The following is a 72,089-nucleotide window of genomic DNA, read 5'->3' as shown; positions in this document are numbered from 1 at the left end:
AAAGTGGGCCATAGCCCAATTCCTGGAAATCCCCGCCCCTTCCCCAAATTATTGGAATAATCTTCCTTCTCATTAGCCTATGAAATTACCCAGTCCATAAAAACTAACCACCCATATTTCGGGGCCTCTTGCCTTCTGAGATGGCCCACACTCTGTCTATAAAATGTGTATCTCTCTAAATAAATCCACTTCTTACCTATCACTTTGTCTTTCACTGAATTCTTTCTGCAATGAGACATTAAGAACCTGAGCTTCATTAAGTCCTGAGACCAGGTGTGTGATCTCAGTTAAAAGGCTGTGGGTTCAAGTTCCAATCTAAGTTTTGGCCGGGTTCTAGTCCTGGCACATAGGTTCAAGTCCCAATCTGAAGTGCATGGTTTCATTAACAGTGGAAGTTTCAGGCAATAGAGCAAGAAGATGAGGAAGAAGTGCCGATTCCTGGGTCAGATTTTCTAAATTCCTACGGTTCTACAGCTGTTGGACCATTTGTGGGTGAAGCCAACCCTTCTAGAAGTCAGGGTGGACACCTCCTTGGGCTGAGTGTTCATTTTTCTAAAGACATTCACAGAAAAGCCTTCATCTCAATCAACAACAGGAAATTCACATTCTTCATATCATTAACGAGAAATAAAGATAATAAGAAACCTGGGTCTCAAACATATTCTGTAAATCAACAAGCCGGCAGCAAAATCGCTCCATTGGCAGTGTTGAAAGGGGGAGCTCAAGCAGAGAGCAGCAGGGTAAGGGAAAACAAAAAGGGTTAAAAATCCACATTTCCCATCATCCTGGAAAGTTCCAAAGGGAAATGATTTTGTAAAACAACAAAATATGTATAAAGGAGGAAACTAAATTATTCTTGTCCCACGCAGGTGGTGTTGTCCCACTGACAGTCGAGTGTTCTAACTTGGGAGTGTCTCCTCTCTCACAGGAAGAGGTAGCAGCCCCCCTCTTACTGGAAGTCACTGTGGACAACTTGCCCACAGAAAAGCTTGCCTTCTTTGTACTTGATCCCAGCAAATCTGCAGGCACTGTTGGCTCTCTTTTTGCTGTCTGCTCTCAGGCAAAACTGCCATTGATTTACAAATGCCGCTTCCCATACAAAGAACAACTGGAAGAGGAGAATTATGTCCCAGAATGTGTGAGAACTGAAAACATCCCTCTTCGTGTTAATGGATGAGAATATAAATGATAAAGGATGTCAATGTGTGAGGATACCTCCTCCACCCCAGGGAGGTAATGACCCTGCAGGTAGAATTCTATGTGACTGGAGGGGGACTGGGAGAATGATTCTCTCGACAGAAGTTTCAGGGGACCTTCAACCAGAGGCACGGGCTTCCAGAACTGAAAACAACAGAACTCAGGAGACTCCAAGTGGGTATCTAACCCTGAAAAGTCCAAGTCCAGTACTGAAGATGGGGCCATGAAGCCAGGATCCAAAATTCATGAGCAGAAAGAAAAAGAGTCTGGTGTTTTTCATAAATTATCAAACATAATTCTCACAACAACCCTGCAAGTTTGTTGTTACTGGTCTCGGGAGATAAGTGACTTGCTAAATTAACACTGCCATGAACAGTAGAACCAGCATTTGAGAGGGGTCTCAACCTTTTCCCTATTAAAAAATAAGACTTACTAAAAGTTTTAAGAGTTTATTTAAGCAAAAATTGATTCAAATTGGACAGTGCCAAACCAGAAGTGGTTAAAAGAGCTCCTCCAACAAGAGCCATGGGAAAGATTTATACAGAGAAAGTACAAGAACAAAGAAAGGTAATTATCTGATTGGCTAAAGCTTAAATCCTAGTTGGCTGTTTGTTATTGGTCGTCTTTAGCATTTAGCATTTTGATTTCATAACCTTGAGGCATTTGCAAGCTCAGATTTTGGTTTGCCGTTGAAGAGGAGCAAAACTTGTCACCCCAAAATGTCTCTGGCATGCATGTGTGTTATTTCAAGCTGAAAACAATCAAGGCCCAAAAGACTGAGGAAGAAACTTTGACTTCCCCTCTAACTGCCGAAAAGAATTTTGACAGAGAGCCTGTTCCCGAATACATCCATCACCAGAGAGATCTGCAAGGAATATGGGCGAGGTTATGGGGGAGGAACAGGGCCTAGAGATCAGAGTCCACTGTGTGTCCCATTGTCTCTGCCCAGTCTAGCAGAACTTTATCTACCGAACATTTGTTATTCCATCTCCTTGTGAATTGCCTTCCTCCCCTTTGAAGTCCCAACCCCCTACCCCCAGCATCCTCTTTTGTCTTTAGCTGAAGATGGTATTTAAGATGAGGGCTTCAGCCATTTTGGTGAGTTACTCATTGTAACATGTATATGTGTTACTAACCTTTGTTTGATCTTCTCCTGTTAATCTGTCTCATGTCAGTTTAAATCTTGGACCAGCCAGAAGACCTAGAGGGGCAGAGGAAAACATCTTCCTCACTGACAGCACTGCAGCAGTAGAGCCACATCTGTCTAATGGCCTCCTTTTTTAATTAATTTAAACCCCCTCCAAGGCAACCGTTGCCTAGAATAGTCACTTCCAACTGACTTCTATTTAGTTTTTAAAGTCACATGGGAAATACATGAGTATGGTCTCTTCCCTGAGTAACAAGAACTCTCAACTATAACAAATAAGCTCCAACTCTTACTTGGCCCCAATCCTGTCTTCTGAAGACAACCATTGCTACCCTTTGGCATCTCTGCTTCCAGAGCTTCTCCTTGCATTTACATCCACATATGTGGACCCATGAAACATATAGTATGGTTTCATGGGAGTAACTCTCACCTAAATGGTGTCATAGATTGCTCTGCTGCTCACTTTTTTTACACAACAGTACATCTTTGAGATCTTTCTCTGTTAGAAGACCCAGAACTACCTCATTTACTTTAGCCACAGCAGTGCATTTAATAGCATGGCTGTGCCATAACTTACGAAGACATTCCTCTCTGGTTGGGCATTATAGTTGTGACTGGCTTTTTTAACGTATCAACCTTGCCATGACATGCGGTGGTGATCCAGGCACATTTTAGAACCTGAGGTAGGCCAGACCTCTGAGAATTAGCTCAGAAAACATCCCAAGAGAGAGGGATGCAAAGCCTGTAACTGAAGCTAAGCCTCTGGAATTTCTGTCTGGAGAGCCTCATCCTACTTTCCCTAGTGGCTACAGATCAAATTTGTTGGAAACTGAGAAGTTACTGTTAAAGCAAGACACAGCCCATCTTCCAGTTTAGGAGGAGACTACAAAGAGAAACACATTTAAAAGTGGAATCAAATCCCTCCCTGGAACCAAAGCAATTAGTCAAATGTTGAGTAATCCATGCATCCAAAACCCAAACCAATTTGAAAGGTTAATATTGATCATGTAAGGAAATTTCAGCTCTACAAACCAAGCAAAGAGGTCTTGAAAAATGCTACTTATTTTAAGTATTTATAATGTTTTTCTTCATTTTAAGCAAATGAGAAAACAGATTAGTTCCCTATCCAATCCATGAAGGTGGAGGGTTACATTGGCTAAGAAAATCCACTGATGTGGACAAATGGAATCTACTACACCAGAAGGAGAGGAAATTCATTTTATTCATCATCCTTACCATTCCAGTTAATCTTGGATTACCTGAAGCTCCAAAAAATTAAGTTGTATTCTGCTTCTTTTCCCACCAGCTATGCCTGGGGAGCTCCTACAATTCCTTCTTGACTCTGCCCAGCATCCTCTACTGCAAGACTGCCCCTTCCCTCCCAAACTAATTTCAATACCAGCATAGCAGTGTGTACATATCTAAATATCATAGCACTTCTCATTTTGTGTTCAAATAAATTACGTGTAAGCTTTTTCAGAGGAGATAGTACAGTGTGTGTATTGTGTTCCCCCACTATATAACACAGTTTCTAGCACATAGAAAGTTCTCAATAAACATTTATTGACCTGAAGATCTCTAAGGAAAGAGAGTACTCTTATCATTCAATAATCGCTAAAGGTTTACAGAAATCGGACACTATGGGAAAGCAGTAAGTCACTAACTCATTTCAGCAATTCATCTCTAACTCCTCAAGGAATTAACTCTAAGAAGTAAAGGTTTTTCTTTCCCTCATTAAATTCAAGTATACTTCCTAAAATCTTCAGAATCTGGGATTTTATATTAAGGATTCTTGGTTAAATGAATAGATTTTAGAATCAAAGAACCCAACAAAACGTTCTACAGTTAATTGCAGCAGTAAGATCCAAATAAAGAATTTTTCACCTTTTCTAAAAAGCGTCTTTCCATTTGACAGATAAAAGCTCTCAGGTTCCACTCTTGGAGATTCTGTTGTGTCTCCTGCATCAGGTTGAGGAAATGCATCACGCCTGGGTGAGAATCTCTTGGCTGTCTCAGGAGCTTAGCTGAGGTTCAGGAGACTAGAAACCACTTCCAGTATTTCCTTTATGAAAGCACATGACCCTGGGCATATTTGTCAACTCTTATGCCTCAGTTTCCCCATATGCAAATTGGGAATAATAAATATGTCCCACCTACCTAATCAGACTGTCAGATTCTATCACTCCTTACACCATGACCAAGCATCACCTCAGCTGTTGGAGGCTTCCTCAGCACTGCTGCTATACACATTCCCATTAAGAAAAATATTAGATGCAGCTGCAGCGGACTGCATATTCTAAAACTGACCACAGCAATATCTCTAGTTTCACATATTCTTCCAATATGTTGCCACTCCCCCCATTTCCCTCTCCTTGCCCTTGAACAAGTCTTTGTGACATTTTCCACAAACAGAATGCATGAAAGCAGTGCTACATAAGATTCCAAGTTAGGTTATAAAGGACATATCTATCCATCCTTTCATCCTTCTATCCACTCATCAATATATTTTATTTTTTGGATGCATTTCAAAGTAAGTTGCAGACATCAATACATATCATCCCTAAATACTTCAACATGCATGTTGCTAAGTAGAGCCCAATATTTGTTTGCAGTTCTTTTTTGGCAAAATGTACAGAAAGTGAAATACACAAACCTTACGTGCCCAATTGAAGAATTTTATTTCTTCATTTCAGTCATTGATATTTGAAGTCGTTTGTTACCATAGCATAACACAGCCTATCCTGGCTGATTCATTCCATTGAATGTTGTGTTGCCCTGTGATATCACCACCCCCCCAGATGCCCTAAATCTTCCATTCAGTCTGCCACACATGCAGCCTGGAGTTGGTGGACTGGAGAGAGGAGATGGTCAAGGAAGTCCCCAGTATAGTGATGTGGTAGCAAAATGGGACAGCGTACGAGTCATCGAAATGCAAGTAGAGATTAAGAAGTCTAAACTAGAAGACTGTGGTGTCAGAGGCAACTTGAAGACATGCAAGTATCCCTTCTCCCCCTCCCCACCGCCCCCAAGACCACTAGAAAATATTGGAAGGAGACCCTGAGTGTCCCCTTATAACCTGGCTGAGGATTTGAGCCAACTTGACTTTGTTGGCCCAGGTGATTACTCCCTCCTCCTTGAACACTTTCTTGGTTTGGCCTCCAGGATCACCCTCTATCCTTCCATGACTTTAAATACAATCAATATGATAAAAATTCTCAAATTTACATTTCCAGCATGGATTTCTCCCCTGAACTCCAGACATCATGATCTGACAGCCAAGTTAACATCACTACCATTAAGTCTAATAGGCACCTCAAACTTAACATGTCTAGAATGGAACCTCTGATCATCCCCCCAACTTTCATTCCTCTTGCTGTCTACCCCAACTAGGTCACATTCATGGCAACTTTGCTCTTCCCATCACTTAAGCCCAAAATCTTGTTCTCTCTCTCTCTCTCTCTCTCTCTCTGCCCCTCTCTCTTTCTCTATGTCTATCTCTCTGCCTTTATCTCTCTCGCTATCTCTCTCTCTACTTATTACATCAAGATTCATTATTATCTTTACCTTTAGTATGTATCCAGATTCTGATGACTTCTAGACAACTTTACCACTACTGTCTTAGCCTAAGCTGCCTCCATCTTTCCCCTGGATTATGTCAATAGAGTCCCAGTAGGTTTCCCTGATTCTATCTTTAACCTCAACAGTCTATTCTCAACATAGCTTGAGTGATTCAGTTACACATAAGTCAGAACACAGCATGCTTCTGCTTACACCTCTCCAATGGTTTCCCATTCACTGAGCTAAAATCCCTAACAAGCTACAAAACCCTACCTGATTTGGTCTCCCCTTACCTCCTAACCTCACCTGCTTCTATACTCCCTCTCATTCACTGCTCTCCAAGCACATGGGCCTCTTGTCTATTCAAGCACCCTCCTGCCTGCCCTAAATCAAAGAAATGTTCTGCTAACCTAATTAGAAGATGTAGTCAGTTGTAGCCTTGCTCAGAGATCAGTTATGTCCACAAGGATGAGCCTAATTTTCTTTCTAGTCTGCAGAGTTCAATACAGAGGCAACAATCTCCTTTTATGGTCGCAAGGGGAGTTGTCACAGCTCTAAGCCTTGCATAGTCCCATGAGAGTGTCCAAAACAGAAAGCAAGGGAAGTATTAGCAAAAGGGCTCTAATCTCAAGTGCCTCATCTTGTCAGGAAGGTAAAACTCTTCCAAAGAGCACCAGCAAAGTTCCTCTCACATATCATAGTCCACAGCATACCCACTAGCAAAGAGGAAAGTGATTACTGAGAACTGAAATATTGCCTGCCATATCAGTAAACAAAGGATGTTGCAACCATCACGCCATTACATTTCAGCTGCTGGGACGGTGACCTCTGAGGGAACTCAGGATGGAGACAAACAGGCTGCCCACTGCCAAACCCATCCAACAGTCAGCCCATGCAGCCACCCCCATAGTGCACCCTGAGGAGACTCAGGATGAGAAAACACAGGATACTGGCCCCAGATAGCTGAGGTGCATATCAAAAGAATGATTTCAGTGAGCCCAGACTCTCGCATCTTCCCATACATAGAGAAGAACTAAATTCCTTAACTTGAGATATCTGGTTTTCTTTAATTAACAGTAATCTTTTGATATTCAGAATACCTGGTCTTTGTTGCAAAAACTCCTATATATCCTGATTCCCCCTCCCTCCTTGACTCTTTGGAACAGTTTTCTCAGCGTTATCTGAGATGCTGTGTCCTGAGCTTGAAGTCCTCAGAAAGTTCGCCGAATAAAACGTAACTCTCCACTTTTAGGTTATGCTTTTTTTCAGTCAACATTACCATGATAGTCACCATCTGTCTCACTGGGGCTGGGCATATTATGGCAACATCAAAGTAGACATTATAGGAGCAAGGAGGAATGGGGCAGCCAGCATCTCCTAGACACCACTGACAGGCCACTATTTTCAGAAAGAGGAACCCTGGACCCAATACTTGCTCTGCCATTAAACTTAACAACATTTATAAGTTATGCCCCCCTTGTAGATCACTGCTTCCTCATCTGCAAAATGAGGAGGCTGGGCTAGACATTGCCTTCCACTTTGAATTTTCTCTTATTCTGTGAACTTCCACATGTTGTAAAGATCTGAGTCTTCCTATGTGCCATTCCTCATATATATATACATCTCCTAAAATGATAGAAATGCCAGGATGTCTTTGATCATCTACTTTAAAAAGAGAAGGGAAATTTTAATAAGAACATTTTGTACTGCTCGTTCCTGACTGGTCTTTAAGAATAAAGGATCTTTTTCTACCATTACTGACATTTTAAAAACAGCCTTTCTGATTCAGTAATTAGGTCCCAAAATCATTCAGCATAAAACTATGGCTTCCCAACAATTATTCTAGTGAGGAAGTTAGAATGACCTCTCATATCTGTGTTGCTAATGGTAATTCCTAGCCATTATCTTATTACTCAGTTTAAATACAAGAAAATGGAAATAATTCTCGCCTTGACACCAGGACCTCTGTCATTAACAGAATATAGGATTGAAGTCTTTATATGACCATATGAGTAGGCTTGGCACCCTGCTCTCTGAGAGTGACTGGTGCTGAGAAGCCATATAACAAATAGTGAGCTCCAAATCCTCCACTGGAAGGCACAGGGAGATCGATCTATCTATGGAAGATGAGAATGAAAACTATAGACAGAGAGAACTAAACCATATGTTTTTACGTGTTGCAAGAATAAAGGGACAAGTAAATCAATTGCTGTGGCAGAAAGCTCCATTTAGATGTATCTTAGAATCTGCACAAATCAGCCATCTTGCTTCCTCACTCCCTCTGCCTTTGGCAATGATTCACCTTGACTATTATCATTTGTCAGCCCTACTTCTTTGATTCTCATGTTCCTGCAACAGTAATTGCAAAAATGCTTAGAGATAGTAAAACACAATTCAGCCCTGGGCCCTTGCACACAGAGATTCTTTCAGCTGACCTCTACCCGAGTGGAATGGACATTGATTCAGGTAAGCCCTCTCTCAGCACCTGTTTTCACAGGGTGTGTCACCTTTTTACCCCCAGCCACTGTCTGTTAGGGCCTTTGGGTCCGTACTTAATTGGTGACACAAAATGCACGCACCTTAAGCAAGTGTAACATTAAACGTGCAGCTGCCTTCTGGTATTTATCAAAAGCTCAGTTTAGAGAAAAAATTATGGTGGAGAATGTGTAAAATCTATGCTTTTTATCCTTCCATCCAGATATTCTAAGGTCCACTCTTGAATTAAGCTAGACCAGCAGGAATTTGTGAACAAAGACTGTCTTTCGCCTTTTTCCCTTTCATATTCTCAAAGGCTTTCACTGACTTGGGCTTTGGTGTCACGCCATCAGTCTACATTGAGAAACACAAGAGACACACCAGTGGAACCTCAGGTCTCTACACGGAGGAGGTTGAGGACACTGTTGCATTATACAGTGTGCTCATTAGAGAGAATCCCAGAAGGAATGTTATTCTTGCCATAATATCAAAATGAATTGTGCCTCTCCTTAGGAATGGGTTTGTTTTTATTCTCATGTACTCTGAATAGTACAACCAAACAAATGTTCCTTTTCATTTAGTTTCTAGAATACTTACAGAACTATTTGAGGCCCATCTGTTTCAAGAGTAACAGATTGTATAGTCTGCATTTTTGTTTTGCCTTCATTCCTGGCCCCTTTTCATATCTCCACCAGTATATTTCTTTCTTGTTTCTCACCTAATCCTATTTATGGCGTTCAAAAAAAATTAAATGTATCCTTATAAATGCTTTAAATCATTTATGGACAATAGAGGGGAAGATTTTTATTCATTTGTTCAGGTGAATTAACATGAAAGTAAATCTTACCAAATTTTAAGAGGCATTTTAAACGTGGTCCTCCTTCCCAAAACCTCTGGGAGACATGATAACACACACAAGACATTCTGACAATTTCCTGGTAAGTGGCAACTAACAAGTGCTTCAATCCACAATGGCTCAAAGGTCTATGAGGAGGCCGTGTCTAACAACTGTGCAGAGGGATAACTAATGGCGGGAAGGAATGTGGTTACTGATTACTGGCCCAGAACTGGAAGGATGAGCACCAAAAGCAAATATTGTGTGTTTAATACTTTTTGCCAAAGCCCAGCCTTAGCATGGTAAAGAGCAATGTATGAAAGACTCCAAAAGTTTGACTGAAGTAATATTGGTTGCACAGAATGCCACATCAGGCCAAAACAGACAGCATGTGATACCCATAACAATTCCACACAACCTTGAACCACCACCTTGGTTGACTAGATCATGCAATTGTCACATGTCTAGATTAGGAAGCTTCGCTTTTACTCAGAATGAAGAAAGTTTAAGGTTGAAAATGAAAAATAAGAAGAGTTGATCATGTCAGCTGCTGTAAAGAAAAATATAGCTTGCAAACTTTTTAAAGGCTAAATCTTTAAATTCTCTGGGCTGAATATTGGGAGATGGGGGGGGTGGAATCTACAACAGATGTAATTCAATTCTTGCATTATATGTTGCTAAAATGACATTGCCTGATATTAAAAGTTCCTATAAATAAAAAATCCTCATGAACAGCATCAGAAATAAAACCCAAGTCCTGAAAAATTTCATCTTCCAGCCCAGCCTCATTCCAAATCAAAATATGTACCTCTTTTATTCATAAAATGATACATATACTTATGACTAAAAGCCCAAAGCTGGGCATTTTGAAATGAGTTATTAACCTCAGAAAGCAAATAAGATCATTTCCTTTCACATCTCTTTACTCCTAGCAATTACCTGACTGAATTTTAACCTGACTCTAAACAGGGAGGGAGCATCTATTTGCCCTGGCTGAATATTACAGCATCCATACACATGTTTTCTTCCTTTCTAAAAGTCTATCTCTTAATAAGATTTTTTATTGATTCCCTCAAGCAGTTTTCCACTATCAGATATGCTGGTCATGCCTCACAAACGGCCTATGTTTTAGTGGTTACTGGTCATTATGTAGGGAAAGAGGAGAACATCGCCTTCTGTGTGACTCAATGATTTAATAATTATTAATGAGACATTATGCTTTTGTACATTTCTGACAGATGATTAAGTACACTATAAATGTTTAACATCGTTCGTTCTCTGTGGTCTGGAAATGTGCTGCCAGATGCCTACCCGTGCTTCACACAATCAGAAAAGACAAATTAGATCATGGCAATATGGCAGCATTGTTGATTTTTTCAGTAATATTTACAATCTTCAGGTAAAATGTGAAATAAGAAAAAACATGTATGATGATGGCACGTCCTTTGAATTGAAAGATGTTCCCCATACTCATTTGGAAGCAATTTATCTTGTAGGCAGGGGTGTTGGGATAACTTTTAGGCAAACTTCTTGAGCTGTGTCTTCTTGCATCAGGCTCCGGATGGCCAGAGGAGCCTCATTCTCACCCTTTGACTCAAGGCTCATTTTTGCCAATCCTTGCACACAGGACCTTAGGCCCACAGACCAAAGTTGCATGTCAGAATCACCTTGAATTTTGCTTAATATAGATTCCCAGGCCTCCCCTAGCCCAATTAAACCAAAATCTCTTGAGGTGGTCACAAGCACTGGTATTTTATTTTTAACTTCAAAATGTTTCTCAAATACAGCCAGGATTTGAGAAGCCCTGATATATACAATCTGCTCTGCCATATTTAACACATGGACCCAAAATTCTTTGACAGGTCTCCCATTAGGAGGAGAGGTCTAGGGTCCTTTCTCTAGAATCTGGGCTCCATGACAACTGGACCAATACATTAAGGCAAAAGTGACACCATGCCAGTTTCCAAGACCAGTCCTTACCAACCGGCAGCTTCTACTTCCTTCCTGTCTCTTAAGACCTCATTCTTGGAATCCAGCTACCATTCTGTGAGGAAGCCCAAGCAGCTGATCCAGAGTCTAGCTGAGCAACCAGACTTCCAGTCATGTGAATGAGCCACCTTGGAAGTGGCTCCTCCAGCCCGCAGTAGACCTGCCCCAGATCTCATCACAGAGATGTGATGAGACCTGCCAAGCCCTGGCCAGACTTCAGATTCATGGGCAAAATAAATAATCAGTATTCTAAGCCATTAAATGTGTGGTGGTTCGTTAGGCAATAAATAACTGGAAGAACTGCTCCCCCAGATGGTGTCATGGAAAGGGATTTGCTCTTTTAAAAGTTGAATCACAAGCGTTAATGGGCTCAATGCCTCAAAAGATGCAGGCTTCCACCTTCTCTTTGGCCAAAATAATGAAACTCCCCTCCCTTCTTAACGCATGATATAGCTCCTCCATGAAGCCTTCCCAATCTGCATTAATTCTCTGTAATTTTTTCCAATCATCTCAAGTCTTGTTTACAAAATTAATTAGCACTTTGGTCACATAAAATTATGAACTCAAAATTTTGGATAACAATTTTCATTTGAAAGATAGTTTGATGAGAAGATAATAATAGTCTTTGAAGAGCCAAATTCTGGAAAGGGGTACAAAGGCTTAGATGGAATTGATAAAAATCAGATTGAGTAAGTAAAGAATGCAATGATGGATGGAGAAATTACAATGTGAGGGGGTAAAGGGGGTTGTTTACATAGTGAGGAGCTAAGTGTCAGCAGTGGGCCTTAGAATATGCACTAGCTGGTTCTGGCTGCCATAAGAAAATACCAGACTTGGCTGGCTTAAACAACAGAAATTTGTTTTCTCACAGTGCTGGAAGCTGGTAGTCCAAGATCAAGGTGCCAAGGTTTCTGGTGAGACTTCTCTTCTTGGCTGGTAGATAGCTACCTTCTCGCTATATCCACACACGGCCTTTCCTCTGTGCACGCTGGGGAAGAGAGGGCTCTGATGTCTCTTTCTCTTCTTATAAGGACATCATTCCTATCAGATTAGCCCCCAATCCTTATGACCTCATTTAACCTTAATTACTTCCTTAAAGACCCTATCTCCAAATATAGTCACATTGTAAGTGAAGACTTCAACAGATGGATTGGGAGGGGGGGCAGGGAGGGGGACACCATTTCATCTATAACAGAATTGGAAATCCTTGGAAAACCTGGAGAATTACACCTCCCCTACATGCCCCAGGCTGGGTGGTCATTTTGCCATCACTGTTACTGATAACAATGACAATCATTATTGATCAAAAACCAAGTACCCAACATTTCACATTATCACATTTGCTCCTCAAAACAGCTCTATAAAATAGGTTCTATTTTCTTCATTCTTATATCTGAGGAAGCTGAACAAAAGAAAGTTCAATAGTTTATCCATGACCTCATAGCTGGTAAATATCAGAACACGAATTTGAACACAGGTCTGTGGTCTTCAAAGCCCCTGCTTGCAATGCTAAACCAAGCTACCTATTTCTTTCATTCATTCCTTTGTCCCTTCAAAAATTATTGAGCACCAATTATGATCCAGGTCCTGTGTTTGATCCTAGAGATGCAAAGTCGAGCTGCAGAAAAAAAAAGTATTCTGACACCTGTTAAGACAGTAAGGAAGACTTTATTCAAGGGACTACCACAATTTGGGGGGGAGGGGGGGTGGGAGGGTGCAAAAGGGGAGAGAGGTCAGGCTCAACCCTGAATACAACAAGGACAAGGGGGGGTTTACAGCCAAAGAGCAGGGTGAAGGTCAGTGGATGAAAAATTACTAAGAGGAAACAGTAGGGATAGGAGAATTCTTGCTAGACCAACTCAACGTATTCTTGCTGAAGGCAGACAAGGGGGATAAGATATTGAGGGTGAGGGATTTGATTAGATATCAAGGGTAGGGGATTTTTCGATAAACTGACCCAGCAGGATTTTTGCTTAAATTGGACTAAGTGGGCTAAGGACAGGGTCCAAATCAGGATCTAGTCAAGAAGAGGGCTCAGAGGACCCTGACTAAAGTCGGGTCAAGGAGAGAGTCTTTGCTACCCTGCTTGCAAGGAGTTTATAGTTCAATGAAGAGAAAGACACCAGTGAGCAGTTGCAGTGTGGCAAGATAAATCTGTGGATCTCTTACCACGCAAATCACTAGGCTTCCTCCAGTTCTCAGAAATCAGTATTTGCACCTATATACTCTGGTTTTGAAATTGGCAGAGACAAGTGCAGGAGGTGCTGTGTGTGCCCCAGTTGAAGCCAAGCCAGAGATGCCACGATTGTGAGACGCTGCTTCACTACAGGTTAGAAGAGGTTAGAAGCACTTGGTAGTGATCTCAACCATGGATCAGGCTCCACTTATTTTTGACACTCAATAGCTTCAAAAAGCAGGTTATCCCTAGAGGCCTCCTACACAGGTTTCCTCAGAGCAAATCAGTTATCTCTTCGTGACACAGTCTTTGGTTTTCCTTCTTGTCTATTTCCTTGGTGCCACTAACCAAATTCCTGACTTGTGCTCAGCCAGCCAGAAAACACAGAATGTTACTGGACCATCCTTGCCTCTTGATTCAACTTTTATTTTAAAAGCTGGATTCCTTTGCAGGGCAAAAATAATCTGCCCCTAAATTGATTGGGAGGCTTTAAGAACTGCAACACTAAAAAGAACTCTAGCAGAATTAATGACCCCGGTTTATCCCAGTTCCTGTCGTAGACCTGAATATACTGCCAGATTGACTGGAAATGGCCTGGAATGATTCTGAAGTTGTTCCTAGAGCTTGGAGGCACACAGTCGCTTTCTGGGATGGTTTAAGCGCTGACCAGTATTGCCAAGAGTATCCTGAGGGAAGAAGCCTCGAGAGGTTCCTAGGGTCCACGCCTCGCCCTCTCTGCTTCCTCCACCACCAGTTCTTACACTTACAAGTCTTTCAGCCTTCTCTGTGCCAGAGCCTTACCTCTGCCTCTAGCCCCTGGCAAGAGCACAGAAGTTATCATTTATTGTTTTCAATTTTTAATATTTGAAACTGCTTTTTTCCCTACACTTTCCTAAACACAGCACTGTTGGAAATATTTTAATGTTCCACATAAAACAAGAAAATTATAATAATTTGTCCTAAAGATTTTCAGAAAAGAATATAAAACACTGGCATAATGACATAGTCTTTAGCTCAGGGTATTATATTTCTATTATATAGTTATGGACCTGCCTTTTCTTTTATTCCCATTGGATAGAACAGTTTGCTTTAAAACCTTTTAAGTTCTGTTTTAAACGTCATAAAATTTATATACTGACAAAACTGTATTGACATTTTCAAACTCCGAGGTATTTCCACAAGACAGTTTACATCTGGAGCAGCCCAGGGGTATATGTTCTGGTTGATAAAGCATTTAGATGTTTGGGGATGTCAGGCAAAATTCCAGTGAGGAAGGAGCATGAGATAACCTTAAAAAAGAAGTCAGGATGGGAGACAGTGAGTTTGGGGAAAACCTTCATTCCTGATGGACAACAACTAAAACGCCCTGAGGTTCACCCTGGCAAACAGGGTGCGAATGACTGAAACTCTTTTTTTTTTTTTCCCAGAGATGTCAATCAAGAAGTGAGTTCAGGCAGTTGCATAGTCAAACTGCTGGATTCTTTCAGCTGTGTAATATCGCCAGTGCAAGTAGGAAATGTGTTGAGATTTTCTCAGTGATGTAAATAAATAATGTTTAACCTAGTTCTGTTATACTCTATTAGAATAGATAGAAGAGGGGTCTCAAGTTCAGTGACCTCATACCTCGTCATGACCTAGAAAAAGTGGTCACGTAGGTAACATACAGAGTGAAGCTTCCTGGGTGTATTATCATTGGATGTAACATAGGCATGAGAGTGGGAGACCACCAAGACATGCCTGATTTGACCCTTAGCCATCTGGTTTAAGACTTTTCTGACCCAGAAATTCTAGGATGGTGGACATGCGGACTTCTATGGTATGATAGTTAATTTTATGTGTCAACTTGACCAGGCCACGGGGTGTCCAGATATTTGGTCAAACATTTTTCTAGGTGTATCTGTTTCTGGGTGAGGTTAACATTTGAATCAGTAGACTGACTAAAGCAGATTGCCCTCCCCAGTGTGAGTGGGTCCCATCTAATCTGTTGAAAGCTTGAATAGAACAAAAAGGTTGAGTAAGGGAGAATATCTCTCTCCCTGACTATCTTCAAACTGGGACTTTAGTCTTCTCCTGACTTTGGACTTGGACTGAAAGTGAAACTCACACCATCGGCACTCCTGGGTCTCAGACTTGTCTCTGCAGATCTTGGGACATGTCAGCTTCCATCATCGTGTGTGCCAATCCCTCATAATAAATCTCTTTATATATGTATGTCATTATATGACATACATATATAACTATATGTATATAATCATACATCATCTTCTAATGGTTCTGTTTCTCTGCAGAACCCTGACTAATATACTCGGTAACCGTGGGATGCATAAATCAAGCCCTGCACCGACAGAGGAATCAAGAGAGAGACAAACAGATGCAGACAGGTACAGAGCAGAGACACACAGAGAGAGGCAGATAGAAAGAAACAGAACAGACACACATGACAGAAAGAAAGCAGGAAGGTATGCACACAGACATACTTATGCACAGAAGCACAAAGATAAGAAAAAGGTAAGAAAAAATACAATACCTCATTATGTTCTCTCTGATTCACTCACGGAGCTTTATTTCTCTATTTCAGGGAGTACATCTGAGGGGGAAACATGCCCCTTATATCTTAACTGCACCTCTGCCCAGTCAGAACCAGCTGTCAAAGATGCCTGTGAACCAGCTACCTGAGCGGACTGCACAGAACCCAGGAGGAGAGGAATGGCTCCGACACCTCCCGGATACGAACCTGCGGCCACACCCCAAGCCTGAGACTCTCTGTAGGTGACACCATGTAAAGATGGCTCACTGTAAACCGGGCATCTCAACGCAACCACCCACTGGAGTCTCCTCAGACCTGACCCACCCTGGACCAGTTAAATCAGAATCTCTAGGGCCGAGGCATTGCTGCTTTTTGGAAGCGCCTCTGGAGAACCAGAAAGCAAACAGGTTTGGGTTCTACTGCTTAAGGCCATTCGCCTGGGTTGCAGAGCTCAAACCTGAGAGCGATGCAAGTAGCCAGGTTCGATGATGTTTGTCACCTGGGCACACGACAGTTATCACTGACATGCCACGAGGTCTACTTTCTGTGCCACTTTCAAAGCTCCAAAGAGCATGGACTAATCCCAATAGCACACTGTCACTCTCTGGTGCCAGGCTAAGTGCTCTACAGACGTTGTCTCATTTTACTCCTCACGACACCCTGTGTCATGTAGGTATCACCTCCGTTTTTCAGGTAACGAAACTGAGGTCAGTTTGCTAAGGTCAAATAGCTAGTACGTGGCAGAGGCAGGGCTTGCAACCAGATCTTCCACTCTGCTGCACAGAAAACACAGTGATGGGAGGCTTGCGTTTTATTCCTTTCATGTTTCATGCTATCTTCCACACAGATAGTTCTGAAAACGAAAACCAGCACTGCCTTCTGTGCAGAGCACAGGGCCACACACAGCAAGGCACGCAGCGCTTCCATCTGGCTGATCTTATTCTGGCCACGCCAACTGCACAATACGCTGTCACTTTTCCTTGCCTGGGAAAAGACACAATTAGAGCAACAGCCCACCACAAATGGGGGGTGAAAGAGCTTTCAGTGTCTTCATTGACTTTAATTAAGCTCACCAGAGAAGTAGATCACAAGGGATTCTGCAGAACTTTCTTTAGTTTTATTTATCTTATTCTTAATTCTGATTTAACAAAAAAATATTTTCCTCAAACCTATTCCACCAGTTTAGGGCTTTCTTTATCTATTAAGAAACAGTGCCACCTACTGATACATTTACACACTGTTCATATAAACCATGAAAAAAATAATCATTGTTGTTTACACCTTAATTATGAACGCTTTCCAAGATGTGGCCCTCCTTTCCAAATGACTGTTCTGCACTTATAACCATATATATTATTTTCTTTTATAGTGAAAATGACAAATGAGTTTGGAATTACACTAGGACTTTCAACCATAGGTCTTGAAAAATGGTGCCTCAAATCAAGATTTAATGAGGTAGGGAGCCAGGAGGCCCAGCACAGCAGTGACCACACCTGTTCACCTGAGCATGCCTGGGAGCTGCATAGCCAACCCAGGAGGGCATGAACCCTACATTCCAAAATACCTAGGAATCAATCAAAAATAAGTGTGTTTGACTGCTACACATAAAATTAGAAACATTATTAAGAGAAGTCAAAGTATATCTAAATAAATGGAAAGCTATACTATGGATTGGGATACATATTCACAACAGGACTGAAATCACCCCCAGAAGGAATAAAAATTGGTTCTGGAGGGATGAAAAATCTTACTGTCCTTATCTGTGTGTAAGGCACAGATATACAGTATATCTGTGGCATTAACACTTCATGGAGGTAGGGGAGTAATTAGGGGGAAGAAGTCTAAAAAAGACTCTTTGGAGGAATATTAGGGAAAAAAAGGTTGAGAAGCCTGAATTAGGAGATTCAATATTGTAAATATATCAATTCTTCCAAACCAATTCATAGATTTAATTTACTTCTAATGAAAACTCCGAGAGAGACAGAGTAAATTGACAAGCTGGTCATAAATGTATATTGAAGGGAACGGAAGGATGCACAGTTTACGGTATATCAAGACTCAAGCTAGTGCTACAGTAACAAGACAGTGGTACTGGCCCAGGCCAGGCAAAGAGACCACTGTAGACTGGAGAGCCCAGAAACAAATACGTGTACTTTTTGACACTTGGCTTACAGAATAGTGGAGAGCGGACTATCTTGTCAACATATGGTACTTGGATTTCCATAGGAAAGAAATGAAAACTGACCCTTCATAACTTCTGGTGGATCATAGGTATAAAGACCCCAGACCAGCAGTGTCAGCACCACCCGGGAACTTGATAGAAATGCAAACTCTCCAGCCTCACCCCAGATGTGCTCAGCCAGAAAGTGTGGCAGTGGGTCTCAGCCAGCTGGGTTCAGTCAAGCCTTTTAGGTGACTCATGCACAGGAAAGTGTGAGAGTCACTGTTGTAGATGCTAAATTAAAGGACTATTTGCATGATCAAGGTAAGAAAAGGCTTCCTAAACAAAACATAACTATAAAGAAAAAGATGGGTAAATAAAAATGCAGACCTTCTGTTCATCAAACCAGACCGCAAAGAAAGTTAAAAGGCAAACTATGCAGTGGAAGAAGAAACTTGCAACACAAAACTGACAGTGTCTTACATCCAGAACATATAAGAACTATCTATCAGTAAGAAAAAGGCAGACAACCCAAAAGGAAAATGGGCAAGAGACCTGAATAGACACTCCTTAGAAGATAACATCCAAATGGCCAGGTACCCAGTAAATTTAGAAATTAGAGAAATAAAGGTTAAAATTACAGTGTAATACGATTACAGACCCATCAGAATAGCTGAAATTAAAGACCGGCAACATCCAAGTGTTGGTTGGTGAGACTATAGAACAGGAGTTGGCAACCTCTCCTTATGAAGTGCCAGATGCTAAAATTTTTAGGCTGTGCAGTCAAGAGATAAAACCAAGGATATATACACAAACATGTATGTATATGTGGTGCTTACATACATACATGTTGTATTTTACAATTTTAGTTTTATATATATGTGTGTGTATATATATAGTTAAAATTGTAAAATACATATATTCATATATATATATATGAATATTTAGCTCTGCCTCATTCTTGGCACTAGATACTCAATGCACAAAATACCAAATGAATCAATTACCTTTAAGAAAATAAGTACCTTTCTCTTTAATTAACTATATTCATTACATAAATAAAATAAATTGTACTTCCTCTAGAGCTGATATCAGTCTCAGTTTCCACATCTGCAAGAGAATGGCTCATCAGCTTTCACTCCAAATACTTCGATGATTTTTTTTTTTTTTTTTTTTTTGGCTGCGTTGGGTCTTCGTTGCTGCATGTGGGCTTTCTCTAGTTGCGGCGAACAGGAGCTACTCTTCATTGTGGTGCATGGGCTTCTCATTGCGGTGGCTTCTCTTGTTGTGGAACATGGGCTGTAGGCGTGCAGACTCAGTAGTTGTGGCACACGAGCTTAGTTGCTCAGTGGCATGTGGGATCTTCCCAGACCAAACTCCTAGGTATAAAATAAATAAGCTACAAGGATATGTTGTACAAAACAGGGAATATAGCCAATATTTTATAAGAACTATAAATGAAATATAATCTTTAAAAATTGTTGTAAACCTGAAACTTATATAATATTGTACTTCAACCATGCCTCAATAAAAAAAGATGTGACCTTTAGTTAAGTAAGGAAATTCTCTACCATCAATTCAATGAGACTGAATTAGCATTGTAGATAGTGATTCCATTTTCTCAATTGAGGAATGTTTCTAGAATCTCTAAGAACCATATCTACTAGTAACTTTCAAATGCAAATATTTGGATTGACTTCTGTACTTTAAATTTACTTATATAAAATACTTATCTATAAGAACTGGGGAAGAAATTATTCTCTGCACCACACACGTACATAAACACAAAATCTGTGCCCTTCATTTAACCCAACAGTCTTGGAGTTCACTGAATGAAAGAAGTTTTTGCCAGAAATAAACTGTTAAATTCATTCTAAGATGATATGCTCACCCCTGGCATTTTGGAGCCCTACTAACAGCAGCCGTCTTAGCAAATCGACATAATTTCTTGGTATTATGAGACCACTGGGTAAAAGAATGCATCAACTGGATTTATAAGGTGAAAATCTAAAACATACAAGTAGACAAAGAGCAAGCACACCATAAAGGCACACAGACTCAGTTATATCCAATGACCAGTTACAGAAACAAATTCAGTTCAATAACTTAACCCTGAATATATGTTTCTCTACAGGCCCTAAGCATCCTGCAAAGTCACCTACAACTTTATTTCATATCACCAAAACATTTTGTCTATATGGAAACTGTGGAGTTTGTGGAAACAACAGTTTTAATAGAACTGAATGTAGTATCTGATTTCACATATGTATAAAATCTAAAATGTGAATAATGTCTTAAAGGACATCTCTACTCACCAGATTTGTGATGCTTGAATCTCTCCTTCTGATTCTTGGCAAGTGGTTATCTGTTTATCGTTGGATACAGGGCCAGAGAACTTTCTGGATTAGTTCTGTATTTATTCAAGCCTTACTAGAATATATTCGTGTATTATTAAATATTTGTATTTGGTACAACTTTAATTTTGAGTTCGATGTGGGTTTCATTAAAACTATAAAATTCTTTCTAATACTTGAGAATACTCATACTTCAGATACGTAACGCTAAACTTGCAAACGTCAATTCAAAACATAAGCAGAATAAACAGATAATCTTTCATTTCTTCACGATAATAAAGTCTTACTTCTTGTATCTCATTTTAAGTGGTATGAATCCCTGCTCCCCAAAAGAGATCATTTAAATAAAAATAGCAATATTTTGAAATGATGCAAAATCTACTGATAACTATCGGAATGTGAGAAATATTTCTCTAAAAATTTAAATGGATTGCCCAGATTAATAAAATTACTTTAAGGCTACAAATCATATCCCTTTTGAGCAATCAACAGTTATCTTTCAGGTAACATAATTAAGTACTCATTTGAAAATAATTCAAGGTTCTTGAAATAGATCTAAAGGAAAATTTGAAAATAATTCAAGGTTCTTGAATAGATCTAAAGGAAAATTCAGGGTAGATCTGATGCAAAGGATGGGATGTTAAGAAAACTCACCATACACTCAGAACAGACTTTGCAAATCCCCAGTTATTTTAGCTCAGTAAAAAGATAGAGAAAAAAGTTAACTGTTTTCTTTTTTGCTTTTAATTTAAAAAGAAATAAACCTTTTTTCTTACCACAGCGAATATCAAATTTACACAAAACCTTGGCTCATCAAATAGAAGCCAAGGCATAAAAGATTATTCAGCATTACAGTAAAAAATTGATAAAACCCAGAGTATGTCAAAGCTATTTCAGCAGCTGCTGGTACATTCTGGGCGAAAATATCCATGGGAGAAAGCCAAACTTTAAATAGGGTCCAAGGCACCCCTCCAATTTGCACCAGGGATATTTTATCAGCTCTGCTCATTGAAAGAGACTACAGTCCCAGAAATCAGATAGAAACGCTTTCAGGACCCCCTGGTGGTGATTTGTAGACCTCTGGCATCAGATACAAACGACCATGAATCAAATAAACCAAAGCAGCCAGGGCCCAAGACCAGGTTCTACAAACTAGTATCTCCTCTACATCATGCTCAGCATTTTTGTGTGTATAGTTTGTCTATCTCAGACAGAGTTGACTCAATCTCTCTACATGTAGCCTACCACAAGAAAAATGTTTTTTCATTCTTCTCAATTTGCTACAACTTAAAAAAAAAGAACACTTTTAGTACCTTGACACAAATAACCCTCCCTGTCTCCCTCTTTAGATAATTTTAACAAAAAGCATATTGTACAACACTGTGCTTAAGTGTACAAACTCATAAATCTGCATGGAATCTACCTATTCTCAGCACTGGCAAATGAATTACTGTCAGCTTAAATCTTTTAAGTGTCAATATGTTAAGAGTGGTGGATTTAACAGGTTATAAAGGAATATAGAACTGGTTTTCACCAGGAACTACAACCTAAAGAAAGAAGCTAATCAATGGCCTATTAAGTCTGGAATGCTCTACCTGGCCAGGTGAGGTTGAACCAATAAACCAGTCCTCTAAATCTACCAGAGAGATAGATGACCCTATTGGTAGCACCAGAATTCACCAAAGAACCTGCACAAGGTGTTCAGCACTTGGCCAAATATTATAATCAACTGAGGAGTCTTTTATAATGAGGAAGCCAGCCTACTCCCAGAGATTCTGATTTAATTGGTTTGGAGTGAGGTCTGGATGTGAGTACTTTATAAAAGCTCCCCAGGTCACTCTTAAGGACAGTCAGAACTGAGAACCCCTGCACTATTCCTAGGGGCTCTAAGCTAGGCAGTCAGTCAGGCTGCATCCATGTCTGTCTGTGGCTGAGTCCAGACTACAAAGGGTCACTTCTCTCATTCAAGTTGCTGACAAAATAAAGCATAATCTTACCGCAATTTACATTGAAGTTACATTGTTGGAAAATTCTACATATGTTAAAATCATGCAAAAATACTTTGTATTTCTATGTGAAATGGAGTTCAGTACCAAGCTCAGATAATTAAACAGATAAGTATATATGAAAGTCATGTGTGAAATGAGACGATACCTTGTATAGAAGACTGTCCTGTGAGCTGTAGGCAAACACTCTGTTCCTCTCCCACTAAACGCCTCCAACTATTTTGGGGTACAAACAAAAATGCTCCCACAGATTTCCAAAGAGCCTCCTAGGTGGCAGCATTGCCCCCACAAGAGGCAGGTAATACAGCCTTTGGCTTTAGTACTTACACACGCCGTGTGCACTCATAGAACCCTGCTTTTCCTTTGTAATGATACAGCCACATGTAAATATTTGCTTAATGTCTAACACCTTCATACTAAGGGCACCAAGAGAACAGCGACTGTGTCTGCATTTTGCTCACCATTGTATTCCTAGCGCTTTGCATGGTGCCAGTACACAGTGGGCACTCAATTTTGCTGAATGAATGATTGAACATGATTCCTCTGGTGCTGAGTGCTGACAGAGCAGACAGCTCCATGCATGGCTGTGTACTAGAGTCAGAAAAAGCACTAATAGGAGTCCAGAACAGCCAATAGGACTATTGCCTTGATTATTAGAGTTCATGTGTATGTTTCCTGTTGTCTTAGATCAGGTTGCCATAACAAAATTCCATAGACTAGGTGGCTTATAAACAATAAAAATTTATATTTTACAGTTCTAGGGGCTGAAAGTCTAAGTCAGGTTGCCAGCATTGTGAGGACCCTCTTCTTTTTGCAGACAGAGGATGTCTCATTGTAACCTCACATGGCAGAGAGCAAAAAGGAAAGAAAGCTCTCCAGTGACTCTTATGAGGGCACTAATCCCATTCACAAGTGCTCCATCCTCATGACCTCATCTATTCCCAACGGCCTCCCAAAGGCCCCACCTCCTAAAACCAACACATTGAGGTGGTAGAGCTTCAACATAAGAATTGGGGGGTGACACAAACATTCAGTCCATAACATCTGTTAAATTTCATACACTTTTCCTTAAGAATTATGAAATTAAGCTTGTACTCTCATTTACAGCAATGCCAAAGTAAGAGCCAAACCACACAGTTTGTCATAAGTCCTCAAATATGGTTGAAAGTACTAGAATACAGGTTTGTCATAAAAGCTGATCCAGAAGAGGCAGCAAGAGAGAGCTACCAGTTCAATTTACTGCCTTCAGGTTATTCACAAGTAATATGAGCGGCCATAGTAATTAGGCCCCTGGAAATTATTCAGATATTCAAATTATCACTATTGCTATAGTTCACATGTGATTAGAAGGACCAGAGCGAGTGACTAGATTGATTACTCCAAGTACAAAACCCATTGATAACTAGCCAAAACTATTCATGGTGGGCTAAGAGAGAGGGCTTGTTCTGGCAGAAGTCACAGATAGGAAAAAAGATAAATATTTTTGATATTAGATCTTAAGAGCTTCCTCATTATAAGTGATGTGCAATCGAGTCTGTCCTCTCAACATATCTCTTATGATTTAGAAGGAGATATCATCAAGCCATATAAATCTGTCCCAATTTATTGAAAATTTTGGCATTAGGTAACAGGTCTGAAGAGCAAACAGACAGGTCCTTAATCAAAGAGTATGAGCCACATGAACTTTTAAAAGGATATATTTATCCCATTCTGACCCTTGTTAAAAATAGGATGAGTTACTACACTGTTTCAGTCACAAAAATCCAAATTCTCAAGACCTCAAATATAAGTGCAGAACTTGAGCAATTATGGCTGTATTTTCTCAGACATTGGTTTAGGAGCAGACTGTGGACTAAAAACTTTAAACTCACAACCATAATGACTGAAGGGCAAACTGCACATTTCTGGGTTACTTCGTGGTCATAAGTTATTTTATGAACTGAAAGCAGTGAGTTAAGTCTACAGATTTAGCCCATATTTCTCTTTGTGTGTGTATGTGCATGAATCAATCCCTCATTGTGACTTCTTAAACATATATATTTTGGGCTTCCCTGGTGGCGCAGTGGTTGAGAATCCACCTGCCAATGCAGGGGACACAGGTTCGTGCCCCAGTCAGAGAAGATCCCACATGCCGCGGAGCGGCTGGGCCCGTGAGCCATGGCCGCTGAGCCTGCGCGTCCAGAGCCTGTGCTCCGCAACAGGAGAGGCCACAACAGTGAGAGGCCTGCGTACCACACACACACACAAAAAAACACCATATATATTTTTTAGCTGAATAGGTATAAAGAACTGCAGTACACTCTACTGGAAAAAAAAAAAAAGAGATTGTATTTCTTTTATTGACAACCTTCATGTTTAAAGAAAAAAGGATAGTTTATTACAGAAAAGCCCCATACCCTAGCAAAAATTATGACTTCAGGATGATAAACTTGTCAATCTATAAGTTATGAGTTAGAAGCAGCATCTGAAGTTGTTATTAATCTGCTCATTATTCAATGACCCTATTGTAGCCTTGACAGCAAGTAAAAAGATCTGCAGTGCTAACCTTGCTTCGAGTAGAAACACATGGGAGTAGGTTCTCAACAACAAAATTCTTTGAAGCTTTCTAAGTAAATGGGAGGCCTGTAGAGAGGTGATCTAATAAAACAGGTCCTTGGTGCTTTATGGTTTAAATCCTGTACCTCTAGGAGGCTTCATTCTTTCCCTGCTCAAGGTGTCTGAGCTGTACTGTGAAGAGGGCGTGCCAAAGATTAAAGCGGGACTGAGAGCATGTTCATTCATTCAAGCATTTCCTGCTGAGTACTGACCGTGGGCCAAACGCCACACTGCGTGCTGGAAGACAGACAGAGCATGTGCCCTTGGCATCAAGAGCTCAGAAGCATATTTTCGATGAGCTCTCAGGCTACTTCCAGCCTGCATAAGGCTTCCTTTACAGACACAAAATAACAAGCCAAAGGAACACCTTATTGACATCACACAGCATTTATGGATAGGACCGTTCCAAGCACTTCACCTGTATTTACTCATTTCATTCTCTCAACAACACTACAAGGTAGCTACTAACCTCATCTTCATTTTACAGATAAGGAAACAAAACACAAAAATTTAAGTAGCTTGCCCCAAGTTTACACAGCCTGACTCTAAGAATCTGTAAGTATTGAGAACGCCAGTTGATTTTCCTTCTCACATAGACATAAGGCAAACCAAGTGAAAAGGTGGAGGAGAATAAAGAGGCATTCTTATTGCATAGTCACATTGAATTTCCCCAAACAAAGGGGCAAAACCGTGTCAATACAGCCACCTAGATTGGCACTGAGCTAAAACAATATGCTTGTAGCTCAGGCCTTCCTTTGTCTATACCTGTCCTGTTGCCTCAGGAAGTCTCATGCTTGTGAATTCATAGGCAGCTACTTACAAAAATAAGCCCATGGTAATGCAACACTAAGTATAAGACTTGTTCATATTAAGTTGAGCAGAGAAGATTTAAAGAAAGAGGGGTGGGGGCAGGGGTGTAGGGCAAGGCAAGGGAAAATAACTAGCCATGTATCCTTTTCTAGCACCTTTAGCTCCATTGCAATGCCTTATCTAAGAAAATTGATGGAAGATAAACCAACGCAGGAACTAAAGGGTCCACAAAACGTAGATGAGAATGATGCTGTAGATGTTCTGGAGAGGTTTACTGCGTGGGGCAATGAATGGGGCACGCGCATGACAGGAAGATACTCAGAGGCTGCCACCTAGGGGTCAACTGGAAGATGCGGGTGCATCACAGAAGGACCACCAATGCCTATGGGAACTCCTTAGGGAGTTCCTTGTCCATGGAAACTGCTGGGGCAGTTTGCCTCCCCCTGTGCCGGCGTTGTGGTAAGGAGCTAGATAAGGGATGGTGACTAGAAAAATAGGTAGAGTAACCTCCCCCATTGCCAATATGTGACTGTTTGGCTAAGAAGAAAACACTTCCAAGTAACAACAGCAACAAAAGGAGAACCAACTCACCATGGAAAATGAAGAAAGTACATGACTACATTTTTTTCCTCTCCCTTCTCCTCACTGTAATACCCAAGGAACAAGCACAAGAAAGAGGAGGGAAGAAGAATGTATCAGACAAAGGCCTCATTCCCACTCTTCAAATCTCTGGAGAGGAGCACCTAGACTGCTCTAGAGGGAGGTGAGAGATTTGAATTGAATAAAAGGTTGACATATTCAATAGCTAGATTTTTAAATAACTAAAGATGAAAAGTCATAGAATCAAACTGAAATATTTTTAAGGGACCTCACAACACAGCAGATACAGGGATCTGACAGGACAGGGAAAGAGTTTAAAAAGTCAAACTGCAATCTCTGCACCCCAATGAGCCTGAGATCCTCAATCAAACCAGTTACAGTCTGAAAAAATTATTCAATTAATATGAAAATAATCTCAAGATGTATCTTAGACTATACCAGTCCAAACTATGAGACATTTTGGTAAAATCATAGGCTAAATAATTCAAGTTTGAGGCTCACTCAGTGGCTAATTATAAATGTCCTAATACCATTAATGAATACTTGATATAAAACATGCAATTTATTAATACCACTAATAAATATCTGATACAAAATATATCCAGTGTGTACTGGACAGAGATGAGCAATTAATACCTACGTGACAGATGTGATTAACCATAAATATCACAATTCAAAGGAAAAAAATGATTTCCATTTGGATTTGTGCCTGAATTCTGAGCCAGACTGGCCACTGAGCCATCATCAGTATTTTGGTATTTCCCAGTTCATATTTTTCATAGATAGTGATTAAGAAATAACTTAAAGGACAAATAGATTGCTTCATTAAATTATCTAAAGAAAACGTACCTTCTTGCTTCTTTTTGCCTTAAAAAAATATTTTAACCTGAAGTACAGGCTAAGGTCAGGCTGAGGCCTCACAGGACAGGATGTGGAGATCCCACCAATATTGGGCTTAATTCTTCCTCTGTGATACCAAGAGCACTGGGCCCCTTTGTTTCAGTAGAATTGTTTTCCTTGTCTAAAACCAGGTATGTGATCCCTGTTTCACTGCCTCCTTTCAATGTGTGTGGATTACATAAGAATATATAATCAAAATTTTCTGCAATAAGCAAGCCTGATGTTTGTGTCAAAGGGGACACAGCTGCATCTTCTCCTAAGAGGAAGGCCTTCACAGTTCCCCTCTGAGCCTCTACTCCAAGAAGCTGGTACCCCAACATTCCTTCCAGCCCTGGCATTCCATGAATCCTTCTGTACACAATACCTCTGCTTTGTCCATCCCAGACTGGGCCCCCAGGATCCCCATTTGGAAAACAAGTCAGACATTCTGGCAAATAGGATGAGTGAGTCTCTGCACATCTTTACATAAACCCAAGCAAGGAAACCTTTGGAAGTTTGCAGCAGACTGTTCTCTGTCATAGGCTGGAGAATCAAGCCAGCTATTCATACATTTCATATTTTCAGTATAATATTCAATTAAGGTATATGAAGATACACTCCTTTGGGCTTTCAATAACCGTATTTTTCCCTATACTCTAAAAATGGATAAGCAGCATCAGTTTTCCGTGTGGGACTTCAAGAAAATCTCATGTCAATAATCATAACTCTCTACCCAGGGCTAACGCATTCTCTTTCCTTTGATGGAAAAAGGTGACCCTGGCTTGGATATATTCTTCCCAATTAGTCACATGAATGTAGTTAGGATTTCAACCCATATTTCCAGTATAAAATGCAGAAATTCTTCCATCAGATGCTTTGATAGGTGCAGTTTAGTTAAACTTACTCAAAAATGATTACATGAATGTGTGAGAGATCCATTTCCCTTGTCCCTTATTTTCTCACTTTAGCAGAAATTCCAGTCCTCAGCTCCAAGGCTTCCCCACAGTTACTGGTTTTAACTGGCTTTCCCTGTTCTTTCTGAACTCTCTTTTAATTCTGCTCCATGTGCATGAATAATAACGACAGTTGTCATTTAATAAACGCTAAGCATCAACCTAAATGTGCCTAACATTTATAAACTCATCGAATTCTCACACAACTCCATGGGATAATTCTTGCTATATCCCTTCTACAGATACAGAAATTGAGGCTAAAACCAAATAAATATTTGCTGAAAGTAACATAGCTAATAAATGGCTGAGCTGGAATTCAAGCTTATATCTGTTTTACTCCAAACCTGAGCCTTTAACGACTAAACTTAATTTTTCTCTTAAAATCAAAACATTTAGTTTGGAAACTATAAAATATTATATATACTAAATATATGTAATATATACATAGACAGCATTATATATATAATTTATATGTTATATATTAGTTATATAACTAATATAACTAATATAACTGTATGTATTTATTATGTTATATATTATATATATGTTATTTATTAGTTATGTGCATATATTAGTTATAATATATATATTATATATATATGTTATATATTAGTTATGTGTACTGTATTATAGTTATTTTAATATATTTATACATTATATATCGTTACATACTTATACATACAGTAAGTCCCTTACATACAAATGAGTTCCATTCCAAGAGCACATGTGTAAGTCTAATTTGTTCTTAAGTCCCACAAAGTTGGCCTAGGTACCCAACTAACACAATCGGCTCTATAGTACTGTACTGTCATAGGTTTATAACACTTTTCACACAAATAATACATAGAAAACAAACACAAAGAATAAAGAAAACATTTTTAATCTTACAGCCCAGTACCTTGAAAAGCACAGTAGTGCAGTACAACAGCTGGCATCCAGGGGCTGGCATCGAGTGAACAGGCAAGAAGAGTTACCGACAGGAGGAGGGAGAGGTGGTGGGAGATGGTAGAGCTGAAGGATCCTCAGCAATAGGAGACGGAGGGCAAGCTGCAATGTCACTCACGCCTGACGCTGATGGCACAGGATCTGGTTCCTTGCTGGATTCACTTCTATCTACGCTCTTGAAAAAACAATCCAGTGATGTCTGGGTGGTAGCTTTTTTTTCTCATCACAGATGACACGGTAGCACTGGGTTGCATTCTGAACAGCTGCTGCAACCTTCAGGTACCATTCTATGTTTGGGTCCTGTGCCTCAAAAACTAACAGGGCCTCCTCAAATAAAGAAAAACCCCTGCCATTTCCTGCGTCGTTACTCTCTTTGGTTCTTCAGTTACTTCTTCTTCCTCTTGTCCCTCTTCGTCCTTTCTCTGAGCCTCCAATTCCATCAGTAAGCTCCTCATGTTGCACAGCAAGGAGTTCAATGAAGTCGTCCCCTTGCAGATCTAGCTCCGGCTTCTGGCTAAGGGTCACTAAAGCTGCTGAAGACCTCTTTGGACTCCTCATCCACCTTCTCAAATCCACAAAAATCGTGAATAAACTGCAGGCAAAGGTTCTTCCAAACCCTATTCATGTTGATGTCCATAACCTCACACCAAGCAAAGTCAATGTTTTTTATGACCTTCTGGATGAGCAACAATACTCCTTCCAAAATTGTTGCAAGGTCGTTCCTGTTTTGTCACTTGCCTTTACTGCCTGACAAAAAGTATGACAAATAATATTTCTTGAAAGTCGCTATAACCCCCTGGTCCATAAGTTGGATGAGCAACATAGTACTCGATAGCAGATGCACTACTTTGACGTTGGGATGCAAGTCATCCATGAACGGGAGGTGGCCCTGAATATTGTCAAACAGCAAAAGACTGTTGAATGGGATGTCCTTCTCCAAGCAATATTTCTCTACCTCCAGGATAAAGTGGTGGAAAAACCAGTCCTGGAAAATGGTCTTTGTAAACCAGGCTTTGGGATTACTCTTCCACACAACAGGAAGAGAGCCCTTGGCTATGTTTTTAAGGGCTCTTGGGTTCTCTAAATGATAAACTAAGAGAGGCTTCAGCTTCATATCGCCGAAGCATTGCCACCAAACAACAGAGTTGGCCCATCATCAACTTTTCCTCCTTACGGATGTAACTTTGGTCTGACATCCTCTTCCAGTACGGTCCTCTTTCATCCACATTAAAACCTGCTCAGGTAGGTACATGCCTTCATCAATAATTTCTCCAAGTGTTTCAGGAAATTCCCGGGCAGCTACCGTACCTACACTCACTCCCTCCCACTTACTTTTACCTTGTGAAGGTTGGCTCTAGCCTTGAACTAATGAAACCAGCCATGGTTCGCATTAAAAGATACACCTTCTGATTCTTTGCCGTGTTTCTTTTTCAAGTCTTCATAAAGGCTTTTAGCTTTTTAGCTAAATCAGCATTAAGTTGAGTGGGACTCGATGCTGATGTTGATCCTGCAAACGCACACTGAGAAGTTTCTTCACCTCCTCCCTCACTTTTCCACGCTTCTTCGATATTATTGTTGACATCATCGGCACAGCAGACTTCACATGTTCCACGATCTTGTCCTTGTTCTTTAGAACCGTGCCGATGGTTGAACAATTCATGTTATAAGAACGAGCGATGTCTACCATCTTTTTGCTTCACTCCACTCTCTATTTTCACTTTTGTTTCCATCCTTATTGCTTGGCACTTCTTAGCAGTACCACCTGCATCACCACTGCTTTTACGCTTGCTTCTGGATATCCTGGGCTCGAAATAAAGATACTGTACTCTATACAGTACTGTACAGTAAAACACACAAAAGCACAACCACCTGTAGAGGATGCACGCACATGACAATGTACGCCAGACACGTGAACTAACTTGCGTGACTGGACATGCAAATTCACGTCCGCATCTTTGAAAGTTCGCAACTTGGAGGTCAGTATGCAGGGGACTTACTGTATATGGCAGTAAGTATACTCCAGACTGAATTTATTACTCCTATTATAGATCGCCAACCCTGCTCTACCCTCAATGAATACATCAACTCTATAGGTGACAGTTCTTCTTTTGATTAAATTAATCAATAAATCACTCCAGTTTTATCCTCCAAATTTACCATTGATCCATACTTTTCTTTCCATTTTCCCTGTCATTGATTTGTCCAACACAATTTAATTCAATTCACTGAGTGCCTACTATGTGCTAGGCAGAGTTCTGGAACCGAAGGATAGTATCTCTGTCTTTAAGTAGCTCACAGGGTACTAGAAAGGAAGATATTCCAGAGAACACATTACCATCCAGAAGCATCAGTAAAAACATAATACACAGGCAGTCCCGAGGAGGGAGTGAGCAGCTCAGCCCACAGGGGTTTGGAGGAGCTCCCCAGAAGCAGAGTCTTGAAGGATGATGAGAAGGTAGCTGACTGGGGGGCCAAACTAAGTGGAGGCAGGGAAGGAGGGGAAGGTGTGCCAAGCGATGGAGACCACATGGGGGCATGAAACAAGCACCATGAAATCCCATCACTTTATTTCTGGACTAGCAAAACAGCCACCAGCCAGTCTAATTTCTCTCCCGTATCCAATTCCTCCTGAACATTGCTGACAAAAAAGTCCTCCAAAAGCATAACTTTGGTCATCCCCATTGCCCTTCTCAAGAGCCTATATTGTCATACATTATGCCTAAACTTCAGGCTCTTAAGGACCTTACGACCTGTTTCCACATTTCCTTATCTTCCCTATTACTTACCCAACTGCCCTCAAAAACTTCTGATGACTCTACTCCTTTGCCGACAGGAGGTTAAACCTCAGCTTACACCTCTGTTATGCCATTCCACAACCAAATTCTATCCATGCTTAGGACCCAGGCCCTGTGCCATATGTTCTTGTTCCTCCTTTACCTGCTCCGGCTGCCAAAAATACTGGGCAATTGGCATCACAGACTCAGAATTTTATACAGAAAAAACATTCGCCCCATTTAGTCCATCTTCCCCATCTTTCTGTTGACATTCAAGAAGCAATCCATCCCTACCTTCACTCAATCAAGAGGTATTTGTGGGCCATCTATTATATGTACTTCTTCTCAAACTAAATGTTCCCACTAAGCTCATTTTCCCTTTCCCCTTCCTCTTCTCCACCACTGCCCTCCAAGCTTTCTTCTCTTCCTGTATTCTATACAGCACATCTCAAGCTGGAAACTTCAGAAGCATCCTCTAACTCCTCCCTCTCTCTTAACTTCCTCATCCAACTGGTCACCCAGTTACATTAATTCTTTCTCAGAAAATATATTGAAACTCACTCTGTTCCAGCCCCATGATCTTCATAATGTCCCTACTGAATCATTGCAACACCACCTGATTGATCATCTCACCTCTATTCTCTCCACTGCTGTCAGAGAAGTCTTCTCAAAACAGGGTGTCAAACATTTATTGAGGGCCTACATAACTCCAGGCACTGTGCTGGCATGGGAAGTCTAAATGGGAAGAGAGACATCTTTGACTTCCTCCAAACGTGTGAGCATGTTGACAGAGGGAGCTTTGGCTAATTTAACTTTATATTGCCAGCATATAGCCAATTACCTGTCACATCATCATGGATTCATAGATACTAGTTTGAAAGAATCAGTGAATGAATGGAAAGTTCTAAATGTAGGTGGTGTCTAAAGATGAATGAAACAGCACTCCTGTCTTCAAGAAAGGAAAATTAACTGTGAAGTAAAGACCCAGACAATAATATAGGAAAGTAGTTTGATAAATTGCATGAAATCAGTTGGTGAAGAGTCAGACTTCTCATAGTTTTCACTGTAGTAAAGCAGTTAGGTAGAGGGTTGGGGGGTAGCGGTTGCCTCCCTAAATTCATTCTCTGAAAGTGGCCCATTTTCAAAATTTTTTAGGGAAATAAGTTGACCTGGTGCTTGTTAAAATTACTATGGCAACACTACCCTGGGAAAGATAGGGTAAGTAAGCATGGGAGGAGGAGAGATCTTCGGTTGTAAAAATAAAGAACCAGTAAAAATGACACGCTAGGAAATAAGATGTAGAACTTACCAGGTTCTGGCTGGTAGCCACTACCTTCATTTATTCACATGGATTATTTAGAAAATGGCAAAAATCCTGGGACAGAAAACAGACATTAGTGGAAAAACTGGTGAAATCTGAATAAATCTGTAATTTAGTTAATAGTAATTTGTCAGTGTTAATGTCTTAATTTTGACAAATGTCTTACAGCTACATGAGCTGTTAACATAAGGGGAAGCTGAGTGGTAGGTACTATCATTGCAACATTTTTGTAAATCTAAAGTCATGCCAGGACTTCCCTGGTGGTGCACTGGTTAAGAATCTGCCTGCCAATGTAGGGGACATGGGTTCGAGCCCTGGTCTGGGAAGATCCCACATGCCGTGGAGCAACTAAGCCCATGCACCACAGCTACTGAGCCTGCGCTCTAGAGCCTGCGAGCCACAACTGCTGATCCTGCATGCCACAACTACTGAAGCCCACACACCTAGAGCCCATGAGCCACAACTACTGAAGCCCGTGCACCAAGAGCCCATGATCCACAACAAGAGAAGCCACTGCAATGAGAAGCCTGTGCACCGCAACGAAGAGTAGCCCCCACGCAGCAACAAAGACCCAACGCAGCCATAAATAAATAAATAAATAAAATTTAAAAATAAATAAAGTCATGCCAAATAAAAAGTGTATTAAAGTAAATCCCAATTCTGAACTCTTATTTCCACAAGGTACTGGATGAGCAAAGGTCAGTCTATGATTCTGTCATCAGTGGTCAGACTGGAGGACTCAGGGGGCAGGTAGTCAAAGGATGGTGTCTTTTTGAAGTTCTCACTTTTCCAAACCAATTCCTATACCTTTTCAAGCCTCCCTCCCCAAGCCTGGCCCAAGCCCTGGACTCTCCCCTACATAGCTGCTCTTGTGGTCCTGTACTGTTATTTAATGAAATACTAAGGCTTGTCTTGCCAGCCTTTTCTCTGGCCTCAGATCTTTGCATGGCTGACTTTGGCTCCACAAAGTACCTCCCACCTTGAGTAGCATGCTGCCCTGGCCTCCTATCCATGTCTCTATTATATGACATCATCTTGTTTTAATGTCTCTCCAGCATTTAGCTCCATGTAAATTTACCTTGTTCACTCACTTGTTTAACTGATTAATATCTGTCTCCCCTCTCTAGGCACTAAGCTCCCTGGAAACAAAGACCTTGCCTGTCTTGTTCACTGCTGATTCCCAGGGCCCGAAACAGTACCTGGAACAGAGTAGATTTTTTAAAATAACAAATGAATACACTTAGAGAAAAGTTATGTACTCTAGTCCCTAGAACCACTGCAATAATCATGACTTGGAGAATTGTGGCAATGCTCCCTAAAATTCTCTCTCATTTTCATATGTCAGTTCATTGAAGAAGACATTTCTCAAGCACCTGCCGTCTGCTTAAGACAATACCGAGAACCAGGGTCAAGCCATATGAAGGGTGCAACACCCCACTCACAGTAATGCAGCACTTTCCTACACACGAAGGGTGGTTAATCTTGTAGAAAATAGCATTTGAAAGTCCCTAGGAAAACGTTTCAGGCATCCAAATGCAGTGATTAGAGAGTGAGTCAGTTATTTCTGACAAATTCTAAGGGATTTGTGAAATAGACTGATTTCTTTTCCCAGTGAAGAGCGGCTTTTTTTTTTTTTTTGAATGAGAAGAAATTTTGTACGGACAAATCTGCTTTTTATTATACAAACACTTGTCTAAGCCTTAAGGATCTCAAATGTAATTGAAAGAATGGTATGGGTAAGGAATATGGTCCATACTAAATTTAAATATTTCTAGTAGGCAGGTAAAATACATCATCTCCGCTCCCTGTTCTGCCTGCCTCTAGCCCAGTGCACAGGCACAGTGGGTACTGAATGAAGGACTCCACTCCCAGACTAGAGTGTTGGTCCTGTCATGTGCTTGCCTTCTCACTGCACAGTTTACCATGATTGTTTTCCATGTAAGTTCTGTAAGCTCCACAAAGGCGAGCCACATCGATCTTACCCACAGTTCTATTCTCAGAACTTAGCACACACCAATCACATATTCATAGCACAGATATGCTCAGAAAATAATTGCTAAATGAGTTGATAATTGAGAAATGAATATATTCTGGGGAGAGGGACAGCTGGGCTGGGGAGCCAAGGCAAAAAGTTCTAAAGACTTTTGCAAACATATACTAAATAGATATTAAGATAGGCTCAAAATATTAAGATATTTTGTCTCAGTGAGAGACAAAAAGATTTTCAGAGGCACATGTTTTTAATTGCCACCTCTCCAAACCTCACAGATATTTTCTGATGTTCAATCCAGTGATACTCATTTGTTTACTAGACCTGGTCTTGGAAATTCACTCTGTTAAAACTCCTACCCCCAATTTTGAGAGTTGATGCAAGGTTATCATCTCTCATTCCTTTCCTAAAAGTCTAGAAAAAATGGCATCAATAGCCTTATATATGGCTACTGAAAGGTTGCCAATCCCTAAAATTAAGCACTTCCACGTACCTTAAGAAAATATGGAAGATATTAGTTGTTGCACCTAAGAGTGATGGATGTGAATTTCAAAGTCACAGACCCAATATTCAGGTGTGTAATCCTGTGAATATATGTTTATGTGTATATAGAGAGAATTAGATATGTATGTATATTCTGTGCTCTTTCATGTTGATAGTCAGGTATGACCACAAGAGGAGACAGAGGAGAAGCTCAAGAAAACAGTTTATTATACTCACAGTTACTAGAAAGAGGAGGCATGCCACACCATGCAGGACCACGTGGGAAAGCACCAGCCTCCCATACAGGCAGAAGAGGCAGGACCAAAGGAGGAGCCTAGGCCACAGCCTTTATTGGATGTTCCTCAGGAAAAGCAAGGCAAGGCAAAACAAACAGTTTGCAGTTGACTGGTTTAAATAATTTAGGTGGGATGTAAACTATAGGAATGGTCCATAGTTGCTTGGTACCTGGCCCTGGGATGACTAAGGCAGAGGAATATTGCCTCTTGGGGTACACGGGCCAGATGGAGGAGGTATGGCTCTGCATTACTTAGTTTGCATATTAAAGGCATGCTCCTGGCTGAGTCTTTTGCTATCTCTAAAAATTGGCTAGGCCCTGGAGGAGCAATCTCTCTCCAGCCAGAAGGAGTTTTTTCAGATGTCTAAACTTCACAATATACAAAAAAAATTTTAAATATAAAAAATATAGTGTATATAGGCAAGTATATAAACTGATATATATCAATTTAAACTGCCATATATATATTTAAACTGAGATATGTGTGTATGTATGTATGTATATCTGTGTTTCTGTGTGTGTGTGTCTGTGTGTGTGTCTGTGGGTGTGTGTGTCTGTGTGTGTGTGTGCCAGTTTAAATTTCTGACTCATCTGTTAACCCACCGAATTAGTAACAACTTAAGCACATCATGGTTTGTCTCAATTTCTAGTCCAATTCAATGTGATTTCTCAGTCAGTTTATTTACATTCTGTTTAAACTCCCTCCCAAGTTTTCTCCCTCTCTCTTTTTCCCTATGATTATGTCTAATCCCTATGAGCTCATGCTCTGCCACTCCAAGTGAACAAATTATTCTAGCTTTCATTAACCCTTCCAATTATCGTTCAGCTCAAATTGATTATTGCCAAGGGGAATTTGAGCCCATTACGACCAATTTTTAAAGAAAAATGTGAATTTCTCCAAGAACTATCCCAAATTTTTAATGTCGGCAGCATTTTTTTTTTAATGTACCCTTTTCCACACAAAAAAAAATGTCTACTGGCCAGCCAGATTGTAATTTCTGTCCTGACTTCTGAAGGGTCTGTGGGTATGAGATTTGGGGATTATAAACCTTCATTTTTCAAACTGCAGCCAATCCTTTAATAGAGTAGTAAAATCAATTTAAATGCATTCTAATTAGAATATTTAACAGACTCAGAATTTAGGATGGGATGAATGGTATCGAAGGAAAAACGTCAAAGTGAAAGAAGAGTTAGGGTATTGCTTTGAGAAATGTTATATTTATGTGTGGATTACTGGATAGCACGTGACATGGAAAGTGTATTTCTCACTGAGAGCAGTCAAACAAGTTTGAAAACACACATCTACGAAATTTAGGTACTACTCAACTTAAATCGTCCAGGATCCAAAGAGGGTAGGAACATAAGAATGGAGACTCCCTAAGGCCCTCTGCTCGGCCTTGATTTTTCCCAGGTCCCTGGGAGAAGCTCAAACTACCAAATGTCCCCAGTGCTCTGCTGGTTCGGGCACAATGCGAAAGAACACAGTGCAGCGCCAGTCCTACGTTCCCCTAGAGGGCGCTGCAGAGAATCCGTTCTCCAAGGGTAAGACGGCGCACGCGCCCGGAAGCATTTCCTCTCCGGACCCGCTTCCGCTCCGCCGACCGCGAGCGCTCCTGTGACGTATTTCCGGCTGGCTGAACTGAGCTCGGGTGGCCGGAAAGGAAATAACGTCACCGGGGAGAGCAGAGAAGCCGGGTTGTGGCGCCGCCGAGGCCTTTCACCGGCAACATGTCTCATTTACCGATGAAACTTTTACGCAAGAAGATCGAGAAGCGGAACCTCAAATTGCGACAGCGAAACCTAAAGCTCCAGGGTGAGATGCGCTGAGCTTCGCGGCGGCCTGGGTTGCGAGGGAAGCCCGCACGTGGGCCGTGGCGCTCTGCGGAAGCCGCGGGGCCGAGCGGCCGAGCGGCGCTGGTGGGGAGGCCCTGCGGCCCCGATGTAGCGCTGGCAGCCTCCCCGCAGAGCGCGCGTGCTTGCGGAGCGTGGAAAGGCAGGCCGGGGCGGCCTCCCGTCGGGCCCCGCGCAGATGCCGACTCTCCGCGTGGCCCCAGATCTGCACTTTCTGAGCAGCAGTTTGTCCTTACAGAGTTCGGACAGGAGGCCTCTAAGAGTTCGTTTCCAGCCTGACCCACTTCCAACCCACCCTTTCTGACTTCCTCACCACCTCTAGGGTCATCTCCAACACCCATTTCCAATCGTTCCCGTGGGACTTTCTCACCTCCCCGCATCTTTCTTTCATATCTATCTCATGTCTTTGTCGCTTCAGAACAAGCTGGGTGTCGCTCTTCACAGAACATTCCTGATACCCTTGCCTTCCCTTACCCACCTGCCCTCTGTTTCGACTCTTGAAGAACTTCATCATTTTCAGCTCCCAGAGTGCCTTTTTGCACATATCATACGCATGTGCGTAATCTCGTGCCCGGGCTTCCTGTCACCCCTAACTTTAGGTTATACGTATTTGCATCCTTAAAGACTTCCATGAAAAGCATTTTACCTGAATGTCACTTTTCTTTACCTACCTCATTTGCAGTCCTAACTTCCTGACAGTGGGTCGGACATCCTGAAGTTATGTTAACCTTTTTCGGTCCTGTATAATACAGAAGCCCCCTAGGGCAGTGTTGGAGGCATAATGCCTTAAACTAGCTGGTTTTCTGCAGAGATGAGTTGATTGAAAGAAATCTTGGAGGAGAGAAGAGGTGTGTGGGTTTTAGTAATAATGTTTTTGAAGTTCCCTTATATTTCCATTTCCTATAGGATAACAAAGCGTTGCTAACTACTTCTTAGTTAAAGGTAACAGAAGATGGTGCTTTTTCTGTATATAAACAGGAACTTTTGTAAGGACAGTCTTAGGCATTTATATATGATAAATATCAAGACAAATAAGTGGTTACATCAACAGAATTTTCAACTTAATGATGTCTAGGAAAGTATATTTGTCAGATACCTAATATTAGAATGTATATTTTGTAAGTAACATTGGCCCCATCTGTTTATTTAACCTCATGGAAATTTTCCTGGTCCAGACTTTTAACTCCTTATGGACAGAGATGTGGTTTTTGAAGTTAAAAACTCAATGTGGCTTTCCCTTTTTTTTTTTTTTTAATTTATTTGTCCTGCAATAGAACACTGTAAAATTGGAAGCTGTCTTAATATACATGACAGGAAAGTAAAAACTAAATCATTTCAGTCCTGGAAGCCATGACATTTCTCATTTGGGATACCAGTGTTTCTAAGTAAACCTCTCCTTCTTGTCAATATGTGTGTTTTGTTTTTAAACAGGGGCCTCAGCTGTGAACTTGTCAGAAACTCAAAATGGAGATGTGTCTGAAAGAACAGTGGGAGGTGGAAAAATTAAAAAGTCCCTAAAACAGTCTGTGAATGTGGGCTTGTCAGAAACCCAAAATGGAGACATCTCTGAAGAAGCAGTAGTAGGTGGAAAAGTTAAAAAATTCCTAAAACAGTCTATGAATGCAGGCTGGTCAGAAGCCCAAAATGGAGACTTACCTAAAGAAACAGTGGAAAATGTAAAAGTTAAAAAATCCTCCAAGAAAAATGGAGACTTACCTAAAGAAACAGTGGAAAATGTAAAAGTTAAAAAATCCTCCAAGAAATCTACCACACTGACCAGTGGGGAAGCAGCAATGCAGTCTCCCAATTCAGAATCAAAAAAGAAGAAGAAGAAGAAGAAAAAGAGAAAAATAGTGGATGATGCTGGGCCTGGTATGTATTGTCTTTGAACTTAAGCTATTCAGGTTTTCAAGTTATCATTCTGCTTTTCCTCTCTTCTTCTTATGTCCACATGACATGCAAGACTCCTCTGTACTTACTGACATACGAGAAACTAGCCTGGTAGCTAAAGCAAACATTGAGGGGGCCGGGGGGACTGCAGTTTAACGTTTCTCAAAATACTGCTCTTCTTTGGCAGTTAACTATCTGAGCTTTTTATGATAAACAGAACGTACTATGACATAGTATTGAGCTGGCCAAAAAGTTCATTCGGGTTTTTTCCATAAGATCTTATGGAAAATATTGTAGGTTTACCTGTTTCCAAAGAGAACTGTGGAATTACTGACACTAAAGAAATCTGGGCTGGTAGTAGAATCTGTCTTGGGTCTTTATGTGTCAAGGACTTTGCATTAGTGATTCTTTTCATTTACGTCTTTTTTGCCCCATTCCTTTTTCCTACAATAAATTCCTACCTTTGAAAGGCAACTTAGTGATAATTTGGATATGCAAAGTGTATAAAATAGCAGTTAGGAAACTTCTGAATAAATGGAACATTAATTTCCAAGTGAGTGGAATGGCCAGGATTGGGGAGGCAGGGCTATTTTCTTTTGCAAGATTCTTGGATTGAATAAGCTTAGGTGAAAGAATAGGCATTTTAATTGAAATGTGAGCAAGCAGAGATTTCAAGACAAGATAGAACAGGTGTCAGCAAACTATTCAGCCTTCTGCCTATTTTTGCAAATAAAGCTTAATTGGAACACTGAGATGCCCATTTTTTTACTTGGCCTTTGTGGTGATAGAGACCATATGGCCTGCAAAGCCTAAAATATTTACAGTCTGGCCCTTTATAGAAGTTTGCCGGCACTTGTGTTAGCATATCCTATTCATCTTTTGTCTGAAATAAAGGTTTCATTTAGAAAGACACTTTGAATTTTCCAAACATGCATGGCTGTCTTTTTACTACCTACAGGCTATAATACATTTGTAAGTTATGAGAAATCCTTTAAACAAAAAGTGAAATAAGGTAGAGAAAAGCATGCGGATTAGATATTACAGTTTTGATTTAAAGTGATTGTAGTCCTATTCTAAAATGATTAGTGCCCTTAGGATTCTTGTTCTGAGTGTACCTAAGGGAGTGATATTATTTCTACTCTCAAGCATTGAATCACAGGGCTGGGAGTTTAAATCCTATTGGTAACCGTTAAGAACTGTTTTAAGGAAAACAGAAGTAATAAGTCTTGAAGACCAGCTGATAATATCCATGGCCTTTGAACGTGTGGGTCCTGCAGTGTTGACCATTTCCCAGAAGGGTGGTAGTAAGGTCCAAGGAAGAGGCCAGTCCTGGGCTACGAAGAGTCTGAGTTCTGGTTTAGGTCAATTCTGTTCTAACTAGCATCACTAACTGCCATAAACTTGTAAAAGCCCAGCATGGTAGTTAACCCATTTGGCCCAGGGTGGAACATTTAAGAGCATGATGGGAGGTAAGACTGCAAAGGTAGTTTAAGGGACTATGTTACGAAAGTTGTGGATGTAGAAATGAAAAGCCAGGAGGCCTTCCCTCTCCTCCCCTCACCACTTACATTCAAGGAACAGGCCAGTTTCTATCGCCCAGCTAAGTAGATTGTTGCTCTTGCTTTGTAGTCTGCCTCTAGTAACATGGAGAGCCTTTTGTGTTTCTGTTCCCCTTTAAAACAAAATCAGCTTTTATAGAAAATTTGTGTTTAATGGCATAGGAGGAAAAACCGGTGCTTGTTACAAGTTATTTTAAAAAACGTTAATGACTTGCCCTTGTTTTTTTTCTCAGTGAAGTTTATAGAACTGGGTGTGATTAACATACTTAAATTGTTTAGTTCAGCTTATAAAAAATTTCTTGCTCACTTAAGATGGTATAATACATAAGTAGTAAGTCAGACAGAGAAATATTATATGATATCACATATATGTAGAATCTGAAAAATAGTACAGATGAACTTACAAAACAGAAACAGACTCACAGACAGAAAACAAGCTTATGGTTACCAAAGGGGACGGGGGGGTGGATAAATTGGGAGTATGGGGTTAACAGATGCATGCTACCATATATAAAACAAAGAACAAGGATTTACTGTCTAGCACAGGGAACTGTATTCAATATAATGAAAAACAGGGGCTTCCCTGGTGGCGCAGTGGTTAAAAGAGGAAGCCATACAAGGCTAAATACCTTTATAAAAAAAAAAAAAAAAAAAAAAAAAAAAAAAAAAATAATGAAAAACAATTTTTAAAAAAGAATGTCAATATATACATATATGTATGTAGAACTGAATTCACTGCTCTATACCTGAAACCCACACAATATTGTAAATCAACTATACTTCAGTAAAAGAATATGTATTAAGAAGCCTAAAAAATAAAGTTTGTTGGCAAATCTGTGTGTCCCACTGGGTTTTTTAATATAGCCAGATTTTTCAATCAGGAAAAAGAGATTCTTAGCAAATTAAAACTGAAAATATGTTAAGCTTTTGAAAATATGCCTTTTTGCATCACACATCTTTTATTTTGTGGTCTCATCTGGTATTCTTATTTTAAGAAAAAAATTTTGGGTGGGCGGTTTGTCCTTTAATCCAAAGATTCCAAAAAAGCAAAAACTGAAGACAAAGGAGACTCTGAAGATGGTGCCCAGGCTCCTGAAGAAACAGAGAACAGTGTGGAGAAGCCAGACAATGAGGACGATGACAGCATGGTTCCCAGCCTGCCCCTGGGACTGACAGGTAGCTATCAATGTTTTCCAGATCTTCTCTAAAAGGGCATGCCTCCTTGGATTATAGTATTTAAAGGTTCAGTTGTGGCATTTAATTTACCTGGAAAAAATAAGTATTGACAAGAAATGGTTTTATAACTATTGCTTTTTATCATCCACGTTGTGTGCCTTAGTCTGTTGTTTCTTTCTCTATTTTTCCCTTTATTTCTAACACTAAATATTTTGACATGCACACGAATAGTTCTTGGGGTCCTCTGTTCCTTTGGTTTGTCACTTTCTAAAGCTCACTCCATGTTGTAGTAGGAAAATCACTGGCCCGGAAGTCTGGAGCCCAGAGGTTCAATACTGGCTCCATTACTAAAAGAGAAGGGTGAAATTAACCTTATTGAGGGGCTTGTGCCAGAGTCACCTCCTTTAGCCTCTATTTCTTTGCCTGTAAAGTCAAGCGTTTAGGCTAGAATCAGTTGCTCTTAACCAGAAATGTCTAGCAGTTGGTTGGGTTGTTTGGTTTGGGTTATTTGTTTATTAAAATAATTGAGGCCCAGCACCCAGTCTCCATAATCAAAATTGCAAAGGTTTTGTCAGTGGTTCTCAAACAGGATTTTACACTCCCAGGTAGGATGACCGGCTCATCCCAGTTTTCCCATCAAAGTCCTGCATCCCTTAAACCTCTGTCCCAGGCAAACCATGAGTGTTGGCCACCAATATGTTTGATTGTCAGAACTGGGAGCAGGCTACAGGCATCCAGTAGGTAGAGGTCAGTGGTGCTGCAGGACATCCTATAATGCATAGGACAGCCTCTCACAACAAAAAATTATCCATCCCAAAATGTCAGTGGTGTCAAGGTTGCCAAAACTTGGGTTATAGCCAGGGCACGTGTCGGGCGGGGAGCTCTCGGGTGATCCTGATGCCTCCCCCTGCTGGAGAACCACAGCACACCTGATATATGGGTACAGTCTAACCATCTGTGGCTACATCTGACTCTTCTCAGTTGTCTTTCTGGAGTGAGAGTTACTATTTTGATTGATTTCGTATTCAGTTTTTATTACACTGAATGCTTTCACTTTTTATTTCACATTTCTTAAACATTTCATTTCTCTCTGAACTCTCCCCCTGCAAACCACCCCCATCTCTCCCCTCTCCCCTTCCCGCCACCTTGGCATTTTCATTTCATACAAGTCCCTTGACTGTACCACCTCTCCGTCTGTTACTTTGTTACAGTATAGGCTCTGGACTTTACATCACATGGCCATTAGCAGTGGAGAAACTTCAAAGGTATAAGGTTTTTTTATAGGAATGGTTGGGGTTTATTCTTTTCTTATTGGAAGAAGCTCTTCTAAGCTTGACACTAAGCCAGTAATGTTTTCAATCAGCAAAACTAATTTAGGAAGCTAGCAATATTAACTATTAAGAAAAGATAAATTTGCTAATGATAAACTGTCTTCTCTTTAGGAGCTTTTGAGGATACTTCGTTTGATTCTCTGACTAATCTTGTCAATGAGAACACTCTGAAGGCAATAAAAGAAATGGGCTTTACAAACATGACTGAAATTCAGCATAAGAGTATCAGACCACTTCTGGAAGGCAGGTATGACTAACATTGAGGTTTGGGCATTAGTGCTATTTTTAGTGCTAGTAGTTTGGAAAGAAAATACCAGTATGTTCTGTTGATCTTGCACTGTGTTGGGTAACATATCCAACCTTCGTTAAAGGCTTTAGCTTCTTTACTGATGTTTGGAGAAAATTGCTCACTTCTGTTTTTAGCACAATTCTTATTTTTGAGTTAAGTATTTATAACCCACATGGTTGATTTCAGTGATAGAGAAGGTGGGGACTTTTTTCTTGTTATGATCCAGCCTCAGTGCCTGAAACATGTGTGATAGTACATGGTACTTGTTGAATGAGTAGACTAAATGTCTCTCTCCTTTTCCTTTTTATTTTTTAGGGATCTTCTGGCAGCTGCAAAAACAGGCAGTGGCAAAACCCTGGCATTTCTCATTCCTGCAGTTGAACTCATTGTTAAGTTAAGGTTCATGCCCAGGAATGGTAAGTCTGTGGTCCCATTGTTTCTGCCAGTATCCCACTGGAAGTCTATTGTAGCTATTGGTGGACTCCTGGTGATAACTACAGTTTGACTTTCACTGTATATCCTGTTTTGCTTTTTAGGAACAGGAGTCCTTGTTCTCTCACCTACTAGGGAGCTGGCCATGCAGACTTTTGGTGTCCTTAAGGAACTGATGACACACCATGTTCACACGTATGGGTTAATAATGGGCGGCAGTAACAGATCTGCTGAAGCACAGAAGCTTGCCAATGGGATCAACGTCATTGTGGCCACACCAGGCCGTCTCCTGGACCATATGCAGGTAAGAGAACACTGTTTTGTGGTCCCCATCTTTTGTCTGTGTGAAACATAAACTTGACAGCTAACAGTTTTTCTTGGTCCTTTGTCTTGTCAGAATACACCAGGGTTTATGTATAAAAACCTACAGTGTCTGGTTATTGATGAGGCTGATCGTATCTTGGATGTTGGGTTTGAAGAAGAATTAAAGCAAATTATTAAACTTCTGCCAAGTAAGTAGGTGGTTTGCCAAGTAGCTGTTGGAAGTAGATGAGAGTTTTTCCTGTATGAAAACTACTAATGTCAGAATTTTAACGTAGCAAGTGAAGTGGTTGTGCCAGTCACCCTCAGATGTAGTTTGCAACATAAGCATCACTCTCACTAGTGACTTAATGCAGTGGTTTTGCCATTTGAGAGGCTGCCGTGCAAGTCGAACAGTCCTAACGTACGTCTTGTTCCCGTCCGTCCCCGCCACCCCATCTCACATCTCCTGGGTAGCCATTGACTTGCTGCTTTCTGTGTTAATGTTTGAGTGGTACATACCTTGGTTATAGTACTTGAAACATTGTAAACTGCTTATATCTATAAAAACACCATAGTTCAGTACATTATACAATTGTTCTTTTAATACTTCATTGAGGTATAATTAACATAATAATATGTACATATTTTAAATGTATGATTTGATACGTTTTTGGCCTGTTTACACCTCGAAACCATCACCACAGTCAATACAGTGAACATTTCCATAACCCTCAAAACTTTCTTTGTGTGCCTTTGTAACCCCTCCCTCTCACCGTCCCCTACTTTCAACAGCTGCCATGCACATCTCTCTCACAGGTGACTGTTGATCTGCTTCCTGTCACTGTAGATCAGTTTGCATTTTCCAGGGATTCATATGAATTCATATGCAGTGTAACTCTTTTTGTCTGGTTTCTTGTGCTCAGCAGATCCTTCTGTGATTCGTCTGTGCCGTTACACATATCAGTAGTTCTTTGCCTTATTCCTCAGTGGCGTTCTAGTGTATAAATATGCCACAACCTGTTTATCCATTTAACTGTTGATAGACGACTGTGTTGTTAACGGTTTCGGTCTACTACAAATAAAGTTGCTATGAACATCCATCTACAACTCTTTTTGTGGGCATATATCTCCTTTTCCGTTGGGTGATTACCTAGGAATGGAGTGGCTGGTGTATGTTTAACTTGTACCAATTTACATCCCCATCAGCGGTGTATGGAATTTCCAGTTCCTCCTGTTAAATCTTGAAATTAGGTAGTGTTAACCGTCCAACTTTGTTCATTTTCAAAATTGTTTTGGCTGGTCTTGTCCTTGGCATTTCTATATGAATGTTAGAATCAGTTGGTTAATCTCTGGGGATCTTGGGATTGTACTGAATATTGATCATTGGTGGAAGACAGTGTTGAGTCATTCAACACGTGAATGAGGTAGATCTTCGTTTATTAGCTCCCTAATTTCTCTCAGCAGTGTTTCAGAGTTCAGTGTACAGGTTTTTTCATATCTTTGTGAGATAAAGTTTTTCACTTAATTGTTTTCTTGCCTGATTGAGCTGGCCAGAACCTCCAGTATAATCCTGAATAGAACTGGCAAGAGAAGACATCTTTGTCTTACTCCTGATCTTAGGTGGGAAAGCATTCAGTCTTTCACCATTAAGTATGATGTTAGCTGTAGATGCTCTAGATCTGTATGCCCTATATCAGACTGAGGGTGATCCCTTTTGTTCCTAGTTTGCTGAGATTTTTCTTAAATCAGAAATAAATGTTAAATTCTGACAGATGTTTTTTCTGTGTCTGTTGAAATGATCAGATGTTTTTCCTTTAGTCTGTTAATATGGTAAATTATATTGGTTAATTTTCAACTGTTAACCAACCCTGCATTCCTAGAATAAACCCCACTTGGTCATGATGCATTATCCTTTATATATATTTCTGGATTCACTTTGCTAAAACTTTGTAAAAGGTATGAGTTGGGAAGTAAGCTCTCTTCAGTGTCCTGGAGAGTTTATGAAATATAATATTTCTTAAGTGTTTGATAGACTTCAACAGCAGCAGCCATTGGGGCTGGAGTCTTCTTTACATGAAGATTTTAACTATAATTTCCTTAATAGATACAAGGCTATTCAGGTTTTCTATTTCTTCTTGAGCAAGCTTTAGCAGTTTCTTTTTCAAGGAAGCTATCCATTTCATCTTAGTTGTCAAATGTCTAGACATAAAGTTGTCCATGGTGTTCCTTTCTTACTATTTATAGTGATACCATGTCTCTCATTTCTGATAGTTCCACTGAGAACGTTTTTAGTTGTGAAGCAATTCTAAAGGTTCCCTGAAGGATCAGGGTTATGTTTATGTGGGTGTGTTTCAGCCCGCAGACAGACCATGCTCTTTTCTGCCACACAAACTCGGAAAGTTGAAGACCTGGCAAGGATTTCTCTGAAAAAGGAGCCCTTGTATGTTGGTGTTGATGACGATAAAGCTCATGCAACCGTGGATGGTCTTGAGCAGGTACTTTTTGTCAGTACCTTCAATTTTAAGGATCGTTGGTGTTTCCTTGCAAGTGTTTGGAGGATCGTCTAGGAAGCAAATGGGTTAATGAACTAAATATATCACTGCCAATTTTAGATGAGTAAAAAACATTTTGCTGTTTAATCATCTCTTGCGCTAAGATGTGAGGGGAGTTAGTTAGAAGGCAGAGAGGCTGGACTCAGGCACCTCGCTGTGGAAATGAGGTGACAGAGATCCAGACTAGGTTGATTAAAAATAGAGCTGTAAGGTTGAGTCTTTTGATGAATGATATGTTTCCTGTAACACTTTAGCTTAAAAACCTTTCATTGGTTGTTTAGTTTTTAAAAATATATTCACCCAGCTTCGTTATCGTGTTAAGGACAGTGTGGTTATTTGAGATCTTGCTGTTAAGGACCTTCTAAAAATGAATCATTGATACACTTTGAGGGTTCTAGTTAATAGAGGTATTGGTATATTATGATTACAAGAACTTAATAACCAGTAGTCTCAGAAATATGGAAAGTATTTAGTATCCAGTGATTGTGGCCAATAAAAGGAGTCAATAGTTAAAATTAGTCTTATTTTAGGAATGCATTGTTATAATGAAGGCAGCGATTTTGCTGTAGGTGAGGCGTAACAGTGTATATGCTGTGTTAATCTGTGCTCTCCATCAAATTATATTCGTTCATGAAGCTGAAAATGTCCTTTTGATTATTTTGTGTCTGTTCACTTGAACCTCTCCTAGGGATATGTTGTCTGTCCTTCCGAAAAGAGATTCCTCCTACTCTTTACATTCCTTAAGAAGAACCGGAAGAAGAAACTAATGGTCTTCTTTTCATCCTGTAAGTCCGTGAAATACCACTATGAGTTGCTGAACTACATCGATTTGCCTGTCTTGGCCATTCATGTAAGTGATTATGATGAATTTATTAAAAACAGGTTACACTTACCGAGTTATATAGATTGTGGGGATTTAGGTATTGCGCTCTCCTCCAAACATAGTCCTAAGTAGTTTGGGCAATAGTGGGTGGCTGATCCTGTGTGGAGGGAGCTTTGCTGGGACTGGAGGGGCGGGGACCAGAAAGGAGGAGCGGATGCCATCCCTTGAGGAAATAGGACAGGTTATGAACTTGAAATAAAGCAGGGTAATAGTTCCACAGTTCGGGGATTCTACATCGAGACCTCCCACAAACAACTTCAACTTTTCTGTTCCAATGGATGTTTTGTTTTGATTCTAGGGAAGGCAGAAACAAAATAAGCGTACGACCACGTTCTTCCAGTTCTGCAATGCAGATTCGGGGATCTTGTTGTGTACAGACGTGGCAGCTAGAGGGCTGGATATTCCTGAAGTGGACTGGATTGTTCAGTATGACCCTCCGGATGACCCCAAGGTTCTCTGAGAAATTCCACATTCCACAGAATACCCCTTTAATGTGCAGTGACTGCAGTATTTCTCTGTTGCTGATAGTGTTTAGGGCTTTTGCAGGACCCAAAGAGGGTGTGTGCAAGGAGATTCGAGAGGTGTCCGTGGGACTTAAGTTAGGATCTGTTAAGAGCAGTAGATGTCAGAAGGAAATAAAATTTGCTTACAGAGATAGATACCATTCTTTAGTATATGTAGTAAAATAAGTTTTATTGGGTATTTCAACAAACAACAGATTATATAAATTATCAGCCAGCATTTAAATATGTTTCCCAAAGCCCTTTTGAAGTTGAAGCACACTTAATAGTCATTTGATTAGATCATAGAATTAATGTGAATGTTCTGTCTAGCTTGCCTTGGCCCCGGGCATGGCTCTGTTACCTCTGTGGGGATGCTCCCTGCAGAAGGAATGGGGGACTAGCTTTGGGGAGCATGGTCACGGGCTGTGTGGTGCCACTAGGTGGAGGTGGGCACCGTCTCACACTGATGTGCTGGCACACCGCCGTCCACTACCGTGTGAGTTCTGGACGTGCAGATCGCCACGGGTTGCCATGGAAACCAGTGTATTACCTCAGGTTTTCTCTCTCCACCAAAGGAATACATTCATCGTGTGGGTAGAACAGCCAGAGGCCTGAACGGCAGAGGGCATGCCTTGCTCATTTTGCGCCCTGAAGAATTGGGTTTCCTTCGCTACTTGAAGCAATCCAAGGTAAAGACCTTCACTTGGAAAACCTTAAGCTGGGGACAGATTCCTCTCGAGAGGAATTCGTTACCGGTGCACGTGGCCTTAAGCACCATTTCTAGGTGTGTCCGAGGAGTCCTGCGTCGTCGCCATGCTGTTCGGACAGTTGTTACAGCATTTAGCAGATGAGATTTATGTGGGTCGCCCCCAGGAAATGTGAGCAGAAAACTATCCTCGAGGCCCCGTTCTTGAGCTCTGTGTCACGCAGGGTGCATCCAGTCCCCGGTCTCCACTCTCGTACCCCAGCCGTGTTTGAAACCTCTTCCACTCCTTGTGAGTGAGCTCCCCCACACCGGTCATCTATGCTCCCCTGCTGCAGCCTTTCTCCACGTGTCTTCACCCTGGTGTCTGCACCTCGCCCGAGGCCAAGGGAACCCATTCCTTCCTACCTCTTCCTCCTTCAGGCCCTTATTCGTTGACTCAGTCCCTCCCTGGCAGTTAGCTCTTTACCATCTCAAGTGTCTGACCAAAAAAATAACTTCAACCCTAAACCCGCTCTCCTATCACTAGGTCCAGCATGGCTACTGCCTGTCGCCTTTCCTCAGTCTGCCGTTTTGAAAAGTAGGTTATATTTCAACTCCTCTGATTTTGGTCTCCAGTCCGCCCTAATCGGGCTTTGGCCTCTCTGTTGCCAGGTCATGAGAATGCTTGTTGGGCCTCTTCACTGGCACCGTGTCGCCTGGTGGATTTTCCTTCCCCCACTGCCCCCATCGTGGAGCAGTTCCTAGGGATTGCCATCAGCCCTTGCACTTTTTCTCCAGATGCCTGTTTCCTGGCTCTCAGATAGCCTCTGCTTCCGCTAGCTGCTGTCTCCTCTGGGAGGCCCTGCCCTCCTTCATGTCCCCCCAGCACGGGTGGTCGACAAGTTGTCTCGTCACTTACCTGTCTCCGCCCAAGGCTGCAGGCTCCCTGATGGCAGGGCCCGTGATTTGGGCAGCTGTTCTTTTCCCCCAGCATCTAGCACCGGTCTTGCACTTTCCCAGTCATCTAATAAGTTAGAACTGCTACGAAATATCCTTCCTGTAGGAGTTTGTGATCATTGTGACCTAGTCACAGGGCAGTGTGGTGTTGGAGAGAAGGGCTAGTGGTTCCTTCAGCTAGAAGCTTCAAGCTGCTTCATCACGTTGCATCCACAGAGATATTTGTTTAGAGAAAAGGGCTTCAGTGATTTATTGCCCCTGCCAGTTTCTCGCCTTTTCTTTCAAGAGGGTTCCATAGCATGATTCCTGTGCAGTGAACAGAGGGAAGGTAAGCCTTTCCCATTGGCATTGGGAGACAAGCAGATGTCTGGCCCATGGGATCCCACAGGCCTGTCCCCTTTCATCTCTTCAGTGCCTGACGAGCTGCAGCAGAGCCATGCTGCTTTACTCATCTGCGTGCTTTTGTTTTCTAGGTTCCATTAAGTGAATTTGAGTTTTCCTGGTCCAAAATTTCTGACATTCAGTCTCAGGTATGCAGGGCAGAGGGGGAGGAAGGGTCTTCCCAGCACCACCTTTGTAGTGTCTCATTGACAGTCGTTGTACTCTGAGTCTCCCTTTTCATAAAGTGAGAAGTTTGGACTGAGTGATTGTTTCGGTGTCTTGTTGTGCTGGTGACGACATTCCAGAGCTCTCTACGTTGTTTCAGTCCGTATCTTACAATAATTTTGTCATTATTCTTAACTGCAGCCTGATTTTGCAGGTATTACAGAGCTTGGAGCAGGTGTATTGGAACAAATGTTTTATATGACGTGCTTTTTTATTTCATTAAAAGCAATATTTCTTTCTGTTTCAGCTTGAAAAACTGATTGAAAAGAACTACTTCCTTCATAAGTCAGCCCAGGAAGCATATAAGTCATACATTCGAGCGTATGATTCCCATTCGCTGAAACAGATCTTTAATGTTAATAACTTAAACTTGCCTCAGGTTGCTCTGTCATTTGGTTTCAAGGTGCCTCCTTTTGTTGATTTGAGTATCCTTTTCTTTGTGGTTATGAATTCGTGCAGGCATTAAGGGACAGAAGCTTGACCGGGGGCCTTGGGGCTTAGCACTTGGGTTGGTGTGTCTGCTCTGGCCGAGGCCTGCAGGGCCCAGGCCTTCAAGCTGGTCACTGACCTCTTGTCAGTGCTCACATGGGGTGGGCAGGGGTTAACTGTCAGGGTGGAGACTACAGAAGCGAGACAGTTCATGGCTTTAAAAAAGCAGAATTTGAGTGGCAGACGGAGCAGGGAGAGTTGTATGTTCTGGGGAGAAGCTCAGAGGGGCAGGGCTTGGCGGTTGTGTGGCTTCACTATACAGGGTACACAGAGGAGCGGGATACCTTGAAGAAGCTGAAGACGAGATGGAACCTCTCAGAGGGCTCTTATCCTCTCAGTCATTGAAGCATTTCATGCAAGGAAATTGCAAGACCAGTGAAAGAAAATAACCTAAGTGCTACTCGAGATAAAAGGCAAAGGGAACACGTCCAGTTGCTTCTGTTACGATATGTAATGTGTTTTAGTACACATTTTCAGCAGAAGAAACGGCCAGCTAGAACGAGGCCTGCTCGTTAACACTGTGGTAGAAACTCCCAAGGGGACTTGGAGGACCACAGTTTGGGTGGCCGTCTGCATCGTGAGCATCGAGTGAACGTCTGCTGTTGTGAACACACGTTGAGTCCCCTTGTGACAGGAAGAGCAACTGCACTCGGCCAGGCACCTCTGAATCAGCTCCCAACGGAGGTGAAAGTCATTTTGTTTTGACACTGGGAGTATTTCTTAATGTGTTCCTGTACACTTAGCGATTTACCTCTTCGGCTTCATTGCGTGGAAAAATACAAGTATTGCACTGGGCTAAACATCTGCCCTGCTAGTTTTAGTCCACAGTCACGTGGCCACTCCTGGTTGTCTGGAATGTTCGCGTGTGTTCGTGGCCTGGGGAGGGGTTGTGGGGCCCCTGGGGTACAGCTGGCTGGTTCTTCTGCAGACGGTAGACTGGAGTCCTTGTCTTTGTGTTGCTTGATTTCCTTAACGTCCCCTTTAGACGTGAACAGCAATGACGGCAAACTTAAAAAAAGGGGTGGCGGCGGTGGCTTTGGCTACCAGAAAGCCAGAAAAGTTGAGAAGTCCAAGATCTTCAAGCACATAAGCAAGAAACCATCTGACGGCAGGCAGTTCTCTCACTGAAGACACACCTTTGTCCTGAAATGGATTTTTTTTTTCTTGCTCTAACAAAGGAATTATTGCCGTAGGATCTGGGACTCATCTAAGAAGAGTGTGAATTGACTTGGGGCGCTGGCACTGATATCTCCAGTGGGTCTCTTTGGGGATATAAAACAGTTCAGTATTTCTTGATTGGCCAAGGACAAAGCAAGGGATCTTCTTAGTCTTTGTGATGATAGAATGTTTTTAAGTTTAAATCTTTTTTTTCCCAAACCTGGTTACTGTTCTAGTGTAATTCTTTTGGTACCTTTCCTTCCTGGGTGTCTGAAGATTTGTATGGCTTAGGGTGCTGTGTCAGCCTGCCAGACAGGGCAGGTGACACTGGACAGCTGCAATTATCTCAGTTTATTTTTTTAGTTTTAGTTGTTTCTTGGACCTTTAGTTGTTTCTTGGACCTTACTTCAGTAGTTTTCTGACCCCCTGCTGAAAATGTTGCCACGTAAAAGGGCAGAGGACTTTGGGAAATACCTAAGAAGCACCTTCAGTTAAAGGTGGCACTGTTTTTTTTATATGTGGGATTTTAAAACAATGATCCTTTCTCCATTTTACTTTTTTAAGAGGAAGAAGTACGGGTTGTCATTGTTACTTGAGTAAAGTGCCCCAGCAGTCCTGACATGGAGGGTAGGGTGGGGATGAGATCTGAGAGGTTTGAGCCTCATTTACAGGTGTAATGATACTCTGCTGTTCTCCATTTGGTAACTTAGCAGATTTTTTTTTTTTAAGGCACAGAGAGTGGTGACAGTCCTCAGTCAAACTTGTTTGTTTGAAGTGGTTTGGAGTTTAGTATGCCCTTCCAACTCTTCATAGTACTTAAAAGGCAGAGCATCTTTTTGAGAAAAATTGCCTCTTTCAGATCCATGAAACAAAAATAGATTTATGGTGAAAATTGAAAATGAACATACATCAGAATGAGCAACGAAGTCAGTGGTTTAGTCAGATGGGGTTATTTGTAGTAGGAACTTTTGATTTCTGGTGTGTTTTATGTTTTATTTTTAGTGTGTTTTGTAACTACAGAATGGTTATTACATTTTGTAGCTATTTAAAACCAAAGTTGCTAGCATCATTTTGCTGTTGTACCAGTTCATATTCATAGATTCCTACTAAATATAAGTATCAAATGTAGAAGAAACAGTGGTAAACAGCACTGCAGTAGGAAAAGGAAAGAGTGATATACTGTTCCACACCTGGGCTCGACCACTGTCCCCCTAGCTAGACATGTCCTGGGTTTCAGACCTTGATTGCTGGACTTCTGGCATTTAATAACTGTTTCTCTTTCCAGTAACTATTCTTTTTTGTTTCAGAAATAATCATGTTTCAGAAAGTACACAAAAGCAAAGAGAAGAATATTTAATCACTGAACAGAAGTAAATACTGCCACTATTTTGATACATAACCCTCCAGTGTTTTGTATACATACTTTTTTTTTAATCAAAGGTGAAGTAAGTCATCCTTACCCACTGTTTGTAACCATCTTGTTTCATAACATTATTTTCCTGTCATTAAATAATTACATCAAATTTGTATCTCATTTATTGCGATGCTCTAACCTTGCCTGGTCTGCCTGGATTTGAGTTCTGAATACCTGCGTGCCCCCCACTGGCTCTCCTTGTCTCAGTGTGTCTAGTGCCTGTTTTGTCATTTGTGAGAAGAGTATATAAACAGAAGGTGGAAAGATTGTTCTCACTATGATAACGGCTTACGTCAGGACTTGCTGGGAGTCCTGTGTGAAATTCTGCTGGCAGGCTGGTCCAGCCTAGGGACATCCAGACAACCAGACTTGACCGACCTGGCCAGGATTCAAATGTGAGGGAGCGGTCACTAGAGTCAGATAACGAGGTCAGTGCAGCACCATCTGCAAGGCTCGTTTGCACAAAGAGAAGGCCTCCTTAGGTTCCTGTGCTAAGAACACAGCAGCTGCTGGTGGCATATGTGTGCGGCCACTAACTTGACAAATGGGATTAAGTGGCTTCAGTCAGGAAGGCCAGGCAGCGTGGACTGGAAGCCAAGCAGGTCACTGGCAGCAACTAGAGACCTCTGGGCTGCAGGTGTGTCATTGCTGTTTCTAAGTTTATTTTGGTCTTAGCTGCCCAGGTTAAAGCTGAATTTGGGATATCCAAAAAAGGATCTTGTTTATTCAAAAATACGTAGTGGTGGGACTTCCCTGGTGGTGCAGCGGTTAAGAATCGGCCTGCCAATGCAGGGGACATGGGTTCGAGCCCTGGTCCAGGAAGATCCCACATGCCGTGGAGCAACTAAGCCCGTGCTCCACAAGAGGCCACCGCAATGAGAAGCCCGCGCACCGCAAAGAAGAGTAGACCCCGCCTGCCGCAACTAGAGAAAGCGTGCAGCAACGAATACCCAATGCAGCCAAAAATAAATTTATATTAAGAAAAAAAAAATCATGGTGGTTACAAATGAATGCTCTGGAACCAGAATGCCTGGGTTCAAATTCCAGCTCTGCCTGTTTTCTGGGCCTGTTAAATGAGTAGAACAAAGAAAGCAATAAAACCTACTTTGTAAGGTGGTGAGAATTGAATGCACTAACACGTAAGGTGCTAGGACAGTACGAAGTACCTGTTAGCTGTCTTTATTAATACCTAAATCCTACACAAAAGGCCTGCTGCCCAACGGAATCAGGTACAAGGACTCACTGAAAAGCCTGAGCTATCTTGGGCCTTTTGGAGAACAGGCCAAGGATTTCTGACAGTCCAGGTCCCCTGGAATTCTGATGAGATCCAGGTTTTGGGAAGTGCTCCAATCCTACAGTACCTTCCTAAGGCAACTGTCAAGTTGATTCATGCAGTTTTCAAGGCTGATTTGTATTGGGTGTTTGGTGGAGGGAACAGTGACTTTGGATAACGCTAAATGTTCATGAGTCGAGAGCCTGCTAGGTGCCAGGAATTGCAGAGGACACAGATGCATGTGGCTGAGCTCCTCTTAGGATCCTGGTAGGTCTAGAGAAGATAGGTGTCATAAGCAATTGTAATATTGTTTTCCAAGTCATGTGACATGCAGATATATAGAGAAATGTCCCAGCTGTTTCTAAGCCTGGAAATTCTGCATCCTTGGGTTCAGGTGGACTTCAGCTGATAAAGATCCGTCGGAACCTTCTCTACCTATGGAAGACAGGCTTCTGTTCTGGGAAGTGAATTCCCAAATGCCACACAAGAAATGTGCCACACAAGAAACCCCGAGTTTTTTTTTTGTTTTTTTTTTTTAAGATTTTTCTTGCCCATGCCCAGGAGATTGCCCATATAGGCCTTTAGCAAGGCAGAGGAATCTGGACGGTTCTCAGCACAGCTAGGTGTGGGAACATCCAGTCTAGAGTACAAACACAGACAGTCTCTTGCTAAACCTTGTAATGTTCTCATCCTGTAAAGTAAAATTGCCAGACACAGGACATGGCGTTAGTGTGTTTAGCCATCCACAAGGCAGGGTGGCCAGAGGAGACACCTAAGACTCAGGCTTTCCAGCAAGAAACAGCTGTGCCTTTGTTTGAAATGCCTGACGTGGGAAAGCACAGTGCAGGACAGCACAACAACCTCGGCCCCCATTCCTCCCCCAGCCAGCCAAAGCCTCGAGATCCCCCAACAGTGCTCCATTCAATTGGGATCCAGTTGGTTGGTGGTAGCACAGGAGATGTCATTAAGAAAGCCATTCTCCCCTCTAGGACTCAGCATCTCATCTGTAATTTAAGGCAGGGGTAGGGGAAGGGATGCAAATTTTAACTAGATGGCTGCTGTAGTGGACATTTTTGGGGCTGCCCAGCATATAATCTCCTTCCTGGGTTCAGAGAACGAGCCATGTAAGTCCTGGTGTGTGGGCAAGATCTCTTCCCATTGGAAAGCAGAAAGCCTCCCCTGCAGTCAGAAGGGCTGTGACCTAGGTGTAACCTGAAGGCATCAGAATGCTGAATCGGGTACTAAAAAAGGAGCAGAAGCAAGTGGCGGATTCCTCATCCATCTTCCAGAAACAGCTGCTTCAGGAGCAGAGGTGGCTCCAGCTGCGGCGTCCAGGCAGCAGCAGGACTTAACGCCAGATTGACTGTGGGACGTGACTTTGGCTGTGGTCCTGCCCATTATCGACCTGCCCCTATTTCTGCCTCTTCTCCAAGCCGGGGTCTCCAGCCACCCAGTCATTTCAATTAATTCCTTTCAGTTTAGATCATTGAGTGGTTCTTCGTTGCTTATAAGAAAGAACCTAACGAAATAACCTCTAAGGCCCCTCCAACACTCAGTGACTCTCAGATTTGGTTTCTCTCTCTCCCTCTGTTGGGAGAGGGTAGAAAGTCCAGGTTGCTTCCCACCATCCAGGCTCTCCCCGCGCAGACTCCTGCCTCCTACACAGGGAAAATGGCTGATGTGGAGCAAAGCCAGGACTTGAAACGTGCAAACATCCTTGAGGCAAGGATGCATCAAAAGAGGAACAAGCGGCAAGTTCGCCACCTCCAGGGAAAGATCATGGAGTACTGCTCTGGATCTGGGGGCCTGCGGGGCGGGAGAACGTAGGGCCTTCGCATTTCTCAGAGCCTCGTGTGGAGCATTGGCCCTGGTAACGGACCGGGCTGCCCTCATCGAACCTTCCAGGGCCGCAGTTTCTGGAGTCACAACCTGTGTGAATCCCGACTCCACCACTGACCGCGAGACTTTGAACAGCGACTTCCCTCTCTGTGCCTCAGTTTCCTCATCCACAGAAAGGAAGTGACGGCATCCGCAGGATTAAACGCAGTAGAGCAAGGGAAAACTTTAGCACCGAATGGAGCCGAGTCAGCTCTTGGAAATGACAGCTATTGAAGCTACTACCGCGAACATCAGAAAAGGGATAGGGTGGGTCAGAAACAGAACAATGTTTTCTCAGACGTCCCTGCTTTCTCACACCCTCTCCCCACCATCAAAACGTCACAGTTTCAGACGTAGGCCAATAAAGCCCGGAAGGTGTCGTACGCTTTCTGTGATTCCGCATCTCGCCAGCAGGTGGCGTGGCAGCCGAGCGGGAGCGACCTGCGTCTGCAGCTGCGTCTGCGCTCCCGCGGCCCCTCTGCGCAGAATCCGGGGGTTGATTGGTCTTCCTTTTGTTGGCAGAGGAGGGCCATAGGGTGCTCCTTACCCCGGCCCCAGGCTAGAGGAAAGGGGGCGGGGCGAGTAGGGGGAGAGCAGGGGTGCCCGCTCGCCAGGCTCCACCCTGTTCAGGGCTGGCGCTGGTGTCCCCAGATGCAGACGGGACACAGAGCCCCTGAACCCTGACAGAGCAGGCGATGCCGGCCGAGGGCTCAGGAGGCGTGCCTCGTAGCCCTGATGCTCCGGTCAATAGGGCTACCAGGGCAGCTGTGATAGAGGAAAAATTTTAAAGGTCAGAAACCACATGAGCAATGGGCCTCAACTTTGTTCAGATAAGGTGTATTTGAGCATCTACTAAGGGTAGAACCCCAGGAGTGTAGAGCGGTTCTGATGCCATTCTAGAAACTTACTGTGAGAGGGATATGACATAAATACAGGGACAATGTACTATACAGAGAAAATAACCATCTCCAAGGGTTAAATGATAGCTTTGGGAAGGTGTGACGTCAGAGTGGAGTCTTGCAGGAGGCTTCACCTGGAGCAAAGCGGGTGACACAAGGGAGGAACCAGGTGTCCAGGCAACGATGTGAACAGCCTGAGCAAAGGCAAAAATGAAGCAGCTTGGGTAAAACAAGACCAGCACTGTCCACCTCACTGGGCTGCTATAAGGATTCTATGAACCAATGTAAGCACTTCAGATATACTAGCGGCTATTAGCAGAGCAGGACGTGTACTTTAGGAGGCAGTGAGAGACGAGACTAGGAACCTGGGTGGAACTCAGAGAAAGGAGGCTAGAAAGCCAAGCCGTGAAGCTTGGACTTTAATTTGGATCTCAGCGGAAAGAAAGCAGGTGCATTGTCAGATTGTGCATTAGGATTCATGCCGGCTAATGTTTAGGGTGGAGAGGACCAGGGTGAAACTGGAGGTGGGGCAAGCTGGGAATTAGAGAAGGAAACAAGAACAGAGATGAGACACTGTGATGCTGCAGTCCTCCAGACATGACACTGATGGATTCGGGGGTGACACTAGAGTGGCTCGAAGAAGACGGTGTGCTGACCACAAAGACGGGGCGCGGAGAGGAATGTGGTGCCGTTAGCGAATACAAAGGAGCCGAGGTGTCGCCTTGAGCAGGTAACCTTAACTCATCAGCTCACTTTCCTCCTCTAACTAATGGAAAACCATCCCTGCCTCTCAGGATTGTCGTGAGAATGAAATGAATCAACAGATGCAAAGCAGCTTCTGCATAGCAAGGACTGAACAAGTTTTAACCCCCTCGTCTCCCATTATGAAAATGCTGTCTTGTGTTGCCTTTTAATTATTTCATGTGACGAAGCTTTAGATCCTTGGCCAGTTCATCAGTGCACATACAAGTATTTTCCAAGTCTCCAATTTAATTTTCTTACAGATCATTTTTGTACTTTGTGCTTACATCTACCTCATTTGGAAATTTTTCTCTCTGTTTCTTGATGTCTCTGCATGTACACCAGCGGTTCTCAACGGAGGTCAGTTCTGTCTCACAGGGGACATTTGACAGTGTCTGCAGACATTTTTGGCTGTCATGATTGGGAGAAGGATGCTGCCAGCGCTTATCGGGCAGAGGCCAGAGATGCTGCTGCACACCCTACAGTGCACAGGACAGGCCCTCACAGCAGAGAATTACCCAGCCCCAAATGTCAGTGGCATCAAGAATGGGAAACCCTGACCTAGACCCTCCTTGAGGGCATGGCTCTGGGTCTTATTTATCTTTGTACCCCTTGTGTCTAGCACACAGAGTTAAGAGTTTAATGAGTAGGGATTGAACAGAAAAGAAATCAGGAAGAGGTGCTGATTTCTGGGGAAGAAGAGGGACTTCGGAGCAAGTCAGTGTTGCGAATTCAGCGGGATTCTGAGAGGCAAGGAGGACCAGAAGTCATAAGAGAACCTGCAGCAGGACGTTGGGAGTCATTCCGTCACCCATGAGAACTGTACTGAGTAACTACTTTGTATGAGGCGCTGTGCCGGACGCGGCAGCAGCAGAGGGGAGCAATTCCATGCCTACGCATGAGGAGCTCGTGGTCCACTGGAGGTGGAGACACTCGGAAGTAAATCCCTCATGAGCAGGGCCTCGTGTGAGCCCTGAGGATGGGCCGCTAATGCTGCCTGGGGATTCATGGATGACGCGAGCAGTGACCAGAGGCAGGAGGGGCCAGGAGAGATCTCTTGGGTAAAGAAGAATAGCAAGGACTGGAAGATACTCCAGGTGGTGGGAACTGCTCGTGCCAAGCGAAAACGGTGGAAACGCCGGGCAGGGCTGCATGAGAGGACGGTGCGGAGTGATGTGTGGTGGGGAATAGCAGGTGAGCCAGGGCTCTGTATTTGGAGAAGGGTAGGAAGCATTTGTAGGTGGACACAAAGACAGAGGGCGGTCAAGAGTCCTGTACAGCAGCTACACGGTGTCCTGTGTAATGAGCACTGATTTCCTGTTAAATAAAGGTTCTTGAACTGCCACCTTGCCTAGGTCACGAGCCGCTGTAGTGTCCTGGGAAGGTAATGCTGTTTGCGTTCTTAGGATAGAAGAGGCTTAAACATATCCTTGGGCAAAGGAGCGAGAAATTGAAGATGGAAGAGAGAAAGTGAGGGTAGTCGAAGAAGCAAAACCTCAGAGAAGGCTGGCAGGTGAGTAATTGATTTAAACAGGACACTTTCCTGTTTGATGTTTTCCCCACTCTATGTGAAACTTAAGAAGTGTCTGTTTCCTAACAGCATCCCCGGGCATCCTTGGCTTTGAGGTGTAAGGTGGCATTCTAGCTCCCCTGGCACCAGAACCTGGAGGTTTTCAGCTCCATAGGGACCCGGGTGAAAAGACCAGGTTCTGGTTAGAGCAGGCGTACCTCGGAAATGTTGGGATCTGTGGCAGCCAAAATAATGCCCCCCCAATAATGCCCATGTCCTAATCCCCAGAAACCATGAAAACACTACCTTATGTGACAAAAGGGACTTTGTGGATGTGATTAAGTGATAATCTTGAGATGGAAAGTTATCCTGGATTACCCAAATGGGCTAACTGTGATCACAGGGGTCCTTATAAGAGAAAGACAAGAGGGTCAGACTCAAAGAAGGTGATGTGACAACAGGAACAGAGATCAGAGAGTCAGGGAGAGATTTGAAGATACTACCCAGCCAGCTTTGAAGACAGAGGAACGGCTGTGAGTCAAAGAATGCAGGCAGATGCTAGAAGCTGGAAAAGCAAGGAAATATTCTCCCTGGAGCCTCCAAAAGGTTCTGCTGACCCTTTGACTTTAGTTCAGGGAAGCCCACTTTGGACTTCCGATTACTGTAAGATAATAAATTTGTGTTGTTTTACACCACTAAGTGTATGGTAATTCATTACAGCAGCCATAGGAAACTAATATAGCACCTTTCCCCCATTTCGAGTTGAAAGACTTCTTTGTACCTGTGCACATTTCCCGGGATCCTTGGCAACCATTTGGAAGACACAAGCTGTAAAACCCTGGACTTCTGCATTCAGCCTTGGAACAATGTTCACAGCTGTGGAAACTGGAGTTTAAATCTTAATAGAACTCCACAGGAATTGAAGACGCTTTAAAACAAGCTATCTTTTGGCCACAAGTTAGACATCTGGAAGTCTCATTACAGACTCTTCTGCAAACGCCAGTGTGACAAGGAATTAAATTCACCAGCGTTCTCTGCGTCAGAGAAGTGTCCTCTGCAAACGCCAGCTGGATTGAACCCTTCCGCATCTGTGACGGCCAGACAGAATGCAACAATGTATTCAATACCTACATGTTTGTTTCCCTTAATTCTTTCAGGTGCCTTTGGGGAATAAGCGGTGGTGGAATGGTTGGAGTACTCAGTTTTTTAGTCCACCTTCATTTCCCTCAACTCTAAGTAACAGCTTTACATGCCAGAATACGTTACCATAGCAATATTTTCTAAGCAATAGATGGGCTGAGTTGCACTATTGAAGAAGCTCAAGAGAAAATATGAATAACAACCTGGGAAAGTCCAGAGTGCTACAGAGCCTCGAGGCTGTTAAAACAAGGGGCTCAATGGATTCCCTAGTGATCGATCAGAAAGGTGCGACGCCCAGGTCATATAAAGTGCAGTGTGAGCAGCTATGGATCACCGTCAGAACGCCCACTTCCTCATCTCCAAGTGACCCATCCACGAAGCTCAAATGACAAAAGACAAATTAAACAGGTTGGGGGGAGGAATCTTTGAAATTCATATCAAAAAGGGGTACTTGACAAAGCTCTCCTACAGGGATCCTAGGAAGACGGTGGTCACCCTGACAGAATAATTTTTTGATTTTTCTGAATCCCCACATAAAAACAGAGCAGCCAGAGAGCAAAACAAAAAAGCCACAGACAATAATTACAACAAAAAGTAGGTTACAGAGTGTCCCGTTGAATCCCAAAGCACAGGAGGGTGGGACAGAGCAGCAAACAGCCACAGACCTGCTGGTTATTGGCAAAGTTCAGGAGGAAACAGTGGGAAATAATGCAGCAGCTGATGGATCTAAGAACAGGAGAAACCCAAAAAGAACAAACAGGGGGCCAATTTGAGACCAGCAGCTGAAACTGGAGGTTTTCCCACTCTATTGTGAGTGACGGCAAGGTTGGAAGGGCTAGAGGAGTCCAATCCCTTTGAACCCTTTTTTGGGTAGCTCTAATGAGATATAATATATATTATTATACCATTCATGTACCATACAATTCACCCGCTGAAAGTTTTTTTCACATATTCAGGGAGTTTTGCAACCATCACTACAATCAATTTTAGAACATTTCCACTGCCTCAAAAAGAAAGCCTGTACCCATTAGCAGCCCCTACCCCCTGCCTCCAGCCACTGGCAGTCACTCATCTACTCTCTGTTTTTATAAATATGCTTATTCTCTATCTTTCACATAAATGGAATCATACGATATGAAGCCTTTTGTGCCTGGCTTCTTTCACTTAGCATGTTTTCAAGATTTATCCATGTTGTCACGTGAACTAGTACTTCATCCCTTTTTATGGCCAAATAATAATCCATTGTATGAATATACCACATTTTATTTAAACATTTGTCCATTGACAGGCATTTGGATTGTTTCTGTTTGGGGGTGTTATAAACAATGCTACGATGAACATTTGTGTACAAGTTTTTGTGTGGACACATATTTTCATTTCGCTCGGGAACATACCTAGAAGTGGAATTGTTGGGCCAAATAGTAACTCATGTTTAACTGTTTTCCAAAGTGTCTGCACCATTTACATTTTTAACAGTAGTGTATGAAGGTTCTAATTTCTCACATCCTCAGTGATGCTGGTTATTGTCTGACTGTGGCTTGTAGCCATCCTAGTAAGTGTAAAGTGATATCTCATTGTGGTTTTGATTTTCATTTCTCTGATAACTAATGATGTCATGAAGATTTTCCTCCATGTTGTCTTCTAAGAATTTTACAGTTGCAGCCCTTACGTTTTGGTCTTTGCTCTATTTTAGCTAATTTCTGTATATGGTGTGAGGTAAGGGTCTAACATAATTTCTTTATTTGTGGATATCCAGTTGTCCCAGCACCATTTTTTGAAGAGGATGTTCTTTCCCCCATTGAATGGTCTTGGCATCAATGTCAAAATCAACTGGCCATGAGTATATGGGGTTATTTTTGGGCTCTCTATTCCAGAGGTCTATTGTGTCTGTCTTTATGCCAACTCCACACTATTTTCATGACTGTGACTTTGTAGTCACTTTTGAATTTGGGAATTATGATTCCTACAACTTTGCTCTTCTTTTACACAATTGTTTTGGCTATTTTGAGACTCTGTATAAATTTTAGGATCAGGTTTTTTATTCTGGAAGAAGACCGTTGTGATTTTGATAGGGAGTACATTGAATCTATAGATCACACTGGGGAGTATTTCAGTCTTAGCAATATTGTCTTCCAATGCATGAACATAGGATGTCTTTCTGTTTCTTGAAGTCTTTTAAAATTTCTTTCAGCAAAATTTTGTAGTTTTAATTTATAAGTCCTGAACCTCTTTGGTTGATTTCATTCCTAAATATTTTATTCTTTTTAATGATATTGTACATTAAATTGTTTTTAATTGCCTTTTTGGGTTACTCACTGCTTGTGTATGGAAATATTCATTTTCGCATGTTGATCTTATAGCCTGCAACTTTGATGAATTTGTTTATTAGCTCTAACAGTTTTTTGTGGAATCTTTAGGGTTTTCTTCATATAACATCATGTCATCTGTGACATGTCTTAGTACCTTCTTTCCAATTTGGATGCCTTTTATTTATTTTCTTGCCTAATTGCTGTGGCTATAAACATGGTGAACAGAAGTGATGAAAGTGGGTATCCTTGTCTTGTTCTTAATCTTAGCTTTCAGACTTTCACTACTGAACATGATATTAGCTACAGGTTTTTCATTTATATCCTTTATTATGTTGAGAAAGTTCCCCTCTATTCTGAGTTTATCTAGTGCTTTATCTTCAAAGGGTGATAGATTCCTCAAATGCTTTTTTGCACACAGGCATAATTTTTAAAGATTTGGAAACAATACCCAAAGATTACCTTATAATTTTCCTCTATTTCATGTTCAAAACATATAAGGAAAAGAAAGAAAGAGATTTTTATTTTCCTTTGTGATTGACTGACATTAGCCCTTCTTAAAGTCATTAATAAAAATAATGGCTAGTATTTGGCTGGGGAAGTTTTTAAAGAAAGACAGTCTGAGGATTTCAGAATTTGTCATGAAGTCAATCATGGCAGGGTAAGGGGTAGGTCTGGTTGTAGCTACTTCCATAGTCCTGTATCATTTCACCCTCAATAAAGAACACTCTGATACTGGGAGTTTCATATCTTGCCAACAGAATATAAATGTTACTCAAAAGAGACAGCAAGGACTGCTCTTTTGACTAGATAAGTTCAACTGTCAGATTGCTCAGGAAACAGAAGAATCTCCACTGGACCGTAGAGGCATAACACTAGAGACTTGACAAAGAAAAACCGAGAAAGAAAATCCTCCATGACAAGATCATCTAGGAAGTGAAAAGCAATCTGAATGGAGAGCTTCGTAACACAAAATGTGAGCTCTTTTAAGGCAGCTTAAGTCCAGTGTATCTATTTCTAAAAGGCTTACAATAAAAATCAATATAGAGCTAGGTTATTAAAATCGTTGCAAAGTAAGAAAAAAGAAGTATGCAAAAATAATTTCTACAATTAAGAATGAAATACAAACCACGATGATATACCACTTCACATCTACTAGGATGTCTATAGTTTTAAAAAATGGAAAATAACAAGTGTTGGTGAGGCCGTAGAGAAATTGTAACTCTCACACATTGCTGGTGGAATGTAAAATGGTGCAGCTGCTGTGGAAAACAGTGGGGTGGCTCCCCAGTAAGTTAACCATAGAGTTACCATATGACCCAGCAATTCCACTCCTAGGTACATACCCAAAGGAACCAAAAACATGGGCTCAGTTACTTGCATGCCTATGTTCATCACAGCATTATTCACGATAGCCAAAAGGTAGAAACAACCTAAGTGCCCATCAGTAGATACATGGTTAAACAAAATGTGGTCTATACACTTCACTCCAATATTATTCAGCCATAAAAAGGAATGAGATGTTGATACATGCTACATATTGTTCCTGCCCAGATGCCAAGCTCCCTTCACACGCCACTTACATCAGTGGGGTTTTCACTCACCTGCTTTCCTTCCTCCAATTTAGTCCCAATGCTAACCCGTCATAAAAACTGCTGGCAAAATATCAATAATACTCCTAAACACACAAACCCAGGAGGGGGAAATCATGGCAGTACATGCCCTGGTACCTCCCTCAAACTCCCTACATTATGTGCCAACATCCCAGGAGGGGGAAAGTGTAATTGCAATGGAACAGTCAAAGGTTGATAAAACAGCTACACATGTAGTGAAGTTTGGATTCAGGTTGTCATTTACAACCAAGTAAAAAATAGTGGATTTTTGTTAAAATAAGTAAAATTAGGAGTGATTTTCAATAACTGGCATCAAGCATTACTATGAAATCTCTGCCCACCTGGCCCCAACAATGAATCAGTGTCACCAATACCTAGATAAGCTTCCTCATGTCCTCATCTGCTCCAATATGCCTAGTTGCTCCTCGCTGCTTGTGGGTATTGGATGTCACAGCCTGGCTGTCAAAGTTCTTCCAAATCTAATATTTAACCACAATCTAGCGTATCCAAACCCTATATCTAGCTCCCTCCCACCCCCCCAAGCAAATGGTGTCTGCTTTGCCTTCCTAAAAGTCCTGTTTCACAAACTAGGGATGTGCAGTCTCAAATTGCTTGAGTGATTCCCTCTGTCAAAAGCACCCTGTGTTGTTCTTTCTTCTTTACAGATCCTACCCATCAAGAAGTCCCAACACTTACGACACCTCCTCCAGGAAGCCCCCCCTCACTATTTTCACCCTATTGAAGTTTTCCTGTGAATGTGTTTTTTGAATGGTAACTTAACGACCCTTCATTAGCCTTCATCTTGTATTGCTCTCAACCTATTTAATGTGCATTTCCTCATCCATCAAATTGTGTCTTCGGTATCCTACCTCATCACAGCTGTTGCAGGTGGAATTCCCTAGGACACAGGGAGATGCTGGGATGGAGATTAGTGTGCAGGAAGTTTGTTGGGTTGTGGCTCAGGGGAAAACATCACCTTCAGGGGCTAAGGGAGAAGCTGAGCTGGGACACAGTCACCAAAAATTCACAGCTAAGCCCACTGGGCGCTCTGAAGCTGAGATGATCCTTCTGAGTCTCAAGTTGGAAAGAGGGGCTGAGACTTTATACTCTGTGTTGGTCGTGGCTGAGCGGTCCTGGGAGGGGCTGCGACCTGGGCCAGGGACTCCCTTCAGCAGTCAATTCCAGAATAAGCCGGGGTTGGAGGACTCTCTGTGGCAGCTCCCCCAGCTGCCAGGGGACCAAGTCCCTTGATCCTAAAGGGGGAGCTGGTTGTCAACTCTGAGGGCTTAAAAGGAAGTGAGGAAAGAAAGGGGGAGATGGAAAAGAGGGAAGAAGGGGAGGGGTCCATCGTGTTACCCTGGGTCTTGTTTGGAGCAGTATGTGACAGGGTAGTCACTCCCTTATTAAGGCGACGAGCTGCAAGGAGACAAGAAGACGGCCATGCAGAGCAGTGGTGTCCTGACCAAGGGGCTCTGCTGGCCACTGGTTGAGCTGGGATTTGCACCCACGCATGTCAATCTCCAGGGTCCCCCTTCATTGTCCTCTCAGTTGGCAAACTGAGCCTCTGGTCACGTCATCGTTTGGAAAGTATCTGGAGATGTTGAAGGAAAAGTGGGCTCAAAACCAAGAAAGAGAATTTTGAAAGTCCTCTGCTTTCCCTGTAATCCTTAGAGACTGAAAGAAAACTTTCATAGAAGGAAAATAATTCCGTGCACAATAAAGGTTTTTTTTAAGGTAAAATTTAATTTTGCCTAAAGTAAAGAGTATCCAGAGACCAGACTTTCTGTAAAGCCCAAAAAGGAATTCAAATTTTGGAGATAAAAGAGTGTGCCTGGAATGTGTTGGAATCTGAAATTATAAACCTCAAAGAAAGCCCACGGCGCAGGCATGATAATGACTCCCTCTTACAACCCACAGAAAATCAAATTCCAGGAAAGAGAAAGATCAAAACGATAGAGGCAGGGAGGAGAAGCGGAGGCAGAGGTGAGCCCAACTGGCATGACCTGGGCGACTTGAAAGTATTATTCCCGCTTCCAACTTCTGAAGCTCATTTAGCGGCCAGTTGTCACATAAGGGAAATAGGAACCACGGAGGCCTTTCCTGCAGCTCAAGAATCTGAATTCATCTCAGAACACCCTCCCTCCCCCCAGGAGGAATGAAAGTCCAAGGCTTCTAGAAATCATAATACCTTCTGCCCCCAAGGATATTGGGCCAAACTGGGGTTTTCATCCAAGAGTGTGAGGCAGGACAGTGAGTGAGGAATTTTTCCTAGAATCCATCCTTAAATCCATGCCTTTTTCAAAATATTTAATGCTTTTCTCTAACACCTTATAGTTAAAATTCACCAAATGGCTTTCTGTATTCATCCTGTAAATCTATACATTGCATTTACCGAGTATCATCTGGTCTTGATCGATTTTTCTAATCTGTACTCCTCTCAGTGAGTTGTTTCCTAATTGACCTCTCCAAATTAAGAGACTTAGAGATCTTAGATTTATTTTGTTTTCTAAGCACTTCTCTCTTTTGCTCCTCTGGAGTTAGAAATTGCAACTCTTGGTCATTCTAAGGCTGATGTTTCAGTTACAGGATCTGGGGCTAAATCAACAGGTCAGATAGGGTTCAAGGTGCAAATTAGCCTGCAGGGGGAATGTGGATAATTCCAGATCTCATTACAGCCGTGCTTTCCAATTTTGCCTTCCTGTGAACTGCTTAAAATGCAGAAAAAGTCCACTGAGACACCCCTTCTCTTCCATGCACCCCCTCGTCTCCCTTATTCTGCTTCTAACCCCTTCTGATGCTGGGAAGCAACATGTGGGAAGATGAGCCAGAGGTAATTAGACTGGCTAATTCCCTGACTGGTGGGAAGAGACCGCTGAGCGTGGCAAACACTGAATTAGGCAGAGCCCTCGGTTCAGTGGACCACCCTGGGATGTAACCTATTGATGCAGGGTCCTGGAGGCTCTTGGATAGGCTTTACTATCATCACTGACATTGGAGAACTTTCAGCTGTAGGCCAAGAGTCTTTGCTAGAGGTTTTTGCTTTAGTAAGAATGGAGGGATTTTCAAGGGTTGAGGTTTGAATGCACGGAAAAACAATTAATTACCTTTGGTCATGGAAAAGAAAGTAGCTGGGGAAAAAATGGAACCCATCTGCTAATTAAAACTCTAAGAGTTGTAGGAGGAACAATTACTCGAAGGCACTATCTCTCCCACATTCCTGCAAACAGATTGGCCTCAACACCCACACGTGGAAAAACAAACGCCAGTCACGCCTGGATGTTTCCTTGAACATGTTTTCTTTTCCCCCTCACCACCTGATCATTAACGTTACTTTGATGGTGAGTTGCCCATAAGCTCGTTGCTTATCTGGAAAAATTATTTTTGCCCACTTTTATTCTAAAGCAAAGTCACAGGAGTGGGGAGGCTGGGACCAACACCAAACCCAGATCAATTCCTTCCTGTGTGTGAGGTGAGAAAAAGACCACCTTCTTCAACTCCAGATAGAACACAAATCTCTGGGTGGCTGAGGACTAATTATAGTCATTCATAGCGTAGGAGAGGAATATGCTTTAATTGTTCAATGTAAATCATAATTGAGGAAATGTGGCTAAAAATAGTTTTATAAAGGCAGATGACACTATGACATAGGTTAATGTATAGAGGATGCGTTTCTAGATTTATTTCTAACTACAGATACACTGGGGTACCTGCCTGAGACTAGTCCTTGTGCTTTTTAAAACCTTGATAAAGACAAGCAGTGGATTTGAGGAGGGGAGGTGGCTATTTTAAAGTCACAGGCAGCTACTGCTTTCTCTGGAGGTGGACACCTGAATTTCACCCTGGCCGGCAGAAGCATTCTTGTTTAGGAATTTAACCGTCTGTATTAGGAGCAAAAAGGAGCTGGGATGGTAGCCAGAAGGATGCAGTGACATGTCTTCATTTCACACTTGCTTTGTAAAGCTTCACACCAGGCGTCAATGCAGATTAAATAACTCTGCTTTCAGGGAAGGTACCTCTTTGGGTTTTGGTATGGTCTAGGTGAGGGGAGCGACTAAGGAAAGGCCTTAGGAGGAACACTTGTTTCTGATGGGACTTTCTAAGGGCCAGACACCCCAGAAATGGGCTGGGCTGTGAGGACTGAGGGGTGGAGGCTGGCACTCCAGATGGGTGAGAACTCCTCAGGGACCCACCCTTGGAGGGACCTTATCACCTACAATATGGTGATTTGGAACAGCCATATCCAGCCCCCAGTGCTGTTCTCTGATTCCTGAGGAGCTAAGGCAGGGGCCATGCCAATGTGGAGGAACTTTCTCTGGGAAGCCGTAGGAAGGGAAACAAGTAGGACTAAGACTTCTGTGGTCAAGCAGGACATTTGAGAGGGGACATGCCAGCCAGAGAGACATGTCTGAAATACCGAAGTCAGTGGTTCTCAACTTCAGGGGCTTTGACCCCCAGGAAACATCCGGCAGTTTCTGGAGACATTTTTCGTTGTCACGCCTGGAGAGGTGCTGGTGGCATCTAGTGGGTAGAGGGCAAAGATGCGGCTAAACATCCTACAGCAACACACTCCTCCTCCCACAGCAAAGACTGTCTAGCCCAAAATGTCAACAGTGCTTAGGCTGAGGAACTCTGACCTAGATGGATGTAGTAAATGCACTTGGATGTTCATATGCAAATATACTAAAAGCTCTGTCTCAAAGGTACTAGTAATGTTGGTTTGAAAACAGAAGGTTGGGCTCCCCTGGTGGCGCAGTGATTGAGAGTCCGCCTGCTGATGCAGGGGATGCAGGTTCGTGCCCCGGTCTGGGAAGATCCCACATGCCACGGAGCGGCTGGGCCTGTGAGCCATGGCCGCTGAGCCTGCGCGTCCGGAGCCTGTGCTCCGCAACAGGAGAGGACACAACAGTGAGAGGCCCGCGTACCGCAAAATAAATAAATAAATAAAATAAAAAATAAAACAAGGTTGTCTGGCAAAAAACAAGACAACGAGATGTGTTTATTGAAGGTCTAGTGTGTGTTAGGTTTTGTTATGTGCTCTGGGGTCCTAGAAACCAACAGGACAAACTTCTTGTCCTCATGGAATTTATATTCCAGTTGGGAGGGCAGACCCCTAAGAATCGGGTACACTTCAGATCATAATTATGCTATCAGCTCTTGTGAATTAACACATTGAATTCTCCCAACAACCCGTAGTGAAATATGTGCTACTATAATAACCTCATTTAAAAAGATACTGAGGCCTTGGACCGTAAGAACCTTGTCCAGGGTCCCACCACTGACAGTGAGTCCCAATCTTTACAGCATTTAAAATTGCTCTTACTGTCAAACGGACTTTAGAGCTTCACTAGCTATATGATTTTTGGTACCATAATTTAATTTCTCTTGCTTCTTCCTTTATGTGTAGAATGGAGATAATAAAAGTATCACAGAAGGTTTTGGTGAAAATTAAGTGTGTCGCGTGATAGAAAGCTCCTGCACAGAGTGAGGGTTAATAAGTCGTATAAGGAAAGTGGAAAGTAGAGAGAGAATAGCTGAAAACCTGCTTTAGACCAGTGGTCCTCAAAGTGTGGACCCAGGATCAGCAGCTACATCTGGGAGCTCATTAGAAATGCAGACTCTTGGCCCCCAGCTCAGGCCTAACTCTGGGGCCGGGCCCCAGCCATCTGGGTTTAATACGCTCTCTGGGTGACTCTCATGCACGTTGAGGTTTGAGAACTAATGCATGAGACCAGTCTGAGGCGGTGGTGTTTGGGCTGTGATACGGGGGTGCTTCTCCACTAGATCCTAACTTCCTCCCCAACTACAAACTTTTATTTTTTTTTCAGTTTTTTTTGAAACTCTATATTTCCTCCCTTCTCTTTTGCTGTTTCTTTACTTTTGCTTGGCTTCATGCTTAACCGAACCCTTCTCCTCACCTTCCACGACCAGATATCTTCCCTGATACTCTTCCACACCCTCAACTGCTCTCTACCTTCAGTTAGCTGGTTCTTAGCTCTCTTCATTCATTCATTCATTCATTCACTCATTCATTCATTCATTAAAAATCATCTGGGAGAACACAAGGGCAATAATATCAAAGAACAAATGCTTTTTTAATAACAGCAGAAGAAGTTAATCATGGGAGATGCATGGAAACACTAAAGAGAAATAGCTGGATCAGCTGACTAAAGATGATTGAAATGTTCTACCTCTGTTTTCTTTAAAAGCAAAACCCGACAAACCAGAAGGGAATGAACTGCTGTTCAGTCAATGTCGGGCACTTCCTGATTATTCTCTGCTGGTGCCTTGGGTTTGTTGTTGTTTTTGTTCTTCTTCTTTTGCCTCCAAGCCTTTGCTCACCCTCTTCCCCCAGCCAGCTCTGCCTCCCTCCTCCTTCACCTCCATCAGGGAAAGTCCCCCATCGTTTAATGTCCAGGTCAAAGGCTGCCTCCCCCTCTGCTCCTTCCCATCGGAGGTGACTCCTCTCCCCCAGCAAGATCAGACACCTTTGTTTCTACTTCTAATCAGCGGTTGGCACATTTTGCTGCATTCCGGTCATGCAACAGATGGATGAAAGGTCTTCGGGCCAGGACAACATCTCA

At 42.1% G+C, this 72,089-nt stretch overlaps 1 protein-coding gene across 1 annotated transcript; it reads left to right on the top strand.

Annotated features, from left to right (window-relative positions):
- Window positions 1-37,719: 37,719 nt before the first annotated feature.
- On the top strand, window positions 37,720-54,257 carry DDX18 (DEAD-box helicase 18). Its single transcript, XM_024734493.1, has 14 exons — window positions 37,720-37,883; window positions 39,353-39,793; window positions 42,406-42,546; window positions 43,989-44,124; window positions 44,482-44,582; window positions 44,703-44,902; window positions 44,996-45,110; window positions 47,257-47,396; window positions 48,142-48,303; window positions 48,635-48,787; window positions 49,415-49,528; window positions 50,955-51,011; window positions 51,335-51,512; window positions 52,562-54,257. Exons 1-14 carry the CDS (start codon window positions 37,799-37,801, stop codon window positions 52,702-52,704), a joined length of 2,166 nt encoding a protein of 721 aa, XP_024590261.1. The 5' UTR covers window positions 37,720-37,798; the 3' UTR covers window positions 52,705-54,257.
- Window positions 54,258-72,089: the final 17,832 nt, after the last annotated feature.

The sequence above is a fragment of the Neophocaena asiaeorientalis genome, unplaced genomic scaffold (genome assembly GCF_003031525.2).
Source record: "Neophocaena asiaeorientalis asiaeorientalis breed wild unplaced genomic scaffold, Neophocaena_asiaeorientalis_V1.1 scaffold32, whole genome shotgun sequence".
Taxonomy (NCBI): domain Eukaryota; kingdom Metazoa; phylum Chordata; class Mammalia; order Artiodactyla; family Phocoenidae; genus Neophocaena; species Neophocaena asiaeorientalis.
Note: the sequence above shows the minus strand (reverse complement) of the source record. Positions and strands in the feature narration are given on the sequence as shown.

What these genes read in the sequence shown, in the direction of transcription:
- DDX18 (XM_024734493.1), top strand. Translation starts at nt 37,799, where the DNA reads ATGTCTCATTTACCGATGAAACTTTTACGCAAGAAGATCGAGAAGCGG. An exon ending in TGCCTGTCTTGGCCATTCAT is followed by an intron (nt 48,304 to 48,634) that starts GTAAGTGATTAT and finishes TTTTGATTCTAG; the next exon opens with GGAAGGCAGAAACAAAATAA. An exon ending in TTTCTGACATTCAGTCTCAG is followed by an intron (nt 51,012 to 51,334) that starts GTATGCAGGGCA and finishes TTTCTGTTTCAG; the next exon opens with CTTGAAAAACTGATTGAAAA.